Source organism: Bos mutus, chromosome 2 (assembly GCF_027580195.1).
Source record: "Bos mutus isolate GX-2022 chromosome 2, NWIPB_WYAK_1.1, whole genome shotgun sequence".
Lineage (NCBI taxonomy): Eukaryota > Metazoa > Chordata > Mammalia > Artiodactyla > Bovidae > Bos > Bos mutus.
The window spans coordinates 131,886,047-131,956,742 of NC_091618.1; the positions used below are offsets into that span (position 1 = coordinate 131,886,047).

The window sequence follows — 70,696 nt, forward strand, 5'->3', positions numbered from 1 at the left end:
AGCAGGGTCTCTGGGCATGAATAGGCAGGCCCAAAGCAAGGATTCCAGTGCAAGCAGCATGGTCAGGGGGTGCTTCCAGGAAGGTCCAATATGTGGATTAGGACGTGGCCTGGACAGAGAATGGGGTACGGGGCCCGCTGGGACCTCGGGGCCCATCCTCTCTGTCCCAGAGCCACTGGTTCTCCAGCTGCAAACAGCATCTCACAGGGAGCTCCAGGCAGCCACTGCCTACCTGCGTCTCAGCGCCAGTCTGAGCCCTCATCTTAGAGCAGAAGGACAGGCACAGTGAGAGCTTCAGTCGTGTCTGCTTCTTTGCAACCCTATGGACTGTAGCCCACCAGGCTCCGATGTCCATGGGATTCTCCAGGCAAGAATACTGGAGTGGGTTGCCATGCCCCCCTCCAGGGGATCTTCCCAACCCAGGTATTGAACCTGGGTCTTTATGTCTCCTGCTTTGGCAGGCAGGTTCTTTACCACTAGTGCCACCTGGGAAGTCCAGTGAGAGCAGCGTTCTGCCCCAAAGCTGGCAGGCAGAGGGTCTGGGGGTCCAATGTCCACACTGGTTCCTAGGCTGGTGGGTTCAGAACCAGAGTCATGGGCAAGGGTAGGCGTGGAAGGGGAGTGTGTAAGGAGTGGGCGGGGGTGGGAGGATGGGGAACACTCAGGGGAGCCCCTTTCTTACCAACCTACGAGCGGGTGAGTTGAGCTGGAGCTGAGGGGCAAGCCTGTCATGCCCATGTCCTGGCTTAGTGCCCTCTCCTGTCCCTTGGTCCTGCCCAGCCCTGAAGGGGGAGCTGGAGTCTCTGCAGGGAGGCCCAGCGTGTGCAGCTCCCGTAGTCAGGAAGGGCAGCCAAACCAGCGGGAAGGAGGTAACTGGAGGGGTTCCGCAGAGCTGACTTGGGAGGGAGTCAGGTCTCTCTTGTGCTTGGGAAAGTGAAAACACTCAGCTCAGGAGGGCCTGAGCCAAGGTTGCTGCTGGCGTCGACCTAAGTGAGGGCAGCAAGGGTGCCAGGTGGTCACTGCTCTGCCCTCATACCCACTTTCTCGGGGCCCGAGGCCCTTCTTATGGAGCCCCTCTGAACACTGGCCAGAGGTTCTGGGTTAAGAATGCTGCTGCTGCTGCTGCTACGTCGCTTCAGTCGTGTCCGACTCTGTGCAACCCCATAGACGGCAGCCCACCAGGCTCCCCCTTCCCTGGGATTCTCCAGGCAAGAACGCTGGAGTGGGTTGCCATTTCCTTCTCCAATGCATGAAAATGAAAAGTGAAAGTGAAGTCGCTCAGTCGTGTCCGACTCTTCGAGACCCCATGGACTGCAGCCTACCAGGCTCCTCCATCCGTGGGATTTTCCAGGCAAGAGTGCTGGAGTAGGGTGCCGTTGCCTTCTCCAGGGTTAAGAATGACCATAACCACTCCCAAAGGCAGCTTGGTTATAACAGTCTTCCAGACAGAAAGCTTCTGCTCTGGGAGTATGGAGTAGACACGCTTTCCCCTATTCTAAACCATATGTATGTATCTATATAGAAAATCTATCTATAATATATATTATACATAACATATATCATCTATATATCCTTCTATTATATCTAGCTATCATGCATGCATGCTAAGCTGCTTTTTGTGACCCCCATGGACTGTAGCCTGCCAGGCTCCTCTGTCCATGGAATTTTCCAGGCAAGAATACTGGAGTTGGTTGCCTTGTCCTTCTCCAGGGGATCTTCCCAACCCAGGGATTGAACCCGCATCTCCTGTGGCTCCTGCTTTGCAGGCAGACTCTTTACCACTGAGCCACTGGGGAAGCCCATCTATCTCTCATGTGTATCTATCTATCGAGGCTCTAAATGGCAAAGAAAAGAAGACACAACAGCTAAGGACTTTGAAACCCAAGGAGTGACATGGTAGTAAGTTCCTGAATTTCCTTTTTGCCTCAGAGTTAGAGCAGAAACAGCCAGGAACCCAGAAATACCAGTGGGCATAGGAAGCAAAGTCCTAAGGAAACCTGCTGTCATAGTCAAAAGGCCAGGAAAGGGGCAGCCTAGCAGAAGGGAAAACCCTCAGGCGATAACCACCCCATTCCAGCCAATCCTCACGGAAGAACCTGTGGCCCTGCCCCCGCCACCACTGGCCAAGGCCAAGTGGGGATCCTAGTTTACTCAAGGTCCCTGCCAGGAGGCAGGAGAAAAGGAAGGCCAAGCAGGGAGCCAGGACTTTTTTTTAATCCCCATAGGCTGGTGATAAGCCCCCTCACGAGGGTCAGTAGCGAGGAGCCCCCTGACTCCAAGTGTCAAGACAGGCCAATGTGGGAACACTTGGAGCTTCAGTGAAAGGGACAAATGGATGTGTGGGCAGGCTGGGCCCACACCAGGGACCGTCGCGACGGCTCCGTGAATCATCCAGCAAAATGATGTGAAGCAAAGTTTCCAAAGCCCACATCCCTCAGCCCCGCATCTCAGCTGGGAGTCCTCGGCCTTGCCTGTCTCCCTGGCTCCTTCCTGCATTGGGAGTCTGAAGCCTGAGTTACCTGAGCTTGGTGCCTGCCTGAGTGCAGGCTTTTCATAATGATGATTTCATTTTGAGAGACATAAATCACACAGAGAATACAGAGAATAACTTGACAACCTCCCTGTCCTGTGCCCACCATCCAGAAGTGACAAGTTATTCTTTGATGTGCCTTGTTTTCTGTCTGTAACACATGAAATGTTATAGACTAACTTGAAATTCCCTTATTCCTCCAGCCAGAGTCCCACCTGCTCTCTGCTCTGTCAACTCTGAGAAAATCACAGTTTTGAATTGTGTTTATCTTTCATTTCACTTTTGTTTTTATTTCGGCCATCTATATTTTGAATAGGTAATTCATTCACATGTTTCAAAATTCAGAAGGTACCAAAGTATATACGGGAAAAAGGCTCCACTTCCACATGGGTGGAGCCAGGGCAGCCCTGGGGCAGCACACCCTCAGCAGCCAGTGAAGGGGCTGTGTTGCCCCTTGGCTGGTGCCTTCAGCTGGGTTCCCTTTGCAGGAATATCACCTTCAGGGGTCATGCCATATGGCCCATGGTAGATAGGACCAGGTTCAGCTGAGGGTGAAGGAAGTTGTGGGCAGCAGTTGCCCATGTTGGGTACGGGTCCATTCTCTCTTACATGGAGTGGACAGCTCAGAGCTTGTAGGGCAGTTTCGTAACCATCAGAGACCAGTCCTGTTGCTCTGTCATCTTCAGCACAGGCTTCTACCTCACGGGCTAAGATGGCTGCTTGAGCTCCAGCCATCACATCTTCATCATAGCCAATCTGTAGGAGGAAGGAACAAGGGTCCACTGCTTCCTCCAGTATTATTTCCTAAAACTGCACAGGTCGTCTCCTCTTGCATACTGTCAGTCAGCATGATGTGGTATGGCCACGTGTCGTTGTAAGGGGCTGGGAGGTATAGTCTTGACCCTGGCTGGTTGTGCTCCCACTGATCCATGGAGGAAGGAGGGGAGGAGCACAAATATTAAGGGGTAACCAGTAGGCTCTGATGACCGAGTCTGAAAATCTTTTGGTGTGGAGATCGCTTCCTGTGTGGAGTGCCAGCTGACAAAGGGCAAAGTCCAGGCCGTGGCAGGTGTAGGGAGCACCAGGGCACACCGCGCCTTAAAGTCCTTCTTACAGAGCGATGTGTGAGTTGTGCAAGCCAGCTGCTGCTGCATGGGAAGCCCTCTGCCAGAGCCCCCTGGAGGCACCCCCCGGAGATGGCATCGAGAAAGTGCCAAGCTGGACACTTCAGCACACAATATTGTCTGGAGCCTCTGAGTCCTGAATCTGGGCCTGTGGCTTCCGGGGAAGGGCACGCGTCACACAGAACAAAGCAACCCGCGGAGCCCCGGCCACAAGGCTCCAGGCTGGCTCCCTCGAGTCTTGGAGAGGCTGTGCCTTGAATGCTTGGCTTTTTGTTTGCTAAAGAAGTGTTTTCCAGTCTCTTCTTTTCACAGAGAAATCTCAGGGTCCTGTGACGGGTTGAAGAGCGGGGTGGGGTGGAAGGTGGGGTGGGGGTGGGTAGGTGAGGACAGGCTCTTCAAAGGGAGAAGCTGCTGGGGGCCTGGGGTGGAGGTCCTCTTAGGTAGAGATAAAGGGGAGGCCCAATGGGTCTCAGTGCCCCATGCCCATGGCCTTGGCCAGGGCCAGGTACTGGAGACAGAGTGGCTGGGCTGAGAGGGAGTAGAAGAAAAGGGGACCTTGTGTGACCTGTCTGGGGCCTTGGAGCTGTGTGTTTGCTGGATGGGTCAGCTGAGGTGGCCTGGTGGGATAGCCAGGGCAGTGAGCTGGCCTCCCATGACTGGGGATACCTGTCTGGGGGAGTTTAAGAACCCTGTCCCTATGGCAGGGGGAGGGGCTGGAGGGCCAGACTTGGGGGAAATCTCTGTGTCTTGTCCAAGCTAAGGGGATCACCCCGAGTTTAGGCTGCTCTGGACACCTCACAGTGGTTGGTGAGGACAGAAGCTGGCGGTCCTGGCCGGGCCTGATGGCCTTCTTGACAAGGTGTGGGGGGACGGCAGGAGGCATGCGTGAGCACCTTGCCACCCATCACTGGGGGATAGGAAAGTCCCCTGTGCCTACACGCTTCCCAGAGGGGCGGGAAAGCAGGAGAGGATCCCTACACACTGTTTCTAACTGGGAGAGTCTGTTAACTTGAATGGACATATTTAAAAAATTCAATCATACTTCAAAGGGAATGGAAATTTAAAGTGTGTATATGAACAATTTCTTTAAAAAGGGCCTGTTTGGGAGCAAGCTGGGCAATGCTGTGTATTCAGACCCCTCCTCTGGGCCTATCAGGAACCTGGGTCCCACCTGCAGCCTGAGTAGAGAAGCCCAGGGGCTGGGTGGGCTGGGCTGGAGGTGCAGGAAGTTGGGCACCCAGCGGGGGTGGGGCCAGGAGACCAGGTGGACCTGACGAGGTGTGGATGGATGGTGCTGTGGCCAGGGGACTGGAAACTCATCTTGGTCCTTTGAGGGGAAGAAAGCAAGAGGACCGTCCTTGGATGTTTCTGCAGCGAACCCTCAGCCACGAGGCTTCACTCCTTGCAGGGGCAGTGCAGTGGGTGAGACTGAGTTGGTCCTGGGGAGGGTCAGGAGTCCCCAGTGGCTGGCTTGTGGTTCGGTGTGGCCCCACTCTGGTGTCTTCTCTTCCAGAAGCAGGTGAGCCCTTTCAGCAACCCTCCCTGTCATAGACAGTGGCCGACAGCCGCCACTTGAATCTAAACCTGACCTGACAACAGGCTGTACTCCCAGAGGCTATGTCTGTTGCTGCAGCACGGAGGGGAGCCAGACCCAGCCCCCATGCCAAGGGCAGGCCCTCTGAGCCACACCTGCTAGGGCAGGAGCTTGTGTGTAGGGGGCCTGGCCAGTCAGCGGTGCTGGCCAAGGCTCCCCGTGATCTTCCCAAGGCCTCTGGTCTTGGAGGTCCCTGAGACTGGGTGCATGCTCTGGGAGGGGTCTCTCAGGGTTGGTGATGGCTCCCAAGGACGCCCTGGGCTCTGGGCTGGGAGGAGGGTCCTCTCATTCCCATGCAAAGGGCCTGGTCAGGTCAATCAGGACTGCCTTCCCTGCAGGAGCATCGCTTGGAGTGCTGAGAGTCTGTGAGCTCGCCCCGAGGTTGGGGCCGAGGATCTACCGCTGGGGTGTCTGGTGTGAAGAGGAAACAGCAAGGGATACAGGGGTGGGAGGCTGGGCTGGGGGGCAGCGGGCTGTCGGGGTGGAGGAAGGGGAGAGGGTCGGGGGGTGAGATCGAGAAGGAGCAAGGTCAGAGGGGAGGGTTGAGGGACCAGAGAGGTGGATGGGCTCGCAGGCTGCAGCCAGGGCAGGAAGACCTGGATGTGACCTTCACCTTCAAACAGAAGGTGAAGATACCTCTGTGGGGAGGTGTCTTTAGGACTGATCTGGCCTCTGTCTTTTCACACTCTGGCCCTGCAGGGCTGCATGGAGCTGCTGCAGCGGGAGGAGCCCCTTGGGTTTGCTGAGGGAGGTGTCCGGGTGGGCTGAAGGGGGGCTGCATGGGGCGTCCACTCTGGGCTCCCTCGGGGAGAGTGGGGGCTGGCAGGCTCTGCCCCTGCCCAACACTGTGCTTTGCTCTGAGAGGACACTCCCTCGCAGGCTCAGGTGGCTGAGAGCACATGCTGTATTTGGGTCTTAAGGCACAGCTGTGTCTGCTCCCCTCTCTGCCTCTCCCACGTAGGAGAGGGAGCTCGGGGGACCAGGAGGTGGCCACCTGTGCCCACTGGCACCTCTGTGGTCTCAGCTGTGACCGTCTTGTGCTCCTCACTGAAGGCAGGGGTGGGGAGGAAGCCTGGGCCACCGGTCTTTCTCCTGCACGCATAAGGCAGGAGTATCCAGATACAGAATGTGGGAAGGGGAGGGAGGCGGGCCCCTTGGGCCTTGGGGTCAGGACATAGCCCTTCTAGAGTCTGCATGTGGCTGCGCCTGCGAGGGGAAGTGCAGGGGCTGGTACTCTGGTCCCTGGCCCTACACCCTCCGGCAACAGCCAGCCCAACGGACCCATGTCCACAGAGAAAAAGCCAGGGAGGCCTGTGAGCACATCGGGAGCCAGAGATCAAGCAAGGGCCTTCCTCCCCATCCTGTGGGACTGAGAACTAAAATTCACCAGTGCTGGCAGCCAGAGAGTCATCACTTCTGTGCAGCAGTGATGCCCCAAACCTTTCACTGAATCTGATTGTGAGAAAATGCGCTCTGATCTTGGAAGAGACAACTGGCCTATGTTAAAATGTCAAGGCTGAGAGATGCAGAAGAGGGCCAGGTGGGACTCTGCCCAGCTTAAGGACACAGGAGAGGCAAGACAGCGCCATAAGGATCACACAAACATTCTGGACACAGTGTGGGGATAATCAGAAAATCTGGATGTGGCCTGTATATCAGCTATTATTGTATGTTAAATTTTAGAAATATGATGTCTGTGTGTGTGTGAAAGAATGTCATTTTTAGGAGGTACACACCGAAGAATTCAGAAATATTCTGGGGATATTTTATAATGTTATTTACTATTTTCTAATGTTTTGAAACGTCCCTGTGCATGTGTGTGATGCATGTGCCACAGAAGGCGAGTGGGAGTGCAGGATAATAAAACACGACACAGTGTTAACCCAGGTGAGTCTCGGGCAAGGCTTCATGATGCCCATGAACTACTTTTTCAATCTGTCACTTGCAGTCTTTTAAAATTAGAAGTTGAGGGGAAATAGGTACTGAGAAAATAAACAGATGGTGTGGGCCTTCCTTTAAGCTGGGCTCATCTTTTCAGTGGAGAAGGAAATGGCAACCCATCCCAGTACTCTTGCCTGGAGAATCCCAGGGGCAGAGGAGCCTGGTGGGCTGCTGTCGCAGAACTGGACACGAGTGAAGAGACTTAGAAACAGCAGCATCTTTTCAAGTCCTATAATTAATGAGCTTCTTTTGGCCATGCTGCGAGGCTTGTGGAATCTTAGTTCCCCAACCACAGAACAATTCTGAGCCCTTGGCAGTGAGTGTTGAGTCCTAACCACTGGACCGCCAGGGAATTCCCGAAGTTATTCTTTGCGGTGATGACAGTCACATCTCTAACGTTCACAAAGCAAGGCGTAGTGACACAGTGTGTTAACTCCTCTTACTGGGCCTCTTTGGCCCTGAGGGAAGCCCATCTGCTCCTGTGATTCCTGGCTCACAGACACATTTCAAAAATCAAACTGGGATGGGCACCACGCCACGTGGGCGGCTATGTGACCACAGACCACACACACCAGTGCTCCTTTTCAGGGTTTATTTCATCTGCTAACATTCATCTTGACCTAGACAAAAACAATTAGATGATTATGACTTGCGTTTCCATCAACTCATTTTTTTGTATGAGTCACCAAAAGGTTTCTTCTCAACACTTTTTTTTTTTTTTTTATTAAGAAGCTATAAATAAATAAAGCTTTAAACGCTCCTGGGTTCAAGTTAAAGACTTCCAGTTCCCAAAAAAGTTCACAGACTCATTGCTCGGACAGTACTGCTGTCCCTGACTCCTCCTCCGAGAGAGGGCGCTGCAGGCCGGCATGGGGAGGGAGCTGTCCGCTCTCCGCACGTTTGCTTCTGTCCCTCGGCCCTGGGAAGAGGCCGGGAGGCCACCTTTCCTGAAGCCCCAGCCCGTGGTGTCGGAGGAGATGCTGCAGGTATGAGAAGCTTTCGCCTCAGAGCGGGTGTTCTGAGCAGGCAGTGCAGGATGGGAGGCCCCAGCAGCTGAGGGTGACGCCAGCTGTGACCCTCACTGGCACCCATCAGGGTGTTGGCCGGAGCCGGGACCACCTCCTCGATGCAGTGGGGAAGCCGAGGAGACCGTGTGACTTGGGACAACGGGCCATAAGCTACAACGTTCCATTATGTACAAACAGATCCTGCACTCAGGCCCTCACACTCAGGAGCCCGCCTTGAGGAGGGTTGATGCAGCCAGGTTACTGGCTGGGTGCCAGGGGCTCAGGCAGAACAGGGCTGAGCTCTCCTCCTAGTGGGAGGCCACTGCACATGCTTGAGTGAGCCCTCAGGGCGCTTGTGAACCTGGAGCATGCCCACCTCACATAAGTATCAGCAGATCCCCACGCTGACTCTCACATCCCTTCAAAAGAGCCACTCAGTCACCTGGCGCTCACTCCTCAGCATGATGTGTCCACTCTGGGGGTCTGCTGACTGCTCTGCCCTTGAACTGCAGGACGAAGTGGCCAGTGGCATAGGAAGCCCCTGTGCCAGACAAGCGATAACGATTCTGCCTCCTGGGTAGCCACCTCATTTGACAATACCCTAACTTTCCCAGTGCTGTGGAAGGGTCCCCGCTCCCACTCTCTCACTCCACAGTAGGGCAGCTGGGGTGGCTGGGGGAGCCTGAGGCAGAGAACCTCAGGGGGATCTGCCCAGGAGGCTGCTGTGGCCCGTGGCCCTCACCTCCTTGAGTCACGTATGAGTCCTCTGTTGGACAGAAGAGCAGCCTGTCCACCTCAGGTGTGGGGCTCACACTCAGCTCCCCAGATCTCAGGTCTCACATGGATGGGGGTACTTCCAGAGGTGACGCTGGCCTGGCCCCCTCGAATATCAGAGGGATGGGAATGGGGCAAGTGTTTGCAATGGACTGAACATGGCTTCTCCAATCGGCAGGGCTGTGGGGACAGGCCTGACCAGCTGGTGTGGGCAAGGGCGCAGGAAAATGCGGGGAGAGGCTGGGATGGGGGTTTGTGTATCTGGGCATAATGAAGCCACCCAGAGTTTCTTCCAACTCTAGCTGAGAATCTGAAAGAACTGTGTACCCTATCCTGGCTGTGCTGAGACAACATGACCCCAAACTATGGCTCGTGGGCACGGCCATAGTCTGCAGTGTTCTAGCCAACGGAGGCCTGACTGAACTTTATACACAGGGTTCTGGGGGCAATGGGGTGTAACCTCAAATAAATGTCCAAGTGGTGGGCTTGGAGCCAGGGGCAGTCCACTAACAAAGCCCAGAGGGTCAGGAGGGAGACCGGGGTCAGGTGGATCTCTGGATTTCCACCCCCTTCCTGTCTGAGCTGCAGGCTGGGTGGTCTGCTCGGTCACAGGCAGCATCGTCCTCAGCCACGGCCTTCCTACTCCTGGGATGCCCTCTGCCCATGGGAGGGGGGCACTGCAGTGTGGGGCTATCCCCCCACAGCTCCCCTCAGTCTAGGGACTGCAGACAGTGGGGTGGGGGACCCCAGGCGATGTGCTTTGATCTCCTCACCCAAAGCATGAAGCCACACTGTGGGTTTTGACCTTGGGCTAGAGAGGGGAGTGGGCTGCCCAGGGGCTAGACTAGAAACGTCTTGGCTTTACACGAGGTGCGCCCTGACCTTGAAGACGGGTGAGCTGAGAGCTCCGTTCCTGAGGCCACCTCAGAGGGCTGCCTGTGTCCCCCGAAGGCCCTCGGGCAAGGGTTTCCCTGGAGGCTGAGGGGCTGCTGGGTGGCCTGAGGCTGGGGGAGGTGGCCATGTGCCTGGCGGACATGCCACACACCTGACCTGGCAGGGCTGCTCTCCACCACACAGGCCTTTTCTAGTCTTCAAACCTGTGGCTTTTGTCATCATGAGGTGGGGGCCAGGACAGTGGGTCCCCGCTTGCTCCCAGCCCTGCAGGCCAGGTGGGGTGTCCTTCAACACACTTCCCATGCTGATTTCACAGACCCCAGCCTGGCAGGGCGAGAAGAACCCACCCGCCTGGCTTACTCCTCCACCGCTCAAGGCGCGTCTGCCTTCTGGCTAGCGGATGGGGGTCCTCTTCCCCGAGTTCTGGGGGCCGTGTGTGCTGGTCAGTCTGTCCAGCCCCGCTCCCCCCTGCCAGCCGCCACTACCACTTCTCGATGATGTGGCTCATGTAGTCCTCCGTGGGCACGCGGCCGGGTTCCTCGGCGTCCCCCCGCGACGGCGCTTCCTTGGCCCGGTGCAGCAGGCGCTCCTCGCGGCTCCGGAGGCGCTGCTGCCGGCGCTCCAGTTGCCGCTTGTACTGGTAACGCTGCTGGAAGAGGTCCCGAGCATAGTCGTACAGCTGCATGTCCAGGTCGTTGAGCTCCTCGATGCGCCGGATGGTGTCCTCGCCGACCTCCACGCCGCCCGCCCGCGTGCTGTTGTACTGCATGAAGGGCCGGATGAACTTGAGGTTGAACGTCCGCTCGAACAGGTACTGCGTCTTGCGCTGGAACTCGGTCAGGCCGAAGAAGGCCATGCCCCGCAGGTTCTTCTTGGCGCTGTCCAGCAGCAGCTGGGCCCGCTTTCCCTCGGGGATGAAGGACAGGTTGTAGCAGCCCACCAGGCTCAGGTCCGCCAGCATGCGCACTTGGCGGTTGTTGGCCAGGTTGTAGGGGCAGTCCATGAACTCCTGCAGCGTGCAGCCCGACCAATCCGTGCCTTCGTAGCAGGGCGGCAGCTCCTCGGGCGTGGGCGTGCGCCCGTCGCACATGTGCAGCGACGTCTTCCACGTGGCCCCCCGCTGCACGTGCCGCCACTCGCTCAGGTACCGCGACACAGGGTCGCGCAGCAAGGTGATATAGTAGAACTTCCTGCAACGAGACGGGGAGGGGGAGGTGAGGCTGGGTTGCCAGGAAGGGGCTGGAAACACAGGGGCCGTCTGGGGGTGAAAGAGGGGGCAGGCTACAGTCCTAAGTCTGACTGCTCAGCGTCTACTCTATAGACCTCCGGGGAGTGCTGGCCCCCACATCTCAGTTCTCCAATGGCCACGGCCAGATGAGAAACCCAGGTGTGAAATGTGGCATGACCTGCAACGATCATGGACCACCGCCTCTAATGCAGAGTGTGACCACTGCAGCGTCTTGCAGAGCCCAGCCCTGGCGCCCTCTCGAACTCTGGTCCAGGGTCCTCTCTAGGACCTTCTCCTGAGCCCTAGATGTCATGCCTTGCTAGGGACAACCTGACTCTGCTCCCCAGGGGGTGGAGGGTGGTCCCAAAGCCATGTGGATCCAGCATTTTAAAGGAGCTGTTCATGGGGGCAGGCTTGGTGCCACCTGGGGGGCCACTCAGAAGTCATTCACACACCCCCTAGATCAGGGCCCTCCCTTTGGGCCCACTCCATTCGGCTCCTGCAGCAGTCCAGTGGGGGAGGGGCACCAGGAACTCACCCAGCTCAGGACCCACTGGGTGAGCCATAACTTATCATTTGTATCATCTCCCAGCAACTGTTCCAACCCCCATGTCCCTCAAGATGCCATCTGCCCAAACTATAAGGAAGGGGCATCTGTGCCACAGGTCTGTGCCTGGCCAGCTGCTGTCCTGAGCCCCTGCTCCCATCTCTGCCCTCCTTCGCCCATTATATGTATCAGCAGACACATCAGCTGTTTATGTGCTGGCTTACCATCTTTGGAAAGGGGAGTGAGGGCATTGATCAAAGTGAGCAGAGGGCAGGTGCAGCGTGGGGTGGGGAGGGCATAAGACCCCCAGATGACCCACCCCCGCTACCCCCACATCCAGGCAGCTTCCTGCCCAGGATGAGACTGGATGTGTGTTTTCTGGAGGTGCTCATGAATCAGAGACACGAGGAACTGGGCAGGCCGCACGTTCATGGGAGACCAGCCCCTGCTGCCGAGTGCCCAGGCTAAGCTGGCCCTGCCCCAGCCCCACACTGGAGCAAAGTGCGGAGTCTCTGCCCAGAGCGAAGCTCCTCCTGCACTCACATCTGGGGTCCCTCACAAACAGGGGGCACCCTGCCTCTCACCCGCCAGCAGGATCTGCCCATCCAGGCCATCCAAGTGCTAGCCTGTAAGAGTCCAGAGGAGGGGAGAAAGGACACGGGGAGGAGGTGACGAGAGAAACAGCGAGAAGTAGGGTACTCAATTCATCTAGAGTGAAATGGCTCACCCACCGCCTTGCGAATGAATGTGGAGACCAGACCCAGGACCACAGAGATGACCCATGAAGCATGTGGACAGAAAACCAGAATACGTAGAGGGCTGGCTGTCAGAATGGCACTCAGCTTCTCTGTGGACCACCAGATGCTAAGAGTCAATGGAACAACGGCTTCAAAATGCTGGCAGGAAATGACCAAATGGGGTCTAGCCAAGCTATCAACCAAGTGTAAGGGGAGAGGAGAGACATTTTCACACCAATGAAGGCTTGGGAAATGTATTTTCTGTGAAATCCTGCTCTAGGAAGACACTGGAATGTGTACCAAATTTAGTAAATTAGAAAAAAAAAGTGTAGCAGACAGGAGCTGGAACCCAGGGAGACCCTAGATATCCCCTGGGCATTCCACTCGGCCTGTCAGGAGTAGAGGGACGGGGCTCTAGAAAAAGGGGCACAGACAGATCACCTCACACCACAGAGCATTTGTGGAAAAAATCACGTTATGGAAGATACACGGCAGGTCTTTGAAATCATTTGGAAAAAACCAAGACTATGAAGATGGAAGACAAACCAAGTAAAAAGTAGGGCAATTATTACATCCAGGAAAAATGAAAAGTTACACACAAAAGAAAACTAAGTGTACTACTGGACTCAGAAGAAAAACACTGGTTTTTGAGACATCAGGATGTAAACGGTGGTTACTAATTTAATAAAAACTTGAGCTTTAACCCTCCTTGGAGGATGGGTGGGGGTGTGCAGAAGGATAAGGGCGTTAAGAACCTACCTCATCCACCAGAACAGAAAGCGCACTGATAATGTCTAAAGTAATCAATCAAGAAACAGCTCTACAGGACTTCCTGGGTGGTCCAGTGGCGAAGACGCCGCGCTCCCAATGCAGGAGGCCTAGGTTTGATCTCTGGTCAGGGAACTAGATCCCACGTGCCACAACTAAAGATTTTACATGCTGTGACAAAGATCCTGCATGCTGCAACTAAATATCCTGTGAGCTGCAATGAAGATGGAAGATCCTGCAACCAAGAGCAGCTAAACAAATATTAAAAAAAAGAAATAGCAATAAACATTATTTAGAAACATGACAGTGAAAACATGAAGGCCGTTCTCCATCTATTATTTTTGGTTGCGCTTGGTCTTCGTTGCTGTGCTCAAGTTTTGTGTAGTTGCAGTGAGTAGGGGCTCCTCTTGCACGGCAGTGCACAAGCTTCTCATTGCACTGGCTTCTCTTGTGGAGCACAGGCTCTTGGTACACGGGCTAGCAGTTGTGAATGGGCTCCACTACCCTGCAACACATGGAATCTTCCCAGATGGGGAATCAAACCCATGTCCCCTGCATTGGCAGGTGGATTTTTAACCTCTCTACCACCAGGGAAGTCTGACATGAGACTAGTGAAGAGAGCTGCAAGAGGTTCTTTGGGGGAGCTAGAAAGGAAAAGCAGATCTGCTGGTTTTTATCATAAACCTCTTGGAGCTATTTGTCTTTAAGCACTGTGTGAATTCTTATAACTAAAACCATTAAAAGTAAAACAATGAGGAAACTGGCCAAAAAGACATATGGAGAGATGCTCCCCTTCTTTAGGCATTGAGGAAACAGCACCCTCAGCCACAATGGGATACCTGCTGGAATGGCAAATCAGAAGAGGGGCAGTGATAACTTTCAACAACTGCTTCTGGGATGTTTACCGGGGACAGCTGCCATGGAGTGGCTTCACAGGAAGGCTGACGGCACACACAACCCCCCCATGACCCTCGAGTCCTCTCCTAGGCACACATCCTGGGGAAGCCTTGTCCGTGAGCTCTGGGAGACATGGACGAGACCATCGCAGCACACTGCTGGTGACAGCCCCGAATATCCCCCGCAGAGGCATGCATTCACAAACGGGGTGCATTCTTCCAACAGAGCATGGCTCAGTGACAGAAGGAACAAACCACAGCTACTCCCAGCAGCGTGGGTCAATGTGATGAATAAGATGTCACAGGAAAAAAGCAAATTAAGAAAACATAGAAGAGTACTACCGTCTGAGCCACCAGAGAAGCCCTAGGGTTTATCAAGCTTCTAAAAATAAAACCAAAGAAAATACTCTTTAGTGGCACAAGAAAAGGTGATGTTAAAAGATTGTTAAAATATTAACAAGATGAGATGATGTGATACACAGGAAAGTTCAAGCCAGAGGTTAGCTTTGGTCTGTTGGGGGGAGGTGGGCACGGTGGCTCCCATGGCATTGTTCATGTCCTTGTGCTTAAGACAGGCAGCGAGAGGTTTACCTTTATACTTTATTCCTTACGTACATTCAGGCAATTTATGTTTGGGACGTATTTGGGACATATTTCTTTTGTGTGTCCCAAACACTTTATGTTAAGGAAAGCGGTTTTAAAACCAAAGTTCTCCAGGGCAGCCTGCGAAGGCCCTAGAGGGCTTTGTCAGAGTGTGCTGGTTCCCCTCCACTTCTGTGCCAGCCAGCTCCAGGTGTCTGCGGCTCCTCCCTCACCCACTCTGTCACACCTGCTAACGGGACTAGGCAGAGGCTCCATGGGGAGGGGAGGACCCCTGCGGGCACTACCTCTGGGGACCGTGAGGGTGGCCAGCATTCTGGGTCAGCCGGGGCTGCCCTGAGGCTTGTGAACTAACCACACGATCAGCAGCCAGCTGCTCCTGACTCGGGGAGGAACCACAGCTCCTCTGGAGCTGCAGGTCTGGGCTGCTGGCCAGCTTCCCGTCGAAGAGGGCTTTGGGGTGCAAACAGGGCCAGCAAACAGTGCACTCCACTCCCTGGAGCAAAGGGAGGGGGCCGCACGCTCAGCCTGTCTGCCTCCAACACTGAAGTTGCCCATGGGACTCAGTGGGCCGGGGTTGGTCTCCTGTGGGGGGAGGATCCACAGTGGGCATGACTGCAGCTGGGTGGGGAAGTGAGGAAGAGGAGGCAGTGGAAGCCCTGGCACTCAGGCTCCAAGGCACTCCATGAATGCACGGCAAAGGACATGAACCAGCAGCGTCCCCAGGGCCCCAACGGCCACGACCACCATGCCCACCACAAGCCAGGCACAGCCCAAACCCAGACACTTTCCCCCTTCAGGCTCAGAGCGGGCAGGGCTCTCAGAGTGCGCTGGGCTGGGAGGGGCAGAACCAACAAGCATGCGAGGAGGTAATGAATGGCACGGCTCACCAAGGGGAGGTCAGGAGGGCTTCTCAGAGACGGTGGGGACACGGCCTTTCGTGACTTGAGAAGGGGGCAGTACAGGCTTGAGGCGCAGGCAGGGCCAGACAGAGAAGAGTCTTGTTCATTTACAGGAAAACAAGCTCAGATGGGAAATGGCACAGCGTGTGAAATTCACATGGATTTCAAAGACAGAACATGGGACTTCAGAGAAACTTCAGGCTTGAAATAATTCTAGCCTGCATGGGCTGCAAGCAGCCGACAGCCCAAACACGAATCTCCCGTGTCATGCTTCCTTGCGTTTAATTGCGCTTCGTTTAATGCTTTCTGCAACCTTGGCTGTTCGGACATTTTTGTGTGCCCTGGTTCAGTGCATCCCACAGTCACAGACGTCCTAGCGGACAAGCAGTGCGTTTTGTTCTTGGGTGCAAACACCGCTAACAAGGAAGGGCTAGCTCTACAGTTTTAAGAGTCTGAGTTCTGGGACTGCCCTGGCGGTCTGCTGGTTAAGACTCTGTGCTTCCACTGCAGAGGGCATGGGTTCAATTCCTGGTGGGGGGACTAAGACAGCTCTTGCTGCTCGGTTCAACAACAACAAAGCCTGAGTGATGGCCTCTGGGAAAATTCTGCAAGATGCAGCTTTGTGATCCTTCCTTGGAAGGTGACAGCTTCGAAGTGGCTGAATGGCAGGGGCTGGGGAGCCGACCCTGCTGCAGGGCTGGGATCATGGAGAGGACCCTTCTCACTCTGTCCTCATAGCCTGCTTCCTCCTGCACCTGCAGTGGACATCAGGCAAGCTGAAGCCCACGTCCCATTTGGGAGGCCGGCTTTGTATCCCTCGCACTTTATCAATGATGAGGAAACCAGAGCCGGCACCTGTGCTCTGAAGCAGAAATGGCCCCTCCCCTTCCACAGGTCATACCTACAGCAAAGGGGCTTTATTTTCTCTCTTCTGCCCAAGTGTGGGTTTGACCCAAACCCCACTCCTGACCCTCCTTCTGGGAGCCCAGAGCCGAGGTGGGTACAGAATTAGAAGGTAATCTGCCCTAAAGAGAAAGGTTGAGTAATGGTGAGGTTGTTGCACGTTGGTGTCATGTTGGCATCATGGGAGATATAGATGCATAAGTTGAGGGCAGAGCCACATGGCAGACAGTCCCGCAGCCAAGGGCACAAGGCTGCTGGCATGGAGCAGGGCCTGTGCCCACCTGTATGGTGATGACTCGTGATCCCCATCCAGGATGGGAAGGCACTACAAAGAGGCTCTCAGGATGGTGAGATTATGGATCTTCTCTAACATTTCATAATGAAAAACTTTAAACTTAAAGAAAAGTGAACACTCATATGCCCAAATAGGTGATTTAAAATTTTTCTTTTTTATACTTTGGCATTGCCTGCAGTGAGCACACATTATTTAAGTAACTGAAACAAGTAATAAAGGTTATAAAACATCCCTGTTGCTTGGGGTGCAAAGAGGCCATCAGAAAGGGCCAGATTGCAAGTCTGTGCTCCTGTGTGCTCTGTGACAGGATGCCAGCCGCCCTCTCCCCTCCTGGGTGGCAGGCTCTGCGGGCAGGTGTCTGTGAACAAGGTCTAACTCACAGAAACCAACTCGGACCCTGAAACAAAGGTGGATTTTTCTACCTGCACTAACAAAGCTGTAGCTCCCTAATTGCAGGTGAGGACACTGTTATTTAGGATTAGAATGATAACACTCCCTTTTTTTTTTTTTTTTTAAATACTGTGTATTACTTCCAGATACACAGTCAGTGAAAATAAAAAAATTAATGTATAGGGGGACTGGCTTCACTGCCACTTTCTCCCCCCAGGATGGGCTTTGGGGTTCCAGAGCAGCAAGGGAAACTCTGTGAGGGGCACCCCAGCTGTGTATTGTGGTCTCTCAGGGCCCAGAAGTCTCTTCATGAGGACAAAGGCCACACCATGAAGCCAGGATCCAGACGGTTAGTTGTTTTTAAACCACACTCTGAGAAGTCTCTGGAACTTCAGAAGGAGGACCCAGGGGAGAATTTGCCATGGGGCCTGCTCGGGGGAGCCAGCTCTCTCACCAAGCCCTGGGTCCCTCTCCCAGCAAGAAAATGACAACCTTCAGGGGATCATGGCATGAACCACCTTAGTTAATTAGCTCACCCAGTTGAGCTCCGGCTGGCAGTCAGTGCTGCGTGGCCTGGCAGCACCCCACCCGCCACGGTCCCCTGGCTTTGGAAAATGCCGCATGTGGGTCCGGCCAGCTCCAAGGAGTGCATTCATGCCATAAAACAATGCAGCGCAGAACTCAGACGAGGGGTTTGGTGCCTTAAAAAAAGCCCAGGCCTGACCTAGCTCTGATTCCCATGGTCAGGTGGAAGCAGCTGAGGTGCGGGGCTGGCCGCCCCTCCCCTTCCTGTCATGGGAAGGGGCCACGGGCAGAGCTCCCTGGGGGCATGTGACCTCCCTCTCCTCACCACGGCTGAGTGGGCTGCGCGGGCCCAAGCAAGTGGAGTCTGGTGGGAGAAGAGGTGGGCCCCACTCTGATCAGAGCGGCAAGGATGGGGCACTGGACCATTCCCAAGAGCACAAGAGTGAAACCAGCTGACGGGTGAATGGCCAGCCTCCACTGGCGCCGACCAGCACTCGCCTCCGTGCACCAGAGTATGCCCCTGCCCCGTGCCACCTGCAGACCATCAAGTGCTGGGCTGGCAGCACAGGTGGGGAGCCCCATCCATATGCAGGAAAGGATGGCCCAAGGCCGTCCTTCCTGGCCCACGTGTCTGCACAGCAGCTGTGAACTCACAGCTGTTATTTTAGTCAGTTCACTGACTCTGCTTCCCAAAATACCTGGGGTGGGAGAGTGGCCCCACAGCATCAGTGGCTGGGTGCTGTGTGCAGGCAGGCGGGCCAGTTCCCACCCTCCTCCCAGAGCCCCTGTGCCCTGGATGCCCAGGGCAGACAGAACCTAAAGCTGACACCATCTATGGCAGAACCAGAATGGAAGCTCTGAGACAGGCCTGGCCCTTCACTGGTCATCCTAGCTGGACAGGCGGGGAGGTAGATGATGGCCCAAGGCCACCTGGGCATGGGAGCCCAGTCTTCCTTCTCCAGCAGCAGGCACACCTGGAGGCACGTGGCCTCCTGCAGGCTGGTGCCCAGCCGGTCTCACAACTCTGCTCCCTGCCCCACCTACCTCCAGTAAAGTGGGGAGGCCCTCCTCAGCTCACCCAGTGAGCTGAATTCTTACAGACAATGGGGAAAGTCCAGCTATAGGGAGTGGTGCTCACGTGGACCCCCAGGTGACTCCACAGGCTTTGGAAACAGCATGGAAATCCCTGAGGAGGAAGACGCTCAGGAAGTGCCTTGTAGCCGGGGGTGGCTGTGTGACTCAGCCTGGCCATCAGGATGTCCTTAGAGACACCTCCCCATTGTTTTGCTTCTGCTGGCTGGAATGTGGATGTGACTGCAGAGTGCCAGCAGCTACCTTGGGCCACGAGGCAGAATATTGCTTTCTGGGGATGGTAGGGCAAGAGAAAAGGCCTGGGTTCCTGGTGTTTCCTGTGGCTGCACCACCTACCTGGCCTGCCTATGCTGGGCTCCTTTTCAAAGACAGAAAAAAAAACTGCCACCCTATCTTGGTCTCTGAACCTTATCCATCTACTCTAGGGCCAATGCGTGAGGACCCAGGCGTGATAAGAGGTGAGGCCAGCCAGGCCTGAGTGTTAGAAGCCCAGTAATAACTTGCATCACTTAAGTGAACCTCAAGGCTTTACCCTGGTTGTTCTGGACACTCCCAGGTACTCTTTGGGAAGGAAATATCCCCATTTTGCAGATGCGGAAACTGAGGTCCAGGAAGGTTAAATAGAAGACCCAGCCACAGAATTGGCTGGTGGCAGTGCTCAAGCCCCTGGGCCCTCTCACCGCCTGGTGAGAACTGTTTACCTGCTGAGCTACACCCTCCTAGAAGGCACACAATCATATAACCTGGCACGGTTGGTCCTGGCCACCTGCTGACCACTTGCCAAACAACAGTCAGCAGTGGTGGCATTTTAAACTAAACCATGGACACAACTTATGATTCATTTTCTTTAAAGAAGAGTAAGCTAATGAAGAGTCAGAATGGTCTGCATAAAGGAAAAACGCATCCAGGACGAACTAGCCGTGCTGAGCAGAACCCCTTTCCCCGGCAGTGGGGGCCATCCTCCTGACAGCTGTCCTGGATGGGGAAGAGCCAAGACCCCGGATTTGGGCGCCTCGCCACAGGATGCCGGGGAGGGTTTTCTCTGGTCACAGCCTGCTCCAGCCCTGCCTCCTGCTGGCTAATGACCCCGATGCAGGTGCAGAGCCTGGGCAGGGGCAGGGCTTGACTCTCACGAGGGCCCCGTGCCCCTGCCAAGGCAAGAGCAGTAGGGCTGAGAGCCAGGCTGCCTGAGCCCTCACCTCAGTGCTTCTGCGGCTCTGCCCCTATGGCCTCGCTCCCCACTCCAAGGAGAAGCCCCTGCCCCCAGGGGCTTCTGCCTGAAGGAGGGGGGCCTGGCTGGAGGCCTAAGTGTGGCTGGCGACACGTGAGTCCACAGCTCTAGATACAGGCCTCTCTGAGCATCTGGCTTCCAGAGCCTCTGGGATTCTGCGTCTCAGGGGATGGAATGACTTGTGGGGGAGTGCCAGTATGGCCCTGGAATGCAGTACGCCCCCTACCGGCCAGGGCTGGTATGTTCAAGCTGTTGGGAGGGGGCTGACAGACTGTGGGGCTGCCTGAAAGGGGAACAGGGGAGGGGGCTGTTGGCCTCCAGGCTGCGGGACCTGGGATGGGGCCGTCTCACAAGTCCACAAGAGCAGAAGGCCCTCCCCAGGCACCTGTGCCTCAAGCCTCCACCTGGAGGCTCATACATTGTCTTCGTACCCCTGTGGGCACCCTGGCCGTCAGTGACGCCCAGTGCTGGCTCAGGTGGGCGGTGCTGGGAGCTAAGAGCCCCAACCCGCTCCCTGAGCCAGGACAAAGGCCCCGGCAGCGCCCAAACAGCTGTCCCGGCAAGGAGGCTGTGTCTGTAAGAGACAGGAGGGTGAGCAATGGGGGGCTCTGTGTCCTGGCGCTGCGATCCGAAGCATCAGACTCGCCAGCCCCCCACCTCCACCCATGTGGCCTGGGGAGGGTCACCGGCCCCTCTGAGCCCGTGACTGTTTCCAGCACCTCCCAGGTCCCTTCAAAGATCTGGCGAAAGGTTACATGTAACGGACCTCGTAGCCCAGGCAGGTATGGGTGTGTGAGCTCTGAGACTGCATCCGTGTCTGGGATCGGCACCCTCTGCAGGAGCCCCCGGCCCCCTCGGGTAGGACTGCTCTTCTCCTGTCACAGAAGCACCTGCAGGACCAAGGCAGCCCCGCACTCAGGCAGCATCGGAAGGGCTGGACCTGTGCCCGTGAGACGCGCGGACGAACACACACCAAGTGGTCAGGTGCCTGATGCCAGGGCAGGGTCAGGTGGGCTGCCAGCGTGTGACACCTGACCTGAGATCTGAAGGACAGGCAGGAGCAGGCCTGCCGGAGGGTGAGGGGTGGGAGGCAGCATTCCTCACGAGCCTCCAGAACACAGTGGGTAGAGAGGAGGGGTCCAGCCAGGTCAGGGTGGGCACACGAAGAGAACAGAGCGGCTCATCAAGGGCACGGGCGGGGGGGTGGGGAGCGGAAAGGAGGCTGCGGTTTCAACAAGGCAAGGACATTGTTATCATGGAGAAAATAGGAAATTTTCGTCCTTATTTCAAAATTCCAAGTTGCTGAAAAACACGTATGAAGAAAAACAAGTCTTCCTAGTTGAGGCGGAGGAAATATCTCAACAGTCCCTTCCTTCTCCCCTGACAACATCCAGAGTTTCACAGGCATGTGAACATCTTCCCTCAGTTTATAAACAAGGTTAGCACAGTTTCAGGAAAGCAGAGCAGGCTATCTTAGCCCCCAGCTCTGTGGCACAGAGAATCCAATGAATTGCTGAGCACGCGGGGATGGCAAGGTGTTCCTGAAGGCTGGGAACATTCCCGAGTGCATTCCTGGGGCTGCAGCCCTGCTTTCCCCCAGAGGCAAGTGACCAGGAAAAGGGATCCCCATGGAAGCCTGGCCCTCTTTTCCCAAGCCCCCTGACCTTCATGATCCCACTGGACCCTCACAAGGCCCCCTCAGGACACTAATGGGGCAGGGGTGTGTGTGACTTAACCCCCAGGCCAACACACACTGGGGGCGGTGGGGGGCATAGCCCTGGGCACACGCAGTGGGGAGGAGAGGCCCACAGCGAGAGCTGGGTGCTACGAGCGGCAGGCCTCCAGTCAGGGCCCCGGCTCAGTCTTCCCTCCTGCTTCCAGCCTGTGGTGCCAGTCGCTGTCGAGTCTTGGTCAGGGCGATCATCCTTCAAGAACCTCTCAGGCAACACGTCCAGCGCTGGGGGCTTGGGTGCTCTGCCCGTGAAGGTGCAGGTGAGGCCGCCTGCAGATGCAAGCAGGAACAGACCCTGCTGTGCTGGTCAGGGCTGCACAGACCCGCAGCAGGCCTCCCGCTGTGGACGCACGTCCTGCCATCCCTGACACTGACGGACCCAGCATCGACGCCCAGCCCTGACCACCCCCCTCCAGGCAGCTGAATGGAAAGGCTGTGGCTGACCTGCCTGAGGTCTCAAGAGGATCCACCGGTCCTGTCCTCCCAGCTGTGGCCAAGCCTGGGGTTACATGCCACCTACCCAAGCACAGGTCTCTCCAGGGATGTCCTTTCCACCAAGCAAAGGACTGACTGACTGACGGCTTTCTGGGAGTTTGTCCGCTGTCCCCAAAGCCCCCATGGTGAGGGTCAGTCCCAGCCCTGGACTGCTGACCGATCATCAGAAGCGGTGCTCCATCCGGGGCCGTCCAAAGGCATTAGGGAGCCTCCCCTGCCCTCCAACTCCACCAGGCTCCCACCCGCGGCTCCTGAGCAGGGCTCTGGCCAGGGAGGTGCTGCTCAGGTGACCAGCCTGGCACTGGCAGAGCCCCATGGGGCTGCTGTTCACGCATGCCTGCCCCCTGGCACTTTCTGGCTTCTGACACTGGCGGGGAGGTTCCACTCTCACCTGAACATCACATGTGCCCACCTCGGGGTAAAGTGAAGGTGCCCAGCCTGCTCCTTCCCTGGGAGGGGCTGTGTGCTCAGTGATGGGGCCTGAGACCTGCCTGCAGAGCCTTCGTCTCCTGTCATCAGCTTGAGTCTCGGCCAAGAGCTCTCGGGGTCACTTTCTGCGCCTCCCCGTCTCTGCTGGTCCTCCCATGTCCTCTTAAGCTCTACCTGCAGACCCACTGTGGCCTGAAGAGGGCGGCGTGAAGGATGGAGAGTGTGGCCTGGGGGCAGTGTCGGGCCCTGCCAGGGCATGCAGCACACATGCCCGGCTCTACCTGCTCCCATCGTCTGCCAACCATGCCAGCCTCTGTGTCTCTGTGCCAGGAACAAACCCCACAGCAGCCAAGAGCAGCACAGAAGGCGCACGCAGTAGGGCCCAGCTCAGCGGACACCGGCCCTGCCAGGTCACACAGTTCAGGGCCTAAAGAGAGCTCAGGGAGCTTGAAACCTACATCTGATGACCCCATGCCAAGTGGGACAGCCCTCCTGGGGACCCTGCAATGACGCAGGGGCACACTTAGCATATGCATGATGAGCAAAGGCGCCGCATCAGAGTCCGGGTTACAACCTGACGCCAGCTCTGGGCCACACACACACTGGGCACGGAGGAAAGGCAGGGCAGAAACACAACACACGCCAAGGGTGCAGGGGCTCGGCCCCAGGCTGGAGCTCCAGCCAACTTTTTCTTCTGCTTCCGATTTTTTTGTTATTTTCCCCGTTTTATATAACCAAGCATGTATTACAGAGAAAACAGACAAAAAGATTAAAGGCCCTTTGTGCGCCTGATCTAACCTGATTCTCTCACTAGAGGTGTGAAGTCAGAGGCCTAGGAAGCTCTGGGCCTCCCCGGCAGCCATGCAAAAATCTCCAAAGCCGTGAGACCAGCAGTGACTGCTTATCTGGCAGCCAGCAGGGCCAGCACTCGTCGGGGGACCACTAGGGGCTGCTCGATACTCCCTCCAGGCTCAGCCTTCTGACCCCACAGCTGGCGGCTGGCTCCAGGCTCCACGACACCCCTCTTCCCGGATGAATGCCCCTGGTCCCTCCCTTGTGGCTGCACGAGGGCTTTGAGCAGAGAGGAGGGGCTGGCCCGCGCCCCCTGCTCTGTGCACACACGTTCTCCCACAGGAGCACAGGGCACAGGGTGGGGCAGGGAGGACGGTCTGACGGGCTCTTTGAATAGGAACTGCTCTTCCCTGATACAGAAAGTCAGAGCCTAAACGGCACATGCTCCAGACAGAAGCCACGTGACGCCCACACTGACTCAGAGTCCTGCTTTCCCCTGCGGTGTGGTCTGCATGTTCTCAGGGAGGCGACCACCCGGGAGCTGGGAGGGTGGCCACCTCAGCAATGAACCTTGGTCCCTGGTCCTTTACAGAACAGGGACCCCCAGGCCACCTCAGAAGCCCCTGCAAGGGCTTCTGTGGCTGGGGCCCACCTGGCACTCACTTGCTTTATTCCCACGACCTCCGGGTGGGCACCACTGTCAGACAGGCAACCTGAGGCTCAGGAGGTCCTCAGCCAAAGTCACTCAGTCACGAGAGCGATAACTGGTGTGTCTGCCACTGACCCTGGATGCAGGATCTCCAGGAGCAGCTGGGGCAGGATGCACCAGGAAAAGGGGTCCCTGCTTGCCGGGAGCTCAGCCACTTAACTGCTCTGTGGCCCTGACAGGCAACCCAAGGAACATCTCTGTATCCATTTCCTTACCACGCAACACAGACCCCACGCCATACCAGGGACCCCCACCTGGCCAGAAGGCAGGAGAGGAGGGCCACGGGAGAGGAAATAGCCAGAACGAACTCACCTGCTCTTGCCGCCCGTGGATAGGGGTGCCAGGAGAACGTGCGAGAGAGAGAGAGAGAAGCCGTCAGTCAGAAATAGAAAACTCACAAGTAGCCCCATAAGCTTAAAAAAAAAATCAAAGCAGCAGTTAAAAATCTTCCTACAGGTTTTCGAGTACTGAGGAATGTCTGCAGCCTAGGTTCACACAGTTCTGCCAAAATGCAGCAAAACAAAACCAAGCACAGACACACACACGGTACAATGTACACACACGCACATACGTGTAGACGCACGTACATGTAGACACACGTATATAGATATACACATGCAGGTACATGCATACACAGATACACAAGTACATGTAGACACACGCACACACAAGTACATGCATACACAGACACACAAGTACACGTAGACACACGTACACACACACAAAGTACATGCATACACAGACACACAAGTACATGTAGACACACATACATGTATTCACACGTACATGTATATACACACAAGTACATGCATACACAGACACAAGTACACGTAGACACACGTACACACACACACACACAAGTACATGCATACACAGACACACAAGTACACGTAGACACATGTACATACACACACAAGTACATGCATACAGACACACAAGTACACGTAGACACACGTACACGTAGACACACGTACATATACACACACGCAAGTACATGCATACACAGACACACAAGCACACGGAGACACACGTACATGTAGACACACGTACATATACACACACGCAAGTACATGCATACACAGACACACAAGTATATGTAGACACACGTACATGTAGACATATGTACATATATACACACACACAAGTACATGCATACACAGACACACAAGCACACATAGACACACAGACAAAGCACACGCATACACAGACACACACACAAGAGAACAAGGGATAGTACACACATCCACACATGTGCCAAAATGACAGACATTAACAGCAGCGTCTTTCTAGGGGAAAGGTCTAAAGTTTTACTACTATTTTAGTAGTACTTTGTAGGTTTGACATTTCTCAAAATAAAAAGTGAAGGGACAATTCCTACAGAAAAAATTTCTACCAAATTTTAAAAGCAGATTACCCAACTTTATGCAAACTCTTACAGATAATAGCAAGGAAATGCACACTTCCACCTGCAACTCCTTCTATGAGGCTAACATAACCCCAATACCAAAATCAAACATACACAGAAGAAAGGAAAATTGAAACTCTTTTCATTATCAATATAGATGTAAAAAAACTGTAAACAAAAATCTTCTCAAATCGAATCTAGCAGAGCATATAAAATATATGACACTATGACTAAATCAGGTAATCCCACATATGTAAGGATGATTTAACATGAGAAAATCCACATATGGATTTTCACACCAACAGATTACAGACATCAACAGATATGTAAGAAGTTATGTAAAATTATATTGCTGCTGTTGCTGCTGCTAAGTTGCTTCAGTCGTATTCGACTCTGTGCGACCCCATAGATGGCAGCCCACCAGGCTCCCCTGTCCCTGGGATTCTCCAGGCAAGAACACTGGAGTGGGTTGCCATTTCCTTTTGCAATGCATGAAAGTGAAAACTGAAAGTGAAGTCGCTCAGTCGTGCCCGACTCTTCGCAACCCCATGGACTGCAGCCTACCAGGCTCCTCCGCCCATGGGATTTTCCAGGCAAGAGTACTGGAGGTTAAATAATTATTCATGATTAGAAGAGAATTCCTATAACCTGAAAAAGTATCCAAAAGAACTTAGAATAAACATGGTCCCAGTGGGGAAAAGTCCGATGCATTTTCTCTGCGACAAAAAATGGGGCAAAGAGGCCCCTCCTCTCCCAGCTGCATCTCTCCAGTTTAACAATGAAATGACAGGAAGGAGTCTGTCTCCCGTGTCTCTGCTGAGCACCTGTGTGCAGGCTTCACCCTCAGAACCCGGCTCGGGGAGGGGGCTGCTTTGCACGTCCAATGCTCTCTGCTGGGACCTGGAGTGACCCACAGGTAAGGTCTGGCTTGCTCTTGGAGGGCTGAGGGTTCTGGAGACTTGGGGCAGCTATGCACCGGGAGCAGCTCTTTATGCTCCCTGTGCCGAGCCTCCTGGGGCCTGGACTTTGGGCAGGGAGGGCCCCTGGCCCCATGTGAGCTCAGTAAATGCGTCAGCTGCCTGAGTGCCTGCTTCTGAGTAAGCTCAGTGGGCTGGCTTCCGGCCCCGAGGAAGAGCCCCTGGCTGTATGACCTGGGGTCTCCAGAGGCTGCTGTGTCATCTGGAGCAAGTGGCCCAAGAGTGCCCCCATGGTGGCAGGAAGTGGGGCCAGGCCTCTCCAAGCTCATTTCCTGCTTCCTGGCGCCGGCCCTCACTGCCTCAATCAGCTGGCCCCTTCTCCGTTTGTGGGAGGGCTGGGTTTACTCAGTAAACACAGGAGGCATATGGACCGACTGGAGGGGACAGCCCCTGTGAGGATGAGTCCCAGCTGCTCTGCCCTGAGCTCAGAAGGCTCTGTCCCCAGGGCCGGCTCGCGCTCCATCTAGTTTGGCTGAGGGGCCAACAGGCACCCTCCTGCTCAAGCGGAGCTGTGCCTCCTAGGAGACGGTTCTCAGCGCTCCCTTCCCTCCATCTAACTCCATCAGGGCCCAGGGTCACCTGGATCACACTCTCCTAGACCCACCCAGGCGAACCCCTGCTAAGCTCCTTGATCCCAGGGTGGCCGCAGGGAGAGGTTCTGGCCTGGGAGAAGGCCCCTGCATGCCCAGCAGAGGAGCCCTGTCTCTCTGGGGTGGAGGGAACCAGCTAAGGGAGGCTGCCCTGGGCAGCACTGGAGGGAAAGGGCTGCACAGGAGGCAGGTGGGCCGGCCGAGCAGGCCCCAGGTCCTCCACCAGCACAAGGACGAGCTCAGGTGAAAGGGGTGAGCCCTGAGAGGGGCTGTCCTCAGTCACCCACGTCTGTCCTGCCCTAGAGGCCGAGCCTGGCTGCATTCTGGCTCCCCTACGACCACACACTCAGGCCCAGCAACTGAGGCGGGGACACCCACACCACGTGCTGATGAGGAAGCGCTGGGCCCAGGTCCACACGAGCCTGGACACAGAACCACCCAGGGTTGGAGCCTTGTACTAAATTAGGGCAAAGAGTGTTCGGTGTCCAGAAGCTCAGGGGCCTGCTTCCCAGGAGAAGCCAGGCCAAACCGCCCATCAGCAGGGCTCTCCAGGTCTGGCGATGGGGCAGGACAGGGCGGATGCCAGCATCTGATCTAGAACTCTATCTCTGGTGGGGGCACTGCCAGTCTACCCAGAAACCCCTTGGTATTACGCCTATGTGAATGGGCAGTAGCAGCACAGGGGTCCCTCTGGGCTGTGGGCACTGGGCACAGGCTCAGGCTGTCCTGCAGCACAGGGAGCAGCGTCTGAGTAAGTGAGCAGGGCCCCGGGTTCAGGGATCTCCAAGGGCTGTGGGCCAGGCCATAGGGTGTGACTCACTGGGCATGAGGGTGGGGTGGGGGGCAGCGGTGGGCAGGGTACAGTCAGTCGACAGGCTCCACCTGCAAAGGATGGCTTGACTCATGCGGGACGATGCGGAGACACAGATCCCAAAAAAGAGTGTGCGAGGGAGGCAGCCTGGCAGCGGGGCTGTGGTCAGGGCTCTGCCTGTCCCACCAACGCCTCTGGTCACCAGTCCTCTGCTCCACTGCAGCAGTGGACATGTCCCAGCACTGACAGTCCACCCACCATCGCACTGTGGCAGCAGGCAGGACCTGGGGGCCCCCTCCCGGCTCAGAGGCACGGCATGGCTAGCACGAGGGACGTGAGGAGGGAGAGGTCACAGCCCAGCCCTAGAGATCAGGGCACTGGGGGGCCCCGACTGGGGGGCACCCACCCCTTCAGGGCCTCTCTAGACAAGTCCAAAGGGCTGCAGCACAGGTTATCCCCCTGCCGGAGGGCAAGCCACCTTATCTGCTTCCCCCAGACACGCATGGTCACGCCAGCGTTCCCCTCTGGTCATGTCTGTCTCCCCCAGGTTCAGGGCGGGCAAAGCCCATGGCCAAGGCCTGTCTGTTGGGCTCCATGTGGGCCTGGCCCGCTGGGCGCTTGAGGCGGGGCTATGCAGAGCCACCCCCATTGCTGTCGATTGCTGGGCCCATCCCAGCCCAGGTCTTCCCAGCGCTTCCAAAGGACTCGGGCCCTGCGAGTCCTCTGGAGACACAGGTCCTTTTTAGGACCGAGGTCCCTGTGCCATGGGAGCCCACTCAGCCCATCACCACCCTCAGAGCTGGGCTGACAGATCGAGGGCAGGTCCCACACGCCTGCCACAACGAGCGTGGCTGATGGCTGCCTTCTTCCTGCCAGGGCCCTGGGGAGGGGGCTCCCTCAGGGATCTGAGTGCAGGCTTTTCACCCACTGTGACACTACCTGCCTCTCTTTCCTAACTCTGACCCCACTCCTGCCACAAATGGTCCCTGGAGACTACCCTAGATGACTCTGGGGACATCCAGGCCCAAGTCTGGGGTCCTCTGTGTGGCTGCAGGTTCCTAGCTGTGCATGTGCAGCCTGAAGTTTTCTGTCTCATAGGCCCTGGCTGAACTGCTTCCCTGCTTAGTAACCCTCCATACTGCATCCTTCTGCCCCAGTAGGCAAGCCCTCTTTGTGCAGCAGGGACCCGCGTGAGCCAGGCACCCAGCCCCAGCTGCACGTGCATCTCCATGCCAAGAAGCGCTGCTCCCCAGTCTTGTTCGAGGGACCCTCCTTCTCCCCTCCTTTCCCCTCAGACCGTCTCTGCCCTTGCCTACCTCTCAGCCATTGTGTGGTTTTTTCCTTCTCCTGGCCTGTCTCCCACTAGCCTGGCCCATCTGCCCTAGTCCCCAGGGCCAGCATGGGGCCTGGGCAGAGCAAGGACTCAGAGAATGACTCAGGCTCTGAGGCTGGAAATGAAAGTGATCAGGGAGCCTGACGCTCACTCCCTGAGGCCCCGAACAAGAGCAGTGAGTGGTGGTGGGCTCGGCCACCATCGTTCACCCATCAGGTAGCTTCTGTGTACAGAGCAGGCGGTCGGGAGCAAGCTCCCGGACTTGCCAGAAACCACGCTCTCCGACTCCTAGAGAGGAAGGACCCGGAGGCTGAAGAGTGTCAGCAGCAGGAAAACCATGGGCCCCCAGGCCCTGGGGGTGGACTCCCTGCTGGCCAAGAGCACGTCAGGCTGTGTGTAGCCTGTGTGGAGAAGCAGGGTGGGTCTGGGGGTGGACGGCACCCCTGGGACCCAAACGAGGGCGCTGCAAGATGGAGTCTGAGTGTGTCCTGAAGGGCAGAACCACGGCCCCTGCATGGGCTCTGGCGCCGTTGCTTTCTGTACACCACAGTTGACCCCACAGGGGCTCTGGAGGGAGGGCTGGGGACCCACTAGGGGGCCTCGCTGCCCGGCAAGCTTGCCAGGCTCCAGGAGGACTCAGAAGTGGGGATGCACACTTTGGAAACGTCTCACGAGGAAGGAAAAACCATGGCCTGAACTGCGTCTGGACAGTTAGCCAAAGGGCCGTGGCCTCCAGGGCTCTAGGGCGCTGCCATCCGGCCTCTGTGCACCCAGGGCCTTGGCTGCTGAGCGACAGCCTCAGAGGCAAAGGCCACTGCGTGGCCCTGATGGGGCGCGAGTCCTGGTGGGAATCGGGAAGCAGGAATGTGAAGGCAACAAGCCTGCGGGAGGTGCCAGGGGCGCTGTAAGTATTCTGACTGCCATTCAAAGCCCTGTGCCCAGGAAAGCAGCAGCGACAGCGCTGCGGCCTGAGACCCCCGAGCCACGGACGGCCCTGTGCAGTGACGCCGTGTGAGTCCATGGTCCCCAGCACCCTCAAGCCTGGCCAGCATGGCGCCCCGGGGACACACACACAGAGAGGACACTGGGGTGGCCTGACTCAAGAAGCCCATGTGTGCGCCACCGCAGGTCACTGGGAGAGGGCAGGCCACCCACTGGAGCAAAGACACAGCCGCTGCCCGGCGTGGGCTGGGGCTGGGGAACTAACCACCAAGCGAGCGAGTGGGGAGGGACCTGCCTGCCACACAGGGCAGCGGTCCATGGCCAGGACCGGGCCTGCTTAGTCTCCCAGCTGCCCTTAGACGAAGAGACGGCCACGCTGAGCCCGGCACAAGCGGACTAGCCACGCTGGGATTCCCAGGGTGTGTGCCTGGCCCCGCCGTGAGTCTACACGGAGATCACCGCAGGGCCAAGCACACCACGCAGCTGCCAGTCATCAGCTCAGTGCTGGAGCCAGGGTGGGGGGAAGTGCCTCCTCCTCTCTGCACCTACCCAGACCCTCCGCTAGACACCTGCCGCCAACTCCACACACCACTGTCCCCCACCCTCCAGCCTTCCCCAACTTCCAGGCGCATGGAGTTTGAACTTGGCTTTGCCAGACTCCTCCTGAGACCCTAAGCAACTCCCGTGCCATCATTCTGCACCACATTCTAGACCGTCCTGCCCTAGGTCACGACCAGCCAGTCACCAAGCAGCAGAAGGAGACATGTTGGCAAGGATGTGGAGAAACTGAACCTTTACGTATGTGCATTCTTGATGGGAAAGTGAGGCAGGATGGCGGTTCCCTAAAAATATTAGACATATAAGTATCCCGTGGCCCAGCAGTTCCACTGAAACAATGGAAAGCAGAGACGCGGACAGATACTTCTGCACCCATTCCCAGGAACAAGAGGTGGAAGTAAGCCAAGTGTCCATCAAATGGTAAGTAGAAAAGCAAAGCACGGTATACACGTGCAGTGGTGCGCTGTTCCATCTGAAAAGGAGAGAGATTCTGTCACCTGCCACACGGATGGACCTTGAGGACATCATCTTCAGCGAAACGAGCCAGTCCCCAAAGGACAGATGCCATCTGATTCCACTTACATGAAGACCCTTGAGGAGCCAAGTTCACAGAAACAGAGAGCAGAAGGGGGACCGTCAGGGCTGGGGGACGGGAGCGGGGAGTCTGCTTAATGGGTAGAGCTTCAGCTGGGGGAGGCAGCCAAGTTCTGGAGACGGATGGGGGTGCTGGTGGCTGTACAAGAGGGTGACTGCACTTAATGCCACTGAGTCACACACTTAACAACTGTTAAAATGGTAAATTTTATGTGACGTGTATATCACCACACACACACACACACACACACACACACACACACACACCTCTTCTCCAGTGGAATGTCCGCAGCCTGTCCTGGCTGAACAAGTTTCAGGCAAAACCAGACCAGACTTCTCAGGAAAGAAAGCAGCCCTGCTCCGTGTACAGCCACTGCAGAGAGCCTCAGCGACGGGGTGACAAGTGGAACTCGCCCCGTCTAAACCTGCCCCCAACCATGGTTGATGGGGCACATCCACAGCTCTCCTGGCGGAGGGGACACAGGACCAAGATGAGCCCAGGGCGTGACCTTGCTGAGAATCCCGCTTCTGTTCCTTGGCTGAACAGAGCGAGGGGGCAGCAAGTACCTGCCTCGTCTGGTGGGGACAGGGGCACACAGCCACCCCCTGCACACCACGCCAGCAATGGGGTCCCTAACCCCGACTGCCTGTGAGGTGGGGCTCTGCTGTCCCACCCTCCTGACAAACTAACTGGGGCTCCAGGCCTCTGCCCCGCTGGGCGGCCCAGCACTCTCAAAGCCAACATGGCACAGACCTCAAGCTCAGCCCAGGGCAGCAGGGAGACAACTGGTAGCCCTTTCAGGGTTCCCTGGTCTCAAACCTCTCACACAGGGGTGGACAGAAGGGATGGCGGGCAATGCCCTCTCCTCTGGGACCCTCCCTGGGTGCCAGGTACCCCAGCAGGCCACACTTCCTGCCCTCAGGGGTATCAAAGAGTAGCCCTGGCCCCAATGGACAGATGGAGAAACTGAGGCACAGACTCATCACATTTACCCAAGAGTGCAACTGGTGAGGAACACAGAGCCCTTGAGCTAGGGTGCCTCTAAAGGTCACGACCTACTCTATGCTCAGGTCCTTAGCCAAGACCCACAGAAGAGTTCCAGTGGCCTGGGCCTGACTTGAGGGACCCTGACTGTAGTGGGACAGAGGCCAACAGGCAGGGGGCTATGGTGGAGAGAAGCTCAGGGCCTCTTCCTGACCTCCGGCTCTGCAAACACTGCCCATCTGCCAGGCAGAGGCTGGGGGCTGTTGCAGGGGGCTGCACACCCCACCTTGGGGCCAGGGGTCCTGCTGGCCTCTTCATGCCCTCCACACCCAACCACCACATTTCCATTTCATCATGACCCAGGCCAGGGCAGCAAGGGACATCAGACCCCAGCCAGGCGGGGGCTGCCCAGCTCTGCCTGGCAAACGGACTCTAGGGCCCCTTCAAGCGAATTGTGACCCTGAGTTCTCACAAATTCACAGGCCCCTCACCCCAGTCACACTTGCCTGAAACCAGGACAGATGTCATCAGCCAGGGGCCCTACTCCTGGGAGGCAGGAGAGAGGCAGGGAGCCCCGAGGCCCAGCTTTTGAGGAGTCTGGCCTTTCACCCCTAGAGGGCCTCCTGCAGAGCCCAGGCCCAGGTCTCTGGGGGCAGGGGACTGAGGGCTCAGCCCTACTTTTACGACAAGAGCGAATTTTCCATGAACACACTATTTCCTTAATGTCCCAGCCTGTTCTGAGGTGGCAGGGATGAAGGGGTGGCCCAGCCACGGAGTGGAAAAACCATTCAGCTCTTAAACATGGCTAGTGGGAAGGAATCAAACGGGAGGAAATGTCTCAAAGTGCCAACCACTTGGAAGGAAAGAGGAATTCTTGTTCCAGGGTGTTTCTGAGTCACCACTGGCCCTGCAGCACAAGCTGTGGCCAGGCGCGTGTTCGGGTGCCCTGCACAGCCTGTGGTCAGTCCTGGGAGGCTCCCAGCCCCTCAGCCTGCTCTCTCCCTGGGGAGGGGTGCGTGTCCCTGAGGAATTCCGGCCCCAGCCCGAGGTCACTGCTCCACGAGCTGGAGCAGACATCACAAAAAGGGCCTCTGAACTAGAGCAGGGGTCATGCCGTGCTCCCCAAAGACGCGCCCGTCGGCGCTTACCCTGGAAGTGTGCAGGGCAGGTGTGGGGCTGGGAGCCAGGTGCAGACCCAGAAGGATCAGTCCAGGAGCTGCCCGGTGTGTGCATAGGATGTAGGGGGGAGGTGCTGGTTCTGACCTCAGGAACACCAGTGTGCAGGTCCAAGGCTGTGGCCCTGCCAACCACAGCCTGGCCCCTCCGTGTCCTTCAGCACCTGTGGAAGCTGCAGTGCTGAGTGCCCTCGGGATTCAGCTCCCTGCGTCTCCCCAGCCAGACCCACTGAGGTCCCAGTTGGGCCTGAGGGTGGAGGCAGGGCAGAGTGCCAGCCCGTCCATGTGCCCACCATCCTCTCCCTGGGTAAAGTCAATTCCCAGTCAGTCAGAAAAGACTCCCGCCTGGCCCCTCACCGTACAGTGTGGCCAGAGTGCAGAGGCCTCCCCAGAGAGGCAGCGTGAGGAGGAGGCCCTGTCCGGGCCCCACGACTCCCAGGCAATTCCTGAGCTATGATACATATTGCTGTTTTAGTGAGAAAAACGGAAAGTAAATATTAAAAAAACTAGTTTTCAGGCCCAACACAAAATTTTCCACAACCACGAGCTTCCCTTTTGCTGTACATGGGACAGAGTGGACTGGCTCCAGGCACCCTCAGACCCCACTAGGACACCGGCTGCCTCCCTTTGATAGCCTCTCCCTTGGCCACTGCTACCTGGGCAGGCCCAGCAGGCCATCTGAGCACGGCCCCTGCTGAGTAACAGCTGCTAAGGGGATGCAGTCATGGGCGTGGATGGGAAAGATGGGATCACACCTATCTGGACACTCGGGTCTGAGCCTGGGGACCCTCGGCAGCTCCCTGACTGTTCTGGGCCTCCGCTTCCCCACTGGTAACAGGAGAACAGTGGAGGCATCTCACGGTCCACCTGGGGCAGTGCCCATGGGTCCCTGCAGGCCAGGGCCAAGTGCCCAGAGTCCAGCAGAGCCACTGGGGGTACAGCGTGTGCATGTGCAGGCACCCGGACTGGGTGTCACTTGGAGAAAACCAGAGTGTAGGTTGGCAGTCACCACCTGAGGGGCAAGGCCCTCGTGCTGCCTGGGAACTCGAGGGGAGCTGCAAGCACTATCCGACGGTGGTGCTGGATGCCGTGAAGCCTGGGGCCTCCTACTTCTGGATGCCTGTCAGACACAGCTGGGCAGCCCTGCCGGGGACGGCTGGGGGCCAGGATTCCACACCGGCACCCTTCTGGAGACTGCACGGAGTGAGCGCTCAGTCAGAACTTCCTAAACGAATTTAAGGACTCAAAGAGGTCCATGCACAGAGCCCCAGGTGGTCGAGGCGACAGCTGCGGGCCTACAGATCTGGGACTCCTGTGCCAGCTGACTCTGGGTCAGGGGTCAGAGCTGGCATGGACTGGCGGGGGGGAGCGACCGAGTGCCACACACAGCGCGGGCCATCGCCCTGGGCTCCGTGCTCACACACTGACCCTTGGAAGGGCAGTTCCTCTGCAAATGCTCTGCTCGGGTGCTGTACTGGCTCCACACGGCAGCTCTGCAGTGGGCCCACCCCTGCCTGCCACCCCCGCTCTGGCCCACGGTGGGGGCTGCTCAATCAGTCCGCCTCCCCGCCCAGCAGCTCTGTGACTGCCCCTCCATGCCGGGTACCACCTCAGGCTGCCTCTGGCCTGACTGGCAGAGGGCCAAGTGGCCAAAGACAGCAGGGCTCTGGCTGGGGGAGGGTGACAGGGGCTGGCACACTGGCCCGGCTCTGCCATGTGGGGTTCAGCCCGGGCCCTGTAGCAAGTCCTGTCTGATGCCCACTGGGCCCCCTTTTGATCCAGTGATTGGGGTTGGGCGTCCACTTCGGCTCTGGGGCAGCCCTTCCACCCCCCACCATCCCACTGCCTGTCTCTGACCCACTTGTCTGAAATGTGACTGCATTTGACTTGATAAAATCAGTATTTTCCTCTGGGCACTCTGCCAGCCAGGCTTCCAGGAAAGCAAAGGACGGACCTCTCCTTACAGGCCTGGGCTTCCTGACTGAGGCATGGTCTGAAAGCAAGACGTGGTAGGCCTTGAACTTCTGCAGGGTTCAGACCGCGGGCCAACGAGCAGCCTTCTGTCCAGGCTTGTCTGAGTGGAGCACCCTGCCTGGACCTGCCTGTCTGCCGACCTGCTTGCTAAGGGAATGGGGGGTGGGTGGCTGTGCCCAACCTGTGGTCTCTCCTTTGGGACAGAGGCTGGGGGGCTATAGCAACAGGGGGAAGAGGACTCCAGAGTGGCAAGGCTGGGAGGCTGGATAGGCGAGGCTGTGGTGCCCCAAGCAGGTGGGAGCTGTGCTCCCAGGCTGTGTACTTGCCTGGCAGGGCCCCTCCTCACAGGTGACATCAGAAACCTCCAAACCCCTGGAGCCCATGTGTTCCACTTGCCCTGGTTCCACCTGCCTGCAACCTTTGGGGAGCAACCTCACGGCTCAGCTGCTTCCAGAGGGCGGCTACTCGCCCGGCTGGGCCAGAGGAGGGGGGTCAAAAGTCACCAGAGGTCTCCCCCCAGGACCCTGTACCATCTCGGGCTGCTGAGAAAGCCCACCCTCAAAGCAGCCATGTCTCCCTCCATGACAGGCAGGCAATGTGGGGAGTTTGAGCACTATCTGCCTGGGTGATGCCTGGCTCTCCCCTCTAGGGGGACCCTCCCCTCTCCCTGCCACTGGGGAGAGGTTAAGAGGAAACCCTGGGGCCACAGGCCAAGTGTGAGTCCCAGCCCTGTGACGTGTGACGTGGGTGATGAGTCATTTAGGCTCTTGGTACCTTGGCCTCCTCATCTGGAGGGGAGGGCCCTAATGGTGAGGTGGGAGTGAGGCAGGCCTGGCACCCAGGCTGCCTGTCGTCACAGCCACTCTTTGTCCCCGGACTGTGTCCTCTGGGCGAGGACACCTGCTCAGCCCGCTCCCAGCACGAGCACAGCACGCTGTATAAGCGGGGTGCTCAGGGAACGGGGCTTTCCCAAGCCCCTGCCTCCCGACCACGGTCTGGCTGGAGGACTTCCTCTCACTGAGCAGCATCCCAGAGGATCCTGCTTCACCCAGGGCTTGGAGGAAACTCTCACTGCTTCAAGACGGTGAGCCAGCCAATCCCACCTCCTGCAGTGGAGATGCAAACACAAAACATCCACGTGCGCAGGTCCTCCTTTTCCAAGGACACCAACGCTCCAGGGAGGTAAATATTTACATGCGAGCCTTTCAAGCGCGTAACTCTGAGGGGAGATGCTCGCCCACTGCCCACGGGCCGCAATGCCTGCTGTGCTTGTTCTAGGGGCCCTGTTAGCCCTGCGGTGGCTGGAACTAACTCTAGATGAACGGCGTGGGAGGTGGTCCAGGCAGTGGCCAAGTTGGGGGTTGCATGCCAAGGCTGCCCTGCCCCGAGTGCCTTTGCAGGAGGATGTGGGAAGCTCTGTTCTAGAGAAGGGTCATGCAGGGGTTAAGTCCTGGGGTGTGGCTGCTGCAGATGGGGGGACCAGGCACCTGGCTGGAGGTATAGTAGGCTGGGGGGTGCTGAAGTCAGTCCTCTGGGAAAGCCCTGTCCAGATTTCTATCAGGAGGGGAAGGGAGGTGCCACGACTTCAGAGCAGGGGGCTCCAGCTCTGGTTCTGGTGGCAGGATCCTTCTTCTAGCCTGTTCTCACCGGGCCCTCACAAAGCAGAGCTGATGGGTGTGAGATGGAAGACCGCCTGTGTGGCTTTCTGGGCTTGCGCAGCTGCTGCTCTGGGGTGCTGCTGAGGACAGACTCAGATGAGGGTCTGGGGCCTCCCTGGTACAGGGAGGACGGCCGGTCAGCCGGGCACCTGTCTGCCCACTCCCTTCCGGGCCTCTGGCTGGGTCCCCACCACAAAGGGGTCCCGGAGGAGTTCCGAGGTCGGCAGGAACGTGCCCCTCCCTCCCTGGCAGGGGTATTTGGGGCTGTCGGCACGAGGACAAGGACATGTCTGGTCCACTGGGCCCCTCCGGGTCCAGGCACCAGCACACCAACGGCCCAGACCCACAGGCTGGTCAGGAGGACAGGCCTGGCAAGCACAGCATGCACAGGACTTCGTACCAGGACACACAAGGGGACGAGCCACCTCCCCGGGAGATACAGCCCAGAGACGTGAGCAGGTGAGCGGCTGGAGGGAACCTCCGTGGCTAGGAACCACACAAGGGGATGACCATCTCGTCTGTCACAGGAAAAGAAACATGTGCTAAGACCACAGTGGACCATCTCCCTGGTTTGGCAGAAATGGCAACACCTCACAAGCCAAATGGTGCGGCACTCAGGCACGGCTGGGGTAGGGACAGGGGTGGTGTGTCAGCGGAGCACATCTGGAGAGCGCTGGCTGTGTCCAGCAGAGCCGAGGATGGGCCGCCTTCCCTTGCTTCACCCCTGGGGACACGGAGGGTGGGCAAGTCTGGTCCCTGTCACCTGGTCTGCGAAACACACCTACTCTTGGAGTGAAGCACAAGGAAGAGGATGTGTCTAGACAAACCCGGGAGTCGATGTACCACATGTGCACGTCACGGAGCCACACAGACCAACCTCACCAGCAAGGCTGCGCGAAGGGAGCGAGGCGCAGGCCGAGCACAGCCTGACACAGGCTCCAGAGTGTGGAATAGCCAGCAGTGCTGTGCGCTCTCCACACGACCGTGTCCACACTGAGTGAACGTGTGGGAGGGGGCGCAGGAAAGACAAGGGACGCAGACAGCAGAGTGGCGGAAGTGCAGTGGCGGGCGCATGGTGCACGGCGGTCGCCATGGGAATACACGAGACTGCCGCTCCACTCCTGTCGCTATCCGCGGTGACTGCGGACCAGGCTCAGAGCAGACGGGGGCCAGGGAGGGGGACGGACCACCGCACCCCTGGGTTCCTGCGGGGGAGGGGGGAGCGGAGCAAGACCCAGGGACCCACCTGGCCTTTCTGCCCCTCCCTGCCCTCTCCACTGAGCTCTTCCTGGCTGGGTCTCTCGGGGTTTCAGGGAGGCAGGCAAGAAAGTTGCTGCCAACACAGACCAGACACCAGGCCTAACCTGCACTGTCCCCACAGGCGATGATCACAGGCAGGGAGGTGCCCAGTGCCACAGCCTGGGTGGGCAGGAGACCCCTATGGCAGAAGCAGAGCACAGCCCAGGTCATCCTATTAGAAGGCCCTGATGCCTGTGGACAGCCCAGACAACTGCCCAAACTTTAGCGGCTGGCCCCTAAGCTGAATGACTCTGATGGAGGCAGGAGCCAAGTTCCCGGCAGCTTCTGAAGGGCTCTTTCCTGTTCCCAGAGAGAAGGGATATGCTATAGCCTCTTGTAAAAAAAAACAGAGTCCCCAGCAATAGGCACAGTTCCAAGCCCTTACCTACAAGGCAGGCACTGTCGACAGACCCATGTTACAGCTGGAAAATCAAGGCACAGAAGTCACAGAGTTGGCAGGTGACAGAACTGAGAATTCAGCCTAGCTGCTGTGGCTCCAAGCCTGGGCCCCCAGCCTGGCTCTGCCGCCATCCCTGGTATGGAGCTGGAGTTCCCTGGAGGAGGCAGGGCCTGGCCACTGGCTGCTCCCGCTCCCCCACCGGTGGGCGGCCCAGGGACGACCTCTGTCCTTCCTTGTCCTGGAGGGCAGAGATAAGCTGATGCAGCTGACAGCCTGCTGGGGAACAGCACACTCCACTGAGTCCTCCATGGCTCCACTAGGCGGGTCAAGAAAATGATGCTCAGAGCCGCGTGAGGATCCAGGTGAGGAGCAAGGCCAGCCCTGGAGCCCAGACTGGTCCGACTCAGGTCATGTCCACCTGGCGCGCTGGGGCCAGCACAGACTTCCGTGGAGGGGCCTGGCCTGCAGAGAGGCCGGGGGCCCAGCTCCTGCCTGTGACCAACGGGCAATGTGCGTCTCCCACACCACTGACCTGCTTCAACTCTACAGCTTTATAAACCGCTAGCTCCAGAGTTTTTATTTTTTTAGTTACAATTAACACATTTCCAGACAATTACTGATTTGCTCTGATCGCCCGCCCTGGGCCCCTTGGGGCCTTTTAAAGTTCCCCACATAAAAGAGGCTACTGCGCTGCTCACAGGGGACTCTCACAGACAGCCGGACGCTCCCACGGGGCCCCAGGCCCATCCCCCTTCCACACTCGTGCCGTGGGAAGCTGCTGACAGCCCCCTGCACGACTGAGGGCCTGGACCTTGCTCCCGGGCACTGAGGCTCGCATGCATCCCTGGACTGAAGAATTCTGTGGGGTTACCAGTGGCTGTGGCTTCAATAGGACACACACAATCTGGGGCTGGAGGGCCCAGGGGCCATGGGCTACAGGCTCCCCTACAGACTCAAATGATAAGCTCCCCATCCCCATGTTAGAGATGGGGAAACTGAGCCTCAGATGGTTGTTTCTCTGTGCCCACGAGACCCACCAGCTCCAGACACAAGGTTAGAGAGGATCCTGGGGCTCCTCTCTCCTCCTCTGGGTCCCAGTCTGGGCTGCTGGGGCCCGGAGCTATGGGCTGGGCTTCCTGAAAGGAACCCGAGGGCTGAGTCCCCACGTACCTCAGGCCCTGGAGCCTAAGCCCCGGGGCACACAGAGAGGGCGGCCTTGCAGAACTCAGACAGCCCTGGTGAGCCGAGGCTCCGGATCCTGGGTAGCTGGCTGAGTGACTACAGCCAGGGTGGGGACAGGGCCTCCAAATGGTCCAGCTGTCCTGGGGGAGCCCTGAGAGAGATGCACATGGGCAGCGCTGCAGGAAAGGCTGCTGGCCAGCTGGGGAGCTGCATGGCCTCAGCAAAGCTCCCAGCACCCAGAGCCAGCTGGGAGCCTGGCTGGGGTCTGTTGATGGTGGTGGGAGCGCAGGGCTGCCCGGGATAGTTTCTGTGTCCCCAGGTCCACACGGAGGCTGGGACAGGGCGTGTGTGGTCCCCAGGGGCTGAATGCCTCCTCCCTGGGCCCACCTGCTGACCCTGCATCCTCCAACGGTACCCACCTGGGTGGGTGGGAAGGGGCAGTCCGGGAGCAGTGGTATAGGGATCTTCACACAACACTTTTCCAAAATAACAGGCCTTGTAAGCTGGGGACTTGGGACAATGCCACACCAGGAAGGGAACACTTCACCAGGGAGGAACAGAGAGTTCAGGCCGCATATCCCATAGCCAGATGTGACAGGGCCCTTCTCCACGCACACCGCCTCCCTGCCCCCAGTGCCCTCTTTCCTTACCACCTGCTCCCGTGACTGCCCGTGGGTCTCAGACAATACGAGTAACCTTGGTTCTAGAGCACTGCTTTGGTCTGCACTCCTAGTGACCCTTCTGCAAAGCCCCGTGCAGAGGTGCCCCCTCTAAACCCCTCAGATACTGCAGGTCACACCTCCTGCTGTTACCTCTCACATTCCTATTTTTGTGATCAGGAGAAATTTTTTTCTGTTATGCAGAAAAAAGGTCCAAATGCCACCCTCCTCCCCCGCCACAACCAAAAAATAAGACAAATTAAACTGACAGCAAAAATGTAACAGCAAGAGAAAGAGTGAACTGAACTCTGGAAGAGTCAGGACTACGAATCTTGAAAGACGGAAACTCTGCAAATGTGCCTTCTGCCTGTGAGCGCTGGCCAGTGAGGCCAAAGGACAGGCCCCCAAAGAGGAGAGTGGGTGGCCATGAGATGGATCTCTGTGCTGTAAATCCCCGCCAGGAAGACCGTTGTCAGGAGGGCCCACAGCCCCTTCCCGTTCTGTCCGCCCCACAGGCCCACTGAATGAGGTCCTGGCCTGAATCCCACAGCCCTTCCAGCAGGGCCGGGGTGGGGCAGCAGCTGCAGGCCCAGGACCGCGTGGGGAGGATCTGGTCCCCAGGATAGGTGGTGGAGCACTGGCTTCACTGGGCTGGGAGCCGCTGCGCTGTGCCTGGTCTTAGCTGCCAGCAGCGCTGGTGCCCCCAACAGATCCCCCTGCGCTGCCTGCCAGAGACAGGAGCATGTGGCCTGATTCCCACCTTGCTACTACACAAGTCAAGGCTGCCAGACGTCCTCCGATAAATGGACAGTGCAGATCTGCATAGCAAACTGCCCGTGTCCGCCCAGGGTCTGGGGAGCCCACGCCTTCTGCCTGGGTGGGATGCCCGACAGTGGGCAGCAGTTCTCACCGCAGCCAGTCTTTCCAGGTGGGGGCACCACGGCGGGGGGTCGGTGCGCAGGGCACACAGGCCTCAGGACAGACAGACATTGGGACGCCAGCTCCTTAACTCTTCTGGGTCTCGACTTCCTTGCGGAGGAATATGGGGACAACTGTTATTCACTTGCTTTGTGGGAGTGGGGAGCTAAACAAGATGACCCCCGCTCCCCTGTTCCAAATACCACTGAACACTCGGGGGACAAGAGCCAATGTCTCATCTATACCCATCCGTCTGCTGACCCTGGCTTCCCAGACTTGGGACCTCATGGCCCATCACCCTCCCCTTCAGCCCTACGTGGCAGAGGGCTGCACCCTTGCTCTGGGCAGAGGTGAAATGCAGACATCTGTGACCATACGGACTGGCATTTGGGGTGGCTGGGCACACCCTGTTCACACTCTCCACCTCTAAAGTGATGCACCGCCCTCAACGGTACACTTGTCAGGCAGGACTTCTCAATAAAAACCAGGTACAGTTTAGTCATTTAAGAAAGTCAACTCTTTAAAAACCCAGAACATATTTAATACCATAATCATTACTTTATAAAAAGAACAAAAAATGAGAGAATGTGGGATTTTCCAGGCAAGAATACTGGAGTGGGTTGCCATTTCCTTCTCCAGGGGATCTTCCTGACCCAGGGATTGAACCCGTGTCTCCCGCATTGCAGGCAGACTCTTTACTGTCTGAGTCACCAGGGAAGCTAAGGGTGATGAGACCAGGCCCCTACTGACGGCCTGCCTCTCCAAGGGCAACAGCAAACTTCTCAGTCCTGCCACCGAGAAAGAAACCCTGACTCCACAAAGACCAAGGGCTTCACCAGTCCCTGGGCCCCAGGGCTGTGCCCACTGGGAAGGTTCTCTGACCTAGTGGGGCAAACAAGCCCCCCACCCTGCGTCCAGCCCACTCTGCACTGCTCAGGGTTTTATACGGGAAGTAGCTGGGAGAATAGAAAACCCTGGTCCTACATGCTCTATGGTGCTTCGGTGACAATAGTTGTCAAGCCTGATGACTTCGCAGTCCGGGCATTATTTAAAATGATTGCCAGAAAGTCATTTAAAAGTTTGTCTTACACGTTTGCTTAAAAAGAAGAGGTTTCTTTTTCCAAGGAAAATCTAGCTCTGGATGTCTTGACCTTAGATTCCTTTTGTCTCAACCCCAGACCTGTCTGGGCGACTCCCCCGGGGGGCCAGTCCCTGCCACGTGCTCCGGTGCCGTCTGCCCCCCTGCAGGCAAACGCAGATTTTGTCTTTGGACTGCATTAAGACTATGTGAAGGCAAGCTGCGAACTGTCGAACTGTCGGGTGCCATAGCAATGCTCCAAGCTAGCCTGTGTGGGGCCACTGAGGTTCTCCCGTAACAGCAGCGCACTCAAGGCTGACTCCTTGAACCTGACTCACCAGAGGACACTGGGGGAAGGGCAGGCTGAGTGCAGCTCCCAGAGAGCCTGCAGGACCAGGCGGTGAACTTTCTTCTTGTCAGATTGGGCAGCACCGATCTGGCCTCCGGTGCCCAAATGCCATGGTCACACCAGGATGGCAGATGGAGAGCGGCCAAGGGCACCTAAGGCAACAATGGCGCAGCCAGGGAAGCCTTCTTGGAGGAAGGGGCAGCGGAACTGAGGCTGGGGTGGGGGGCAGAGCCAGCAGAACAGTGGCAGGGAGGAGGGTGTGCTGGGCAGAGGGCCGCACAGAGTCAGCTGCCGGCACCAGATCTCTGAACCCAGAGAGGCCTCTGGGACAGTGGAGGCAGTGTGAGTGGCCTGAACGAGGCTGCAGCACTGACACGGAGATGCCTCCTTCCTGCCCGGAAGGCTCTGCCAGGGAGGGTGGTGGGAGCTCAACCAGGGGCTCCCGGGGTGGGGGGGTCCTACTGCAGAGAGGACCCCATGAAGGTGGCCCAGAAGCCACACTCAAGTCCCAAATGCCCTCTGTGGCTCCAAATGAAACCTGCCCAACTTTAGGGACATGTCCAGGGCAACTCAGGCAAGATCCTGACGGTGGCTCCTCTTCCATCTCCTCTGGAAGAGGAACTGGGGCCATTCTGGCTTCTAGGAGCACTGTCCTGACCCTACAAGGTGACAGGGGAGCAGGGGGTGCTGAGACGCCCTAACAAACGTGGGCCTTGGCAGCGCTTCGCCACCAGCCTGCTGCCATGGACAGCCACACCCCTCTGAGGCCAGTCCTCCCTGGGGGCCTCACAAACACTCCTGGCAGATGCCAGCAGGTGTGGCAGTTCCCACCGTGGACACAAGACCAAAGAGGGAGCTGCCAATGCTTGTACCCACACCTGTTCCTCTCTGCCAAGTCAGGAAGCACTCACAGATGCTGGAAGTGCCAAACCATATTCCAGCAAAGCGTTGGAAACCCATCCATCTCCACTTGTCACCTTGACGCATGCCCAGCTCAGAGGCACCCAGGCCGATGCCGTGTGGCAATGAGGCGCGGGAGCCGTGAAAACCCTCACTTCCCTGCACCACAAGCCCCAGAGCACCGCAGACACTGGCACCAGGAACTGGGAGAGACTGGGGAGAGCTTCTAGTGGCACACCTCACAGCAGTGAGATATCTGGCCACCCTCCACCCCGCCCCTGGCCCAGAGCAAAGTGCTTGGCTCTGGGGACTAGAGAGGAGGAAAGAAGGGCTCCTGCCCAGGGCCAGACCCCAAAGTGCCCGTCACTTCTCAGTTCAATAGTCAGGTGGTCATTCCAAGCACAGGTTGAAGGAGGGCGAGGGTGACATCTGAGCCTCCTGAAACCAGGCACCGCTCAACACCAGGCACCCCTTGGAGGTTGGGCACTGCCACTGCCCTTCTGGGTGCTGGGTCCCTGGGCAGATGAGGGAGCTGCACCCTGACCCCGGAGCACTCTGGCCCAGCCCCAGACTGGGGGAGCAGCACACAGGCTTGTAAACACACAAAGCAGAGATTTCCCTGGCTCCTCCAGGAAGCTTGTTAAGAAAGCCATCTACCTGGCGCCTGGACCGGAACTGAAGGGAGAGGTGGGAGAGAGTGACAAAGAGTACCGGCAAGGCTCCGTCACCTGCCTGGAGGCACAGCCCACTCCCAGAGCAGACAGCAGAGGGCGGCGCGCAAGGACCCTGGAAACCCCTCCTCCACGGCCGGCCGCCGGAAGCTGCTGAGCTCAGCAACTTCCCAGAGTGGCGGGCAGCAGGCCAACTGCGCATGGAGTCTTCCATTCCTGCTCCTCACGTCCACCTGGAGGAGGGGGTGCCAGGCATCCCTCCCTCCTGCAGCACCTGGGGACTCTAGTTGGCTTCCCCACTTCCCCCACTCCTGTCTGTGGGGGTGGCTGGGCCTGTTGCTCTGGTGGACAGGCTCTGGAGAAGAGAGACCAGGGGCTTTTCACCCTGACGACCCAAAGAGAAAATCAGCCTCAGAAGATGGGGCTGTAGGAAAGCGTCCTGGAGGCCAACTAGGGCCGAGGGATATGTCTGCTGGGCAAGCTCGACTCAAGCCTCTAGACAGTGCCCAAAGGGAGGCCGGCACACTCTCCCCTCCAGGGCTCTCCCTAGCTAATTCCCTCTGGCAGACAGGACCCTTCTGACTCCCACTCCCCACTGCTACAGGCAGAGAGGTGCCTGTGTGTGTGTTAATCACTCAGTCATCTCCGACTCTTTGCAACTTTACGGAATATAGCCCACCAGGCTCCTCTGTCCATAGAACTGTCCAGGCAAGAATACTGGAGTGAGTAGCCATTCCTTTCTCCAGGGTGAGAGGTGCCTACTCAGGCCTATTTGGGCTGCTCAGTGTCCAGTTCTGGGGGCCTACGGTCCTGGTGAACAGGATGGATGGGCAGGTAGCTGCAAGACCCTGTGCTCAGCTCCATCTAGCACAGAGTGGCTGGACCCTGAATAGCAGGGGGGGACAAGGAGGTGGTACAAGGCCAGGAAAGTGCACCTGTACAGATTAGACTGAGTGCTGGGCAGGCACCAGTGCTTTAAAGACCCCAGACAGGCTGACCAATAATTCATGTAGCCTTAAATGACCCAGCAGGACACTTCTCAAGCTGAGAGCTGCTGTTGGTGTGGGGACAGCCAAGGGAAAGTGGGAAGACCCCTTCTCTTCCCCTCAACTCGACAGCCTAGGAAACACTACAGGAGGACTAAGAGTCGAGCAGGGAATCCAGAGCTGGCCAGATACCAAACCCTCATCTTCCAAACACACCCAAGACCTTGCACCTTTGACCCAGGAGTGCTGCTGACAAACAGCTATCCAGGTCACACAGCTCCCGAAGCCCAGCCTTCCCATGAACGCAGTCTCAAGGCAAACATGGAACATAAACAAAAGGCAGGCAAGAAGACCTCCCTTCTGGCCCTTCCTAGTCTAAACGTCCTAGGGAGAAGGCCCCACAGGGCATGAACACAAACCGGAGAAAAAGAGACCCAACTTTAACCCTTGGAAACCCTGCACCGTGGGGAGGGAGGGTGTTTCTGGCTAAAAAAGTCCTTCCCATGAAAACTATCCCTGCGACAGGTCAGCCCTGTGTCCCCAGTCTCCCAGGGGAGGTGTCTGGGTGTCCAGGTGCCTCCAGCCAGCTCAGCTCCCCCCAGCCTGCCCTTGGCCTGCTTCTGCTCCTCTTTCAGAGCGAGTTTGCCCCTAGTTAGGGCTCAACTCGCAGGGGCGAGGCGGGCAGCACTGCTTCCTCCCCGCCCCCAGCCCCAGGTGACACTCGGGCCTTTGTTCTTCCTGCACACCTGGGCATTGCAGAGCCAACCCCCTTCCCTGGTAGCTCCTCCCTAGCCCTCTCAAGGCAGGCTGGCGGGCCGGGGGGGCCCCCCGCAGGTGCAGGGGGAGAGGCCCCTCACTTCTCTCACTTTCAATTTGGGCGCGAGAGCCGCGCGGGGAAGCCAGGTGGGCTACACGCGCACAGAAACCCGCTATCCCGCCCGACGACACAGGCCAGCCTGGACGCAGAGCTGAGGCATGACAGGTGACAGTCCATGGGCAGGGGGCGGTGACCCCGGGAAGCCCAGACGCCGCGCGGCCCGGTGGGTGGTGGGGAAAAGTAAAGAGATGCCGAGCACGAGGGGAGAGGGGGCATTCGAGCACGGGGACCACAGCGGGCCGCGGCACACGGACAGCGGGCTCGGGCGCCCAGAGATAAGGAGGCGGTCCAGAAGGCTGCAGCGAGTGGCAGCCCCGAGAGGGCAGGAATGCAGGGCAGGGAGCAAAGGGCGGGCCCAGGACCGTCCGGCGGGGACCCGGCCCGTCGGTGGACGCTCACCTGGGCGTGCGCAGCGCGGCGGGGTCGCGGCGCTCCAGCACGCCGGGCACGCAGTTCGTGAGCTCGGTCCAGTCGGCGTGCAGCCCGCAGCTCCAGCCCGTGGAGAAACGGGAGAAGAGCCAGGTCTCGCGGCGATTGGGCCGGTAGCAGGTGCACTTTTTCTGGCCTGGCCGGCAGTCGCAGGGCACCTCCAGGCGCACGTTCTGCACGAGGTGGCGGCCAAAGGTGGTACCGCCCGTTTTCTGGATGTGCAGGAAGACGATCACGTCGTCGCCCTTCATGTCGAAGTGCAGCGAGCGCTCCAGCTCGCGCACCGGGAAGTAGTACTTCTTCTCGTAGTGCGGGTCGGGCGTGGGGAAGAGATCCAGGTCGTCGGGCGGCGCGCGGCCGCCGGGCGCGCCCAGGCTCAAGCCCGGGCCCGCGTACTGGTAGAGGATGAGCATGAAGCACGCCGAGCCCACCACCACCAGCAAGAACTTGCTGGCGCGCTCAACCATGGTCCTGCCGCCGGCGCGCCGCCGCCGCATGTGTCACCATTGCCAGCGGCCCGGGCGCGGGGCGCGGGGCCTGGAGGGCGGGGGGCGCGGGCGCAGCTGCTCTGCCGCCGCCGCCGCCGCCCGCGCTCCGGCCCGGCCCGGCTACTCGGCGCCCAGGCCGCCCGCAGCGGCGCGCGCCCCGGCCCTTCGCGGCGCCATGGCTGCTCTCCGCCCGGCCCCCGCCCTCCGGCCCGACCCCGGCTGGGCTCCGGTTCGGCTCCGGCCCTGCCCCGGCTTGCGCCCCCTGCGGCCCCACGCCGGTCACTCGGCTCCGCTCCGCGCCTCGGCCAGAACGCTCTGCGCCGCCCCGCGCGCCGCCGCGTCTCCGCAGTCTGCCACCGCCCCGCCCAGGCCCGCCCCCGGCCCGCCCCCGCCGCGCCTCTTGCCGTCGCCGCCCGAGTTGATCCTCGGCCCCGCCCCCAGAGACCCGGGGCTGCAGGCGGGTCCGACCCGGCGCTCGGACGCTGGTCTCTGGCCTTATCGAGGCCCCTCCGAGGCGGGTAGCGAAGACTGGGAACTGGTTGATGTCCGCAGAGGCGTGGGGAGCGACTGGAGAAACGTGTAGCAGGGCGCAGATGGCCCTTCTTGGGTGTATGGGGGGGGGTGGGGCTCGCGGCGACGGGTTCCTCTGGGGACTGGGTCCCCCTTCCCGCTTCACGGGAGGGAACACCTTGACTTTGCAAGCCGGGCACTCTGAAGTTCCAAACGCGAGGGGTCGGGGGCTGGATGGACTTGGTGGGATCTGGGGGCGGTGGGGCGGGGCGCGGGTCGCGAAGGAAAAAGGGAAGGTTGGGGGCGGGGAGCCTGGGGTCCACGACGGCAGTCGACCTTCCTCCTCTATCCCCGGCACCCCGGTTTTGGGACCTGGACCCGGAGCCCCTCGCGGAGAGATGCTCCAGTGTCCGCGGAAGACTTCGGGCCAGCCTTATGCAGTCTTTCGTTCTTTAGCCAACGTGCATTTTTTTCCCTCCTAGTTTAATTATAATCTCAATGAGAAAGTTATATAAAGTTGAGCCAATATTTAAAATTGTGAGCGTCCACCAAAACATTCCAACTTTTGGCTTTGGTACATGGGTCAGAGGGTCTGGCGGCCCTGGGCCTTTCCTGTCCGTGGTGGCGCCCCACCGCCCCCGCGGGCCTTTCTGCCGCATAGCCCAGCCTGCCCCAACGCCTTCCGGCTTGGGCCCTGAGCCGCACACCCTGCGCTTGCCCCGGAACCACACAGCCTGGTCCTGACTGGGCTCAGACGCTCTGGCGTCTCCATGGAACAGGAAGTGGGCCAGATTGTGAAATGACCTGTTGAGAGTCTCTGCCCTGCCTCGCTGAGGGCGGGCGCTAGTGTTTGGACTCAGGTCCGGTGGTCTCAGAGCGATTCCGGCTGTCAGGCCTGGGTTTAAGTGTCCGCATAAACCTCTGCCACGGCCTTCCCTGGTTTCTGTGATATGGGTCCTGAAGAGGCTTTGTGAGGGTTTATTGTGTCAATCATAATTCAACTAAACTGTTGAAAATATTAATATATAACATCACACCAGAAATCCTTTCTGGAAGCAAACCCAGAGAACTGGAAAACTAACCACCGACACCCCAAAATCCAACTAAGAGGGGAGCATGCTCTTTTCAGAAGGGCTGAAGGCACATCTACTCTGCTGCAGCACCCTGAATATAATACAGGGTGACCTAAGGCCCACTGGGAGTGTGGTGGGGTGGCCAGGCCCCAGTGTGACCCAGGGCCTCAAAATCCCTGCCCCCTCTGTAGCTACTTTCGAACTACCTGGTCCTGGAGCCCTGTGGGTGGCCTGGTCAGACTTTTCCAGTGAGGATCCATTCTTGGCAGGAGGGAGGCAGGCCCAGCGGTGACTGTCTGCAGTCACGTGACCCCGTTTTGGCCTGAGGCCCGAGGAGTCTTCCTGCAGGACCCTGGAGGCGGCAGTCCAGACCTGGAGGGCAGAGCTGCCCTGGGGCAGCCCAGCGGTGTCCTTCCCCAGATGCCAACACTCTATCATGTGGTGAATAGTGATTAAGGCTGCTCTTTATCTAGAGCCACTGGGTACCAGTCACTGTAGGTGTGTCATTTCTGATCCCATCAGCAAGTCTGCAGAGAAGACCATGACACACATTTTACAGAAGAGAAAACTGAGATCCGAGAGGTGAAGATGTTGGCCAGGATCACGTGGGTGGCTGGTGGTCTCTCTTCCTGACCCACGAGAGTAGGGTGAACAAAACCTGAGCAAAAGCCCCCCCCTCAGGCACCCTGCCTCCTCAGCCCTGGATGTCTAGGCCCCCCGTGGAGATCCCAGGTGTCCCCCAGGCCTGGCTGAGCTCCTTTCTTGTGAAGTCAGCAGAGCTGGGATTCTGATCCTGGCCTGTCTGGCCCTTACTCACCCCTACACTCCACTCAGCTCCTGAGATCAGGGGCCAAGGCTGGAGTGGGGCGCAGAAGGAGGTCTGGAAGGACCACTCCTCAGCTCCTCGTGATGATCTCCGCTGCCACATGGGAACGTGGTCCAGAATATTCACAAGAAACCTGGACTGTTACCAAAAGGCCACCCAAACCATCTGTGCTTGGCCTGTGGCCTCATCTTGTGACAATCTGATTGTTCCAATGGAGAAACTGAGGCCCAGAGAGGGTAGAGAGTCCCAGTACAGGGTCCCCAGTGGGTGGTTGCCTTGCCCAGAGCTGCCTGACCCATGCATTAGCAGCTGCCCCAGGGAAGCTGGAGGCCTCCCTGGTGGCTCAGTGGTAAAGAATTTGCCTGCCAAGCAGGAGCGGAGAAGGTGATGGCACCCCACTCCAGTTCTCTTGCCTGGAAAATCCCATGGACAGAGGAGCCTGGTGGGCTGCAGTCCACGGGGTCGCTAAGAGTCGGACGAGACTGAGCGACTTCACTTTCACTTTTCACTTTCATGCACTGGAGAAGGAAATGGCAACCCACTCCAGTGTTCTTGCCTGGAGAATCCCAGGGACGGGGGAGCCTGGTGGGCTGCCGACTATGGGGTCGCACAGAGTCGAACACGACTGAAGCGACTTAGCAGCAGCAGCAGCAGCCAAACAGGAGACATGAGTTTGATCCCTGGGTCAGGAAGATCCTCTAGAGAAGGAAATGGCAGCCCACTCCAGTATTCTTGCCTGGGAACTCCCATGGACAGAGGAGCCTGGTGGGCTACAGTGCATGGAGTTACAAAGAGTCAGATATGACTTAGTGATTAAACAACAATAGGGAAGCTATTTAATCCAGCTTTGTTTCTGCCGGAATGGTCATAGGGAACCCCATATTTAGCTTAAAGCCCTTTCTTCATAGAAATTCTCTTAGCGGGGAAGAAACTCTTCCTAGATGGCCATAGGATTTTACTCAGTTATCCCCTTTATATTGCACACACATTATGAGATCCCATGCCTGTAGGTTCTCCATCTCAGAGCTGAGTCAGAGGAGCCGTGAATGGAGTCAAGTTGCTTCAGTGACTCAGTGGACTTTCAGGAAGGGATGGAATCCTTTCCCTCTCCCCAGCCTAAGCCTCATCAACTGTCACTGTCATCCCCTGACAAACGGGCAGAGGCACGCACACCAAAGGGCAGTGTGCGTTTCATGTGAGGTTGCAGCATCGCCAGGTGCCTGGCGCTCAGGGGATCCTCCTCAGCCACTGTTTCCTTTGTCTCCCCACTTGATGAGCTTGGTAGCCAAGATTCCCCATAGTTCTAAGATCGGGTATGAGTATAAGGAGGGCTAACAGTTTGCTGGAGGCAGTGCCCAGCCTTGAGTATTTTCAGAGTTCAGGGAAAAGCAGTCGCCGCCCTCCCATCTGTGATTTTCTTTGTCCTCTGAATATTCACTTCATAAAGTTTAATGTATGATTTCTGGCTTAATGTCGAAGAAAGGGGAAAGAACATGGCTAATGGTAGGATGTGATGATCAAATAAAAACAAGTCACTGTACGTCTGCTTTGGGAAAGTGCAAAAAGTGAGACGATTCAGGCTTTAGGAATAAAATGTAATTTCCCTTGAGCCTAAAACAGCCTTAAGAATCCAAACGCAAGCTTTCCCTCCCTCGCTGCCGTGCGTCCTCAGAGTCTGAGAACCAGGAGATCAATCTACGGCGCCCCTCTCTCCCGGGCTTGGAGTTCCACCGAAGGGCGCGTGGGGGCAGCACCGCGGCCGCGCGCCCGCCTGCCGGCCGTGTACCCAGCATTGACATTGCGGGACTGGGGATTTTCCACACTTGATTCCCTCCTTCTCTTTCGGCGGGTCGCCTATTGTTGTTTCTGAGGCGGGTGGAGGAAGGCAACCCGCCTCTGTCCTCAGACCCTCTTCGGGGATGGCCCCGCTTCCCACGGAGGGGCAGAGAGAGAGAGGGGTTTGACTGGGGACAAACTTTTAAAGCCGACCCTGGATCGCGGTGGAATCGGCGTAGCTGCGATTGACCCCACCTGCGGGGACGGGAGACGCTTGTCTTGACCCCAGTGGGTCTGGGTGGGTAGGGTGGGGGCGCCAGAGGCTGAGTTGGGCGACTCACGGCCACTCTGGTTTAACCTCCCCTCTACGGAGGCCTCTCTCTGCAGGGGTCCCCACTTTGCTTGCTCCATCTGTGCCTCCAGTCTTGGCGCCATCTACCCTCTCCCCTGGTCTGGGGAGTCCTACCTGCCTGTCTAAGGTCTCCTCCTCCAGGAGCCTTCTCACCTGCCCCTTACACAGCAGGGCTGTCCTCTTGTCCAGGGCTGGCTGGCACTGCAGGCTCTGCGCGGTACCCACTTCCTTTTATCCCAGCCCAGGGTTATGGGTGGAGAAGGCAATAGCACCCCACTCCTTTACTCTTGCCTGGAAACTCCCATGGACGGAGGAGCTTGGTAGGCTGCAGTCCATGGGGTCGCTAAGAGTCGGACGCGACTGAACGACCTCACTTTCACTTTTCACTTTCATGCATTGGAGAAGGAAATGGCAGCCCACTCCAGTGTTCTTCCCTGGAAAGTCCCAGTGACAGCGGAGCCTGGTGGGCTGCCGTCTATGGGGTCGCACAGAGTCGAACACGACTGAAGCGACTTAGCAGCAGCAGCAGCAGCAGCAGCAACAGGGTTATGGGTTGAAGGGCAGTCCCCACCTCTGCCTGAACTTTGGAAGCCTCGGGGCCTGTCCGATCTGGGGGAGGGGCACCCGAGCCGCACTCTCTCTTTGCGTGTCCTGAGTGCTCAGTGGCCAGTGTCTGGAGGGCATAGCAGAGCCTGACAAGCAGGACTTTGCAAATGCCATTCTGAGATGAAAATGAATTAGTCCACATCCTCTCCGTGCCCCTGAAAGCTGAAGTTTGTGAACTAGCTGTGGCTGAGGGGGAGATGGGTGTGAGTGACTCTTCAGCAGCTCCCGCTGGGGTCAGGGCTGCTGACAGCTCACACCTGGGAGCTTGGCCTGCTCCTCTGCCTGGTCCCTGCTGTGTAGAGGGGACTGATGGGGGGACGGGGGGAGGCAGGGACCCACCTGGCCTGAGACCCATTTCTGAGTCTCCCTCCCCAGCTGGCCCACAGGACAGCTGTGAGGCCCACCCTCCTCCCGGGTGGGCCCTTCATCCGCCTGCCTCAGGTTGTCGACAGAGCAGTGCCTGAAGCAGTCAGGGCCAGGTCCAGCCAGCTTGGGGAGGCGTGGATGGGCGTCACGTTATCCTGAGGGCATTGTCCCCTTTCTTCTATGTGGAAACTTCTCATAAAGGGACACACCTTTGGAAATTCCAGGGCAAAGGAAGGGTGACATGAGAAGTGTCTATTTGTGTGTCCAGCTCCAAATGGGACCTCATTCCAGATTCATATGATTTTTTTCTTCCCAGAAGGGGCCCTGGCCTAGCTGGTGTCGGAGGAGCCGCCTGGAAGGGCAGTGAATATCCCCTCGTGGGGACAGCGGCCCTTTTGAGGGCAACATGGAACAGATGGGGGTGAGCCCCCAGGACCATGGCTCAGGGCCAGGGCACGGGGTGGGGGTGAGGGAGGGTGTGTCCAGGGCCCCGATGCCTCACAAAGCTGGGGGTGTGTGGTCAGCAGCCTCCACCCCATGCGAGGCTCATAACCAGCTCGCGTCTCTCTGTCTCACTTAGCGTATGCCCCTCCACCAGTTTCTCTGGGGGCCTCGTGGGGGTGTGTTTCCCACTTTTGCCTCAGCTGTCCTTCCTGCCAGATAACGGCCTGCTCCTCCTGTCTCTGCCTGACTCTTTTTTTTTTTTTTTTTTAACAGATTCTTCTGTTACTTTAGGCAGTTATTTAAGATTCACCTTCCTGAAAGATATTCTGGCCTAGAGAATTCCATGGACTATACAGTCCATGGGGTCACAAAGAGTCGGACACGACTGAGTGACTTTTGCTTTCACTTTTCGCTCCTGATAGATTCAAGTTGGTGTGACATTTGGTTGATTTTTCTAATGGTAGCTTCTCTCCCTGACAGGCCCAGGGCCGTCAGTGGGGCCTTGAGCCGGGGTGGGAACACCCAAGTGGGGATGCTGGAAGCTTTACGGAGAGGGCTGGATGGCAGAGAGGGTCCCTGGGCTGCTGCTAGTGTGGGCGGCTGCCCCAGTGGCCTGTGGGGAGGGGGCTGGCCTCTCCTGGAGACTGGACCCTGGGAGGCATGGCCGCTCTGTTCCCCAGAGCCAACAGCTGGGACCTGACTGGCCACGGTGCCCGCTCCCTGCTCCAGATGGGAATGTTCTTGCCACTCATTTTTCTCTCTTCACTTCTTTAACCTCTTCCTTTACAGGGGAGTGTTTTGTGACCCAGGCCTAACTGGGCCCTGGCCGAGGGGTTCTGAGCAGCTAGTAGGAGGTAGGTGACACCCCTCTGGGCACCACAAGAGGGATGAGGGTGCTCTTCCCTGGCCACAGCATCAACTTCAACTCTGTGGCTGCTAGAGGGCAGGGGTGACGTTGTGGGTGGGGTGAACTGGGACATCCGCTTGGCTGAGGCCTGGGCTGTGGACAAGGCCCGGCGGTGGCTGCATGCAGCAGGTGGTCAGGAGAGGGGTCTGCTTCTGGCTCAAGCAGGCAGCAGAGCCTGGCAAGCACAGCACAGACCCGCTGGCCCCGGGTGGTCAGCCTGCTTCTGTGCCCAGAACCAGCCCGACCAGCCTCTCACGGAGCTTCTCATGGAATCTGTCAGCGCACACAGCAACTTTTCGGGCAAGTCTGGTTGTTGCCCCCATCTCTACAGATGAAAGTGAGACTCGGGGAGGCCAGGCCAAGGCCACGAGGCCAGCTAGAGGAGGAGGCAGGCAGGGAACAGGGGGCTTTCTCTGCAAGGCAGGGAGAGGCTGACTGTCAGAAGAGGAGGCCCAGGGAAGGTGGCCGCCTGCACACCCTGGCTGCCCTGGGGCTGGGTAAGAGCCTCCTTGGGGACTTTTGGCTTTTGGGTGACCAAGGCTTGGGATACTCCTTCACTCCTCAGGCTGGTCCCTTGAGGCCCCCTGGGCTGGGATCCCAAGGAAGAGGGTCTCCACCTCTGCCATATAAAAACAGTGGGGCTTCTAGGAATCTGAGTGCTATGTTCACGTCCCAGCTCTGTCCAACAAGCTGTGTGACCCAGGGCAGGTTTCTTAACCTCTCTGAGCCTAGATGACTTCATAGGATTGTCATAAGGAATAAGTGAACTAACACACATCAGGAGCTAAAGATCCAGGTAAACACTCCATTGAATACAGACCACCAGCTCCTCTCATGTGCTGGCTTCCTCTGGACATTATCTTATTCAGTTCTCTCAGCTGCCCTATGAGCATCATTGTGCCCTGGCAGAGAGGGTCCCATCACAGATGGAAAAGTCGAGGCTGAACCAGTGTTAAGTACTTGGCCAAGGTTTCACTGTTCTCTTCTTGGGGAAAACTGTGGCTAAGGGTCCTGTCACTTTCCCACTTCTGGGCAGCCAGCCCTGGGAGAATTCAAGAACTTGGTTCTGGGTTGGGGTCCAGCCTTCCCCTCTCCCTGGCTTGGCAGGTTTGGGACTTCCGTGTTCCTACCCTGGGACTCCACCGAGCGCACCTCCAGTCTCTCGTTTCCCTCACATAGCCTCTGGCACATCCTCATGGGAATAAGATGTTTTGAATATGTTAATACACCCATCTCATTTGCATCCTGTGGTCCTGACATCTCTCTCTTTTGCTGAAGGCACCCTCTTGCCTTGGGCAGCTTGGGCATGCAGGAGGAATCTTCAGCTTCAGAACTCAACAATGAGGCTTTCTGATTTTGCACCTGGCCAGTTGGCTTGATGAAGAAGGAAATGGCAACCCACTCCAGTATTCTTGCCTGGGAAATCCCAAGGACAGAGCAGCCTGGCCGGCTACAATCCTTGGGATTGCAAAAGGGTAGGACATGACTTAGTGACTAATCAACAAACAAGTTGGCTTAAAAGGCAAACTTCACTGAGAGACACAGATGTTCTAAATCTTTTATCTTTAACATTTCAAGATGAAAGTAGGTGTTTGTGAATACTGAGGTGTCTGTGAGGGGCCCAGTCGCTTCGGAGGTGCTTGGTGGGGTAGTCTGCTCTGCAAAGTAGCCTGTGCCAACAGGGGCAGGCCCCAGCGGGGTAGAGTTTGTTCTCCAAAGGAGCCTTTGGTTTCTTTGTGGCTGAGAGGGGGCCCAGAGGCTTCTGGTGCCCCTTCTAGGAATATAGAACTTGACTGTATCCCAGAGCAGGATGGCTTCCCCTGGGCCAACTGGGGCCAGGCTATTTTGGTGACAGGCAGGTCTGGGGCTGCAGCAAGGCCCATGACCATGCATGCGGGGCGCTCCACCAGCCTTCCCTTGCAGGACAATGGCCAGATCCACCCCAGCAGCTAGCCCACTTCCTGTGCATCTCATGTGCTCTCTTGCTCTGGGTCCTCCTAGACTCCTAAGAATTCAGAATTCTGAAAGAATTTATTTGAGCCATGCAAGTAGAGATCAGGTTGTCCAGAGGGAGGGTTTGAGGGTCACAGTATGATGAGAGACACAATTTGAATGACTTATGGAATTTGCTTTTAATATGCTGGAATATGCTTCTGTGGAGAGGGGGTGCCTATGAAACATGGTGGGTGTGGGCTGCTATCTGTAGATGTTGCTAACTGATGAGCAGGTGCAAGTTCATTATGCTATGCTCTCTACTTCCGTGTCGGAGAAGGCAGTGGCACCCCACTCCAGTACTCTTGCCTGGAAAATCCCATGGACAGAGGAGCCTGGTGGGCTACAGTCCATGGGGTCGCACAGAGTCGGATACGACTGAGTGACTTAGCAGCAGCAGCAGCAGCTACTTCTGTGTGAATTTCTACTTTTCAAAAACAAAAGCTAAAAATTAAAATAAAGACTTAACAATGATTGGATCAGACTAGAATGACCGGTTGGGGCTAAATCAGGGGTTCTCTGCTTAACCCTGGCATGGGACTGTCAAGCAAATTGGAGCAGATGGAGAAATCGAAAGCAACACTTCAACTTCTGGTCTGGACCTGTTTGTTCCTAGTGCTTCCTGCTAAGTACAGCTACGAACCCTGGAAAAGCACAGGAAACCACCTAAGGGGGCTTCTGGGAGGTGGAAGGGGAGGGTAAGCTACTGTGAGACCCCAGGACTGGAGGGCAGCTCAGGGCAGGGCTGCACACAGACCCCATGTGACAGAGGAAGGGACCTGGGCTTAGTGTGTCCTGGCCCAAGACTGGGAACATAAGGAGCCTAGATGGGCTCATCCCGCCCCCAGAAGACTTGCGGTGAGCCGGGCAGCACCAGGAGGAGAGTTGCTGGGGAGGTCCCTGACAGGGAGCGGCCAGGTGAGATGCTCTCCTTTCCTGCTGGGCCTCCACTCTTTTCTGTCCTCCCCACCAGCCCATAGTAAGGGAGAGCTCCACCTCCACAAGGGACCCCACCCTGGGGAAGCCCCATCTGCCTGTCTAGCATCAGCAGGAATCAATGGGTGCTCCAGCAGCATGGGGTTTAACAGACCAAAATAGTCCTGTAAGTCTCTGAAAAGTAGATTCTTATCGGAAACCCAGGCCATAAAGGTAGGACAGAACCTCCAGGCTAAATCTAAATTGGTGACTGCTGTGGTGAAATGTAGGATCATACAGTTGCCAAACATAATAAGGAAAAATATCAAGAATATCATAAAAGTCAGGCATCATACAATGAATCAGGAAAATCACAACTGAATCACAAAATCTGTGATTGGTGAATCACAAAATCTAAATTGGTGACTGCTGTGGTGAAATATAGGATCATACAGTTGCCAAACATAATAAGGAAAAATATCAAGAATATCGTAAAAGTCAGGCATCATACAATGAATCAGGAAAATCACAACTGAATCACAAAATCACAATATATAAAAAAAATCAATGCCAACTCAGGATCAGATGTTGGAATTATCTGGCAAGGATTTTAAAGCAGTAACCATAAGCATGCTTCAACAAGTAATTACCAAATTCTCTTGAAGCAAGTGAAAAAAATAGAAAATCTCAGCAAAGAAATCAATTATAAAAGCTATACCTGAAAAGTACAATTACAGAAATTTTTTAAAAAGTCCACTGGTTGGGTCAGGAGTATAGTTTGATGACAGAGGTTAGGAAATCAGTGAATGTGAGGACAGAACAATAGACTTCATCCAATCTGAGCAAAAGAGAGAAAATAGACTAAAGCGAACAAACAAAACACCCAAACAGAAAGCCTCAGGGACCCACTGAACGACAAGAGATCCAACCTTCGCATCATGTATCCCTGGAGTCCCACTGGAGAAGTACAGTGAGCTTAAGAGTACTTGGAGAAATAATGACTGAAACATCTCTTATTTGTCAAATTACAAAAACATACAGTCTCATGAAGCTGCTGCTGCTGCTAAGTCGCTTCAGTCGTGTCCGACTGGGTGAGACCCCACAGATGGCAGCCCACCAGGCTCCCCCATCCCTGGGACTCTCCAGGCAAGAACACCGGAGTGGGTTGCCATTTCCTTCTCCAATGCATGAAAGTGAAAAGTGAAAGTGAAGTCGCTCAGTCGTGTCCGACTCTCAGCGAAGCTGAGTGAGTCCCAAATAAGAGAAACCCAAAGTAATTTGTGTCAAGACATGTCATCATTAAAGTTGTGAAAATAAAAGATAATAAATTGTTTGTAGTGGTCAAAAAGAATCTTGCTTTTTTTTTTTTCTTGGGATTTCCCTGAGACTCATTAAAAAAAAAAACCAAAAACCACTTTCCCTAGTTATTTTGGTGTGTCATTTGATTTTGAAACATTACTTCTAGGTTAATGAGTAATATATGGTGATTGCAAGAAAATTAAGCATGTTATTAATTAAAGAGATAACAATCACTACAATCCCACCACTCAGCAGACACCACCATTTGTGTTTTGTTATTTGTATTTCCCGACTTTTTTCTATGTACACAAATGCATATGAACAAACATTTTAGCTAAAATGTAATCATAAAATGCTTACATTCTATAATTTCCTTTTTTACCTTAAAAAGATATTGTGAACATCTTCTTTCCTTGTCAAGAAGCATGCAAATATATCGTTGTTCTTAATGTAGAATTTCATTGTATGAATAGACACAATTTCAATAACCCCACATGTTGAAAGTGTAGGTTACCCGTTTTATATTTTATAATATAAATATTAAATATTTATATTATTTTCTCAACAGTAAATAATATTGTGATGAACATTTTTCTATGTATATCTTGGTGCATTCATCTGATTATTGCCTCAGGGTAAATTCAGAAAATTTGAATATTGAAGTCCAAGGATACGTGTAGTTTAAGGCTTTTGATAACTGTCATTAGGTTGTCCTCCAAAGAGTTTTGCCAATGAGTTTTTCTGCCAACAGTGTGTGAGAAAACAGGAATTCAAGGTCTCTGCTTCATCACTGTTTGCTCCTCTTCAGTCCCAGACAGGATGGCTTTCCTACTGTTAGAGTTTAAGTGTTCCTAGCACATCCTGCCATCAGGGGCTGATCCCTGACTTGACTTGCGGATCCCTCTTGAAATCTTTTTTCCTCAGAAATCCGAATAGGCCTCACTGTCTTCAGGTCTCTCCTGAGATACTATTTGATTAGAAGTGCCTTCCCGATTCATCTTGTGTGAAAGAGCCGCCCCCTCTTCCCTATTATCTCCTTTCCTGTTCTCTTATGTCTCCCCTTATCACCTCGTCTTGCCCGTACTAGGCCCTAAGTGCAGAGACTGTCAATCCACTCTCCAATTCCAGCTCCCAGGGGTACATACAGATGCTGCATGTAGAAGATGCGGAACAGATATTTATTAAATGAAGGACTCATTATTTTCAAACTGTAGTTGCTTGACAGGTGATAAATGGTACCTCACTGTTTTAATTTGTATTTATTCAAGTACTATTTACAATGAGCCGTTTTCATTCTTTTTGGTCATATGTTTTTTTCTTTTCCAAGTTACCCATTCATTGAACAGCATTAAATACTGAAATGAAAAAAAACAAAAACAAAAATAAAAAACCTTTTCACCCCACATCATACAAATATTGAAGTGATAATGAGAGAATATTGTGAACAACATTATGCCAGGAAATTCAACAACTTAGATGAAACTGACAAATTCCATGAAAACTGCAAATTACTGAAACACACAAGAATAGAAAGTCTAAATAACCCTATGTCTATCATAGACATTAAACTTATAATTAAAAATTTTCCTACAAAGAAAACTCTAGGCCCAATGGCTTCTTCAGGAAATTCTATCAAATATTTGTGGAAGCACTGTCAATCTGACAAAACTCTTTGGAGAAAATAAAGGAGGAGGGAATGTGTCTCAAATCATTTTATAAGGCCAGCTTGACCCTGATACCGAAACTTGACCAAAAATTATAATTAGACTAATATCCTTCATAAACATATATGCAAAAATTCTTAGCAGTATATTAGCAAGAAATCAGCAATGCTAGAAGGAACACCATATAATGATCAAATGGGGTTTATGTCAGGGATAAAGAACTTTATCCCTTTAATATTAATTACAAAACAAATCAATGTAACTCACCACCATAATGTGATGAATAAAGAAAGCTAAATGACTAAAGGATAAACAATGTATCATTTTTAAAAATGCAGAAAAAATGTGATAAAATTCAACATATATTCATTATTAAAAAATCTCTTCTACCTACAAATAGAAGAGAATGTCTTTAATCTTATAAAGGAGGCATACTAAAACTACAAAAGTGAGATTAAAAATGCTCAAAAATAACATTAAAATACCTGTGAATAAATCTGATGATAGACGAACAAGACCTTCATACTGAAAACTGCACAAACATTGTTGAGAGAAATTAAATAAGGGCCAAGTTAATGGAGAGATACACCATGTTCATGGATCAGAGTTCACAGTATCAAGAAGGCGCCAATTTTCTCCAGATTGGTTTATGGGCTCAGCACAATACCAAACAAAATTCCATGCAGTCATTTTGGAGAAAGCTGATTTTAAACTTTATATGAGAAAGTAAAGGATATAGATGAGCCAAAATATCTTGTAAAAGAATAATATGAAAGAGGTGCATACTTGGTTTTAGAACTTCCAACCGAGCTGCAGTAATCAAGGTGGGATAGGATGCCATAAGGATAGATGAATGGACAAGTGGAACAGAACAGAGAGCTGGGAAACATACCTCGTAATGTGGTCAACTGATTTTTTAAAAAAATTTGCTCCTTTTCTCCATGCCCCAGACCTTAGTATTCACTATTTCACTTTCTGTTACTATGAGTTTGGATTTTTAAAAGAATACACCACATATAAGTGAGATCATACAATATTTATGTTTATGTGTCTGGCTTATTTCACTTAGCATAATGTCCTCCAGGTTCATATATATTGTCACAAGTGACAGGATTTCCTTCTCTTTGAAGGCTGAGTAACACTGGGTTTTATATGTGAAGCACATTTTCTTTATCCGTTCATCTGTGGACGGATATTCAGGCTGTTCCCACATCTCAGCTGCTGTGACTAGTGCCGTGGTGAACACAGCGGGGCAAAGGCCTTTGTCTTTCAGCTGATTCTTTATCAAGGAGCTAAATTAATTCAAAGGGGAAAGGAAAAGGTTAAACATACGATGCTGAAACAAACTGGATATTTGTATAAAACAGTGCTACTCAGAAAATAATTCAAAACTTCATCTAAATGTGGACTTAGAACCATCAGTCTTTTAGAAGGAAAACGGGAGAATATTTAAAACTTTGAGGAAGGCAAAGACACTGACTGGATTAGCACAAAAAAACGTGAACCATAAATCAAAAAATAATAACTGGACATCATCAAGAGCATCTAAAGATTCTAATAAGAAAAAATCAGCAGGCAAGCTACAGATGAGGAAAGCATTATCATGACATGGATATCTGATAAAGGATTCATATTTATAATATGTGCTGAAGAATTCCTAAAAATCATTAATATTCAGACAACGCAAATTAAAATGGGCAAAGAGTTGTAGACAACTCACAAAAGAAGATATATAAGTGGCCAATAAGCACTTACTAATATTGAGATGCTCAATATTAGTAGTCATCCAGTAAAAGCAAATTAAAACCACACAGAGTTCCCACTATATACCTACTAGATTAGCTATACCTTCTAGATCAATATGTAGTGGTAACTGAAAATATCAAGTGTGGAGTAACTGAAACTCTCATGCGTTATTCATGGGCATGTCAAATAGGATGGCAGTTCCTTATGAAGCTAAATGAACACTTATGACCTGGCTATTCCATTCCTGCTGCTGCTGCTGCTAAGTCACTTCAGTCGTGTCCGACTCTGTGCGACCCCATAGACGGCAGCTCACCAGGCTCCCCCGTCCCTGGGATTCTCCAGGCAAGAACGCTGGAGTGGGTTGTCATTTCCTTCTCCAATGCATGAAAGTGAAAAGTGAAAGTGAAGACACTCAGTCGTATCTGACCCTCAGCGACCCCATGGACTGCAGCCTTCCTACATCCATGGGATTTTCCAGGCAAGAGTACCGGAGTGGGGTGCCATTGCCTTCTCCGATTCCACTCCTAGGGGCTTAAAAAAGCCTTGCACATAAATGTACCTTACAGTTTTATTCAAATTACCAAACTCTGGAAATATCCAAAATCCATTCATAGGTGAATGAATTAAACAATTTTGTTATATAGTTTTGGAATGCTACTTACCAATAACATGAACTATTGATATACATATCTCTGTGGTTGAATATCAAAAATATGCTGTGTGAAAGAGGCCAGATACAAAAAAGTTCATATGGTATGCTTCATTTACATGAATTTCTATACCAACCAAAACTAATCTCTAGTGACAGAAATCAGAATGGTAATTGATTGTCAAAGCGTGTGTCAAAAATTGGCAGTAAAAGAGCATGAGGAAGCTTTCTGGGGTGATGGAAATATTCTGGAACTTGACTTGGTTGTTTGAAACTGTCAGAATTCTTGAACTCGAAGGTGGAAATCTGTGCATTTGGTTGTATGTAAAAGATATATCAATTAAAAGAACAGTACAGCAGAGAGAAATTTATATCTAGATATTTAATTTCTGCTATAAATAGAATACTTGTTTTTTTCTGTTGCAGTTTCTCATTGGTGCAAGCAATTTTGTAGTTAAAATCTACCAAACTTTAGGTAAGTTGTTCCCATAGAATTTCCTTGATGTTAAAACTTGATGAGGTCAGCACCTATGTGTACACATGTGTGCATACACACACACACACACACACACACACAGATGCACATGTGCATATAACTGTAGACCAAATTCACTTTTGAATATAAGTGTAAAAACAATAATAGGAGAAAATTAAATCTAGTAATACTGAACCATGACAAAATAGGACTTATACTAGGAATACAAGGAGAAAAAGTTCATGATTCTCTTAAAACACACGCAAAAACCTTCTGCAAAGGGCGTAACATAGGATGGTTAGGAGATGAGCTTGACTTTTTGAGGTGCGTGAACAGGCACCTCTCTACTCACCAGGCAGGCCCCGTGGGGCAGCACCTGGCGTGTAGTAGACGCTCAGCCAGCACTGCTCACGAAGAAACCGTGTCAGCAATGGTCTCAGTGTGACTACGAGGCACGCTGGGCCTCCACAGCCTCTGTCTTCCCACCAGCTCGTCTCTGTAGCCACACCCACCCTCTCCTCATTCCTTTCTAAGAAAACTCTTAATCCTAGCCAACTATGTTTGAAATCAGGCTGGTAAAGCAAGGGCTTTCCATGGTCCAGATCACCAGATCCAGGTGTGTGCCATCCCACTGCTGGTGGTGTGGGCACTGCTGGGGTGGTTGGGGTGCTGTGGTCACTCACCCCGGCCACGTCTTTTTCCCTGGCTGGAGGTGTTTGATGGAATGGAAGCCCCACCCACTGAGTGTTGGGGACCCTGAGGAAACTTGTCTAGAAGAGAACTAAGTATTTTAGGTGGTGAGACAGGTCCTTGCGCACCTGCTTGGGGGAGGGGCACTGTGCCTGGCAACCTGAGCAGCACCGCCTCCACCATCCTCCCAGCGGCGGTCCTTCTGTTGTCCAGCTCAGAGAGGGGAACACCAAAGCCCTGGATGACCGGCCCGCCTGTGCAAGTCTGACCACAGTACTGTTGCAAGGTGTTGGTTTTGTGTGAGGACGTCAGCTTGTACAATTGAGGACAGGATGTTGGGGGGAGGGGAGAGAGGGATCGTGGAGAAGTGGCCTTGATTCAGGCCTTCACAGGGCACATCCTGGGCTACTGCCTGGGGTCAAGATGTCAGGACTTGTGGGGCCGCGGCCTGCCCACTCACCCTGCCTGTGTACCCTCTACATACCTGCTGTGGACAAGCCTGGGGAGCAGGGCTCATGGGGTTCCCCCACCTACACTCACAGGCAGGGCTAACTGCTGGTCTACCCCTCGCTAGGTGGGTGGCCTGGGAGACATCCCTTCACTGCTTCTGTAAATGGGGAAAACAGTAACAATCTAGTTACCATGTTTGGTGCTCACGTGTGCCAGCGATGATCTAAGTCTGAGCACAAACACCCTGTGGTCAGGAATGCTTCCTGCATTGCTTTAGAAATAAGGAAACTGAGGTTCAAGGTCACCTGGCCAAGGTCACCCAACAAAGCTGTTCCAGGACTCTCCGGGTTCCTATACACCGTCAGGTTGGGGAGCAGATCTCCAGCCCTGTCCACCACCCTCATCTTCTGAGCCTGCTGCCCACCCCTCCAGGTTCTGATGACTACCTGGGCACCTGGGGCCAGACCTAAGACCCGTTCCAAACCCAGGGAGGCCAGCGTCTGCACTTCCACCTGCACCTGGTCCTTCGCTCCTTGCCGCCTCTACCGCCCTCTACCAGCCCCTCTCTGGAGCATGACCCCCTCTCTTGCCATCGGCAGGGAGCTGCCTCTGCACCTCTTGTTTCACCCCCAGCGAGTGGGGTCTTGCTGTTCTCACCAGCCCTGGCATCACCCCCTCTGGAAGAAATGCCCCAGCCCTTGGAGTTCCCCAGGCGTACAGACTTGTAGCCATGGCCTCGAATAACTGTGTTAATTGGTCTCAGTTGTTGGAAGTAAATTCAACACATCACCAACTGGAACACCACCACAAAATTTATGTTAAAAAATGGAAATAGTAAGGAACTGGAACATTAGTGGCATGCAAATATATTTAAGTTGTAACATCTCTTTCTAACACAGACTTTCAGCCTTTTCAGCCAGTGAATTTTTCTCCTTGAACTTCATTTGCTCTGTCCTGCCTTTGATAGAGTTTGTTCAGTCCTTTGTAAAAGAAAAAAAAAAAAATCAAACTGCTGTTTAATGACCCAATGGTTTTATCGCTTAATTCCATAAAAATTCAATGTTAAAGCTTTAGAGTTAAATTTCACCAAGGACTGTAGCCTAGACAAAAGGGTAGTGTGAACAGTTGCTCCTACCACCAACAATGCTTATGGATCATCAGCTTCTGGAACTTGCTCATGGTGGTTTTTAATATCAAACCCAGAATCAGCAAAAGCTTGTGACTTTGAGCCAATTCTGGTGGAAATTTTGACAAGTCTGAAGTATCAACTTTTTATAAAATTTTATTGCTTTCAAATAAGGACAACTTCCTTATGGCCAACAGTAGACTTCTTACCTGAAATTTTATATTAAGTTTGCCTTCCTACTAATTGTATAAATATTACATATGACTCATGCTTTCATGGTGATTGTGAACATGTTTGAAGAGTGTGCCTTTATGAGCTGGTTAAACATTACCTCCCACTGTTTTACTTTTAATAATGCTTTTTTTTTTTTTGCAGGTCCCTAAATCCACCATTAGTCAAGAAACTTTCTGCCCATCCTCTGTTGTTATACATGAGTCTTCTGGAAGAAAGTGTCCCAGGGAGAAGAAGGGTATCTGTAAGAGTCAGAGGAAATGTAGTGTGGCAATGGCACCCCACTCCAGTACTCCTGCCTGGAGAATCCCATGGATGGAGGAGCCTGGTGGGCTGCAGTCCATGGGGTCGCTAGGAGTCGGATACGACTGAGCGACTTCACTTTCACTTTTTACTTTCATGTACTAGAGGAGGAAATGGCAACCCACTCCAGTGTTCTTGCCTGGAGAATCCCAGGGACGGGGGAGCCTGGTAGGCTGCCGTCTATGGGGTCGCACAGAGTCAGACACGACTGAAGAGACTTAGCAGTAGCAGTGGATAGCCAGGAAAGCTGGACCTTAGCCTCCGGGGCCAATTGCGGGAGGGTGTGGCTTAACTTTCTATTTTATACTGGACTGCAGTAGATTTGTAATGTTGTGTTGGTTTCAGGTGTACAACAGGGTGTGGTGTCATCTGCATATCTGAGGTTACTGATATTTCTCCCAGCAATCTTGATTCCAGCTTTTGCTTCATCCAGTCCAGCATTTCTCATGATGTACTCTGCATATAAGTTAAATAAGCAGGGTGACAATATACAGCCTTGATGTACTCCTTTCCCAACTTGAACCATGTCCAGTTCTAACTGTTGCTTCTTGACCTGCATACAGATTTCTTAGGATGCAGGTCATGTGTCCTGGTATTCCCATCGCTTAAAGAATTTCCCACAGTTTGTTGTGATCCACACTGTCAAAGGCTTTGGCATAGTCAATAAAGCAGAAGGAGTTTTTTTCTGGAACTCTCTTGCTTTTTCAATGATCCAACAGGTGTTGGCAATTTGATCTCTGGTTCCTCTGCCTTTTCTAAATCCAGCTTGAATATCTGGAAGTTCACGGATCACATACTGTTGAAGCCTGGCTTGGAGAATTTTGAGCATTACTTTACTAGCATATGAGATGAGTGCAATTGTGTGATAGTTTGAGCATTCTTTGACATTGCCTTTCTTCGGGATTGGAATGAAAACTGACCTCGTGCAGTCCTGTGGTCACTGCTGAGTTTTCCAAATTTGCTGCATATTGAGTGCAGCACTTTCAGAGCATCATCTTTCAGGATTTGAAATAGTTCAACTGGAATTCCATCACCTCCACGAGCTTTGTTCGTAGTGATGCTTTCTAAGGCCCATTTGACTTCACATTCCAGGATGTCTGGTTCTAGGTGAGTGATCATACCATCGTGATTATCTGGGTCATGAAGATCTTTTTTGTGCAGTTCTTCTGTGTATTCTTGACACCTCTTCTTAATATCTTCTGCTTCTGTTAGGTCCATACCATTTCTGTCCTTTATCGAGCCCATCTTTGCATGAATGTTCCCTTGGTATTTCCAATTTTCTTGAAGAGATCTCTAGTCTTTCCCTCTCTATTGTTTTCCATTTCTTTGCACTAATCACTAAGGAAGGCTTTCTTATCTCTCCTTGCTATTCTTTGGAACTCTGAATTCAAATGGGTATATCTTTCCTTTTCTCCTTTGCCTTTTGCTTCTCTTCTTTTCTCAGCTATTTGTAAGGCATCCTCAGACAAGCTTTTTGCCTTTTTTCACTTGTTTTTCTTGGGGATGGTCTTGATCCCTGCCTCCTGTACAATGTCAGGAACCTCCGTCCATAGATTTTCAGGCACTCTGTCTATCAGATCTAATCCCTTGAGTTTATTTGTCACTTCCACTGTATAATCCTAAGGGATTTGATTTAGGTCATACCTGAATGGTCTAGTGGTTTTCCCTACTTTTTCAATTAAAGTCTGAATTTGGCAATAAGGAGCTCATGATCTGAGCCATGGTCAGCTCCCAGTTTTGTTTTTGCTGACTGTATAGAGCTTCTCCATCTTTGGCTGCAAAGAATATAATCAATCTGATTTCGGTGTTGACCATCTGGTGATGTCCATGGGTAGAGTTGTCTCTTGTGTTGTTGGAAGAGGGTGTTTGCTATGACCAGTGCATTCTCTTGGCAAAACTCTTGTTAGTCTTTTCCTTCTTCATTTTGTACTCCAAGGCCAAATTTGCCTGTTACTCCCGGTGTCTCTTAACTTCCTACTTTTGCATTCCAGTCCCCTATAATGAAAAGGACATCTTTTTTGGGTGTTTGTTCTAGAAGGTCTTGTTGGTCTTCATAGAACTGTTCAACTTCAGCTTCTTCAGCATTACTGGTCAGGGCATAGACTTGGATTACTGTGATATTGAATGGTTTGCCTTGGAAACAAACAGAGATCATTCTGTCATCTTTAAGATTGCATCCAAGAGTCCTTTGGACTGCAAGGAGATCCAACCAGTCCATCCTAAAGGAGATCAGTCCTGGGTGTTCATTGGAAGGACTGATGCTGAAGCTGAAACTCCAGTACTTTGGCCACCTCATGTGAAGAGTTGACTCATTGGAAAAGACCCTGGGAGGGATTGGGGGCAGGAGGAGAAGGGGATGATAGAGGATGAGATGGCTGGATGGCATCACTGACTCGATGGACATGAGTCTGGGTAAACTCCAGGAGTTGGTGATGGACAGGGAGGTCTGGCGTGCTGTGATTCATGGGGTCGCAAAGAGTCGGACATGACTGAGCAACTGAACTGACTGATTGACTGACTGACTGCATTTTGGACTCTTGTTGACTATGATGGCTACTCCATTTCTTCTAAGGGATACCTGCCCACAGTAGTATATATAATGGTCATCTGAGTTAAATTCACCCATTCCAGTCATTTTTAGTCCGCTGATTCCTAAAATATTGATGTTCACTCTTGACATCTGTTGACCACTTCCAATTTACCTTGATTCATGGACTTAACATTCCAGATTCCCATGCACTATTTCTCTTTACAGCATTGGACTTTACTTCCATCAGCAGTCACATCCACAGCTGGGTGTTGTTTTTGCTTTGGCTCCATCCCTTCATTCTTTCTGGAGTTATTTCTCCACTGATCTCCAGTAGCATATTGGGCACCTCCTGACCTGGAGAGTTTATCTTTCAGTGTCCTACCTTATTGCCTTGTCATACTGTTCATGGGGTTCTCAAGGCAGGAATATTGAAGTGGTTTGCTATTACCTTCTCCAGTGGACCACATTTTGTCAGAACGCATCATCATGACCCATCTGTCTTGGGTAGCCCTACAAGCCATGGCTCATAGTTTCACTGAGTTAGACAAGGCTGTGACCAGATTGGTTAGTTTTCCATGACTGTAGTTCTCATTCTGTATGCCCTCTGAAGGAGAAGGACAAGAGGCTTATGGAAGCTTCCTCATGGGAGAGACTGACTGTGGGGGAAACTGGGTCTTGTTCTGTTGGGTGGGGCCATGCTCAGTAAATCTTTAATCCAATTTTCTGTTGATGGGTGGGGCTGTGTTCCCTCCCTATTGTTTGACCTGAGGCCAAACTATGGTGGAGGTAATGAAGATAATGAAAGAGACTTCCTTCAAAAGGTCCCATGCATGCACTTCTGCGCTCAGTGCCCCCAGTCCTGCAGCAGGCCACCACTGACCCATGCTTCTGCTACAGACTCCTGGACACTCACAGGCAAGTCTGGGTCAATCTCTTGTGGGGTCACTGCTCCTTTCTCCTGGGTCCTGGTGTGCACAAGGTTCTGTTTGTGCTCTCGTTTCCCTAGTCCTGTGTAAATTCTGGTGGCTCTATGGTGGGGCTAATGGCAACCTCCTTCAAGAGGGCTTATGCCATACCCAAGTCTACTGCATCCAGAGTCCCTGCCCCTGCAGCAGTCCACTGATGACCCATATCTCTGCAGAAGACACTCAAACACAGTTCTGTCTCAGTCTCTGTGGGGTCTCTGGGTCCTGGTGCACACAAGGTTTGTTTGAGCCCTCTGAGCATCTCTAGTGGGTATGGGGTTTGATTCTAAATGTGATTTCAACCCTCCTATCATCTTGCTGGGACTTCTCTGCCCTTGAACATGGGGTATCTCCTCAAAGTTGCTCCAACTCCATGCAGCCACTGCACCAGCACTACTCGTTTTCAAATTCTTTTTCCATCTGGGTTGTTACAGAATATTGAGTAGATCTCCCTGTGCTATATAGTAGGTCCCTGTTGGTTATCTATTTTAAATATAGACATGTGTACATGCCAATCCCAAACTCTCTAAATGTCCCTCACCCACACCCTTCTTCTTTAGACTTCATTACAACCTGGGAACATCTGGGGGATGCCCCACATATTTAGGATGTCAATGATTCAAGGGCTTGGAGACACACCTCGGGGGATATTGTGGAAGCTTGGATATTGAGGGGGTAAGGAACTAGTTTGAAAAACTCCCCCTAAAATGTTGATATGGCCCACATGCTTCTTTCATCCACCTAAATCACCAGAAGAAGAAATGGTGTGTGTGGTTAGTGGTCAGAGCTGAGGCTTGTGGGACCATACCAGTTGCCTACTCAACAACATCTTCTCATTTTATCTTTCCTTAAGGAGAAACTCAGTGTTGTTAGGGTCCAAGGCATGCTGGGCTCAGGTGACATACCCTTTCCCAGCCTCCTTGGAGGTCAGTGACAAATGCAAGTCATGGTTAATGCCAGCGGGGCACAAGCTATGACTTCTTCTGTTAGGGGTAGTTGTGACGATGGTGGTGGTAGAGGTGATGGCAGTGGTGGTAATTGTCGTGGTGGTGGTGATTATGGTGATGATGTTGGTGGTGGAGGTGGTGGTGCTAGTGTTGGAGGTGATGTGATGACTGTGGTGGTAGTGGAGGTGATGGCTGTGATGGTGAGGGTGATATGATTGTGGTGGTGGTGGAGGTGGTGGTGCTAGTGGTGGAGGTGATGTGATGACTGTGGTGGTGGTGGAGGTGATGGCTGGGATGGTAGTTTTGGTGGTTGTGATGGTGGAGGTGATGTGATGATTGTGGTGGTGGTGGAGGTGATGGCTGGGATGGTAGCTTTAGTGGCTGTGATGGTGGGGGTGATGTGATGATTGTGGTGGTGGTGGAGGTGGTGGTGCTAGTGGTGGAGGTGATGTGATGACTGTGGTGGTGGTGGAGGTGATGG

At 54.7% G+C, this 70,696-nt stretch overlaps 1 protein-coding gene across 1 annotated transcript; it reads right to left on the reverse strand.

Moving 5' to 3' along the window:
• Positions 1 to 7,764: 7,764 nt before the first annotated feature.
• On the reverse strand, positions 7,765 to 47,690 carry HS6ST1 (heparan sulfate 6-O-sulfotransferase 1). Its single transcript, XM_005903142.2, has 2 exons — positions 46,856 to 47,690; positions 7,765 to 11,054 (listed from the first exon to the last, which is right to left on the reverse strand). Exons 1-2 carry the CDS (start codon positions 47,380 to 47,382, stop codon positions 10,346 to 10,348), a joined length of 1,236 nt encoding a protein of 411 aa, XP_005903204.2. The 5' UTR covers positions 47,383 to 47,690; the 3' UTR covers positions 7,765 to 10,345.
• Positions 47,691 to 70,696: the final 23,006 nt, after the last annotated feature.

What these genes read in the sequence shown, in the direction of transcription:
- HS6ST1 (XM_005903142.2), bottom strand. Translation starts at nt 47,382, where the DNA reads ATGCGGCGGCGGCGCGCCGGCGGCAGGACCATGGTTGAGCGCGCCAGC. An exon ending in GCCGCGCTGCGCACGCCCAG is followed by an intron (nt 11,055 to 46,855) that starts GTGAGCGTCCAC and finishes GTCTCGTTGCAG; the next exon opens with GAAGTTCTACTATATCACCT.